General features: G+C 46.0%; 1 protein-coding gene and 1 long non-coding RNA gene across 5 annotated transcripts in view; both read left to right on the forward strand.

Annotated features, from left to right (window-relative positions):
• Window positions 1-3,544, forward strand: part of NKX2-1 (NK2 homeobox 1) — a 4,525-nt gene extending 981 nt beyond the window's left edge. For 2 of the 3 annotated variants that reach the window (XM_051822771.2, XM_051822770.2), the window contains exons 2-3: window positions 567-952; window positions 1,915-3,544. In XM_051822771.2, coding sequence (XP_051678731.1) covers window positions 580-952; window positions 1,915-2,660 — 1,119 coding nt within the window. In that variant the 5' untranslated portion in view covers window positions 567-579 and the 3' untranslated portion in view covers window positions 2,661-3,544. Of the gene's footprint in view, window positions 1-381; window positions 466-566; window positions 953-1,914 lie in introns of those variants that run through there. The other variant, XM_070053335.1, reaches the window with a different exon arrangement.
• Window positions 3,545-5,675: 2,131 nt separating this feature from the next.
• LOC108178306 (uncharacterized) lies at window positions 5,676-49,741 on the forward strand. 2 transcript variants are annotated; one of them, XR_007910534.2, is made up of 6 exons: window positions 5,676-6,494; window positions 27,916-28,180; window positions 45,519-45,678; window positions 45,862-45,892; window positions 46,221-46,335; window positions 47,764-49,741. It is a non-coding gene; the product is annotated as an uncharacterized lncRNA (long non-coding RNA). The 2 variants fall into 2 exon arrangements; XR_001795039.3 differs by lacking the exon at window positions 5,676-6,494 and adding an exon at window positions 20,953-21,290.
• The last annotated feature ends 21,912 nt before the right edge of the window (window positions 49,742-71,653 follow it).

Raw genomic sequence — 71,653 nt, forward strand, 5'->3', positions numbered from 1 at the left:
CCCCACCCCACCCCACCCCACCCCCTGCCCTCCCTGCTCTCGGCTCCCTCCTCCTTCCCCACCCCCTCCTCCCCGCGCGGCGCCGGCACCCCACAAAATATGGGGGTGGGGGTGTCCAGGGGAGGGGGAAGGCAACGCTTTGGGTCTCGTCTCAGCCTCTCTCTCCTCTCTCCTCTCTCTCTCTCTCTCTCTGTCTCCCCTCTCTCTCCCTGAGACCTAAAAATCCTGACAAGTGAAACTTAAAGGTGTTTACCTTGTCATCAGCATGTAAGCTAATTATCTCGGGCAAGATGTAGGCTTCTATTGTCTTGTCGCTTTAGCGCTTACGCCCCGCCTCTGGTGGCTGCCTAAAACCTGGCGCCGGGCTAAAACAAACGCGAGGCAGCCCCCGAGCCTCCACTCAAGCCAATTAAGGCGGACTCGGGCCACTCCGTTACGTGTACATCCAACAAGATCGGCGTTAAGGTAACACCAGAATATTTGGCAAAGGGAGGAAAAAAAAAAAAGTAGCGAGGCTTCGCCTTCCCCCTCTCCCTTTTTTTTCCTCCTCTTCCTTCCTCCTCCAGCCGCCGCCGAATCATGTCGATGAGTCCAAAGCACACGACTCCGTTCTCAGTGTCTGACATCTTGAGTCCCCTGGAGGAAAGCTACAAGAAAGTGGGCATGGAGGGCGGCGGCCTCGGGGCTCCGCTGGCGGCGTACAGGCAAGGCCAGGCGGCACCGCCGGCCGCGGCCATGCAGCAGCACGCCGTGGGGCACCACGGCGCCGTCACCGCCGCCTACCACATGACGGCGGCGGGGGTGCCCCAGCTCTCGCATTCCGCCGTGGGGGGCTACTGCAACGGCAACCTGGGCAACATGAGCGAGCTGCCGCCGTACCAGGACACCATGCGGAACAGCGCCTCCGGCCCCGGATGGTACGGCGCCAACCCAGACCCGCGCTTCCCCGCCAGTAAGTGAGGCCGCCCCAGTGCGGGGCCGCGGGCTAAGCACAGGAGGCGCCGCACCGGCCGGCTAGGCGCTGGCCAGCAGGGCGTGCGGCCGGGCAGCGGCGCCAGGGAGTTGGGTGCGGGAGCTGGGGGTGGGGTGGGGGGGAGTGGGGGTCCTCCCCTTGTTAGGCTTGGGGTCCAGGTAGAGGGCACTTGGTTAGCGCTGGGGTTCGGGGGGACAGGTGCTGGCACCCGGGCATCTCCGGTTCTTGGCCAACCGGCTTAGCTCTGCCCCTCGCGGAAGCCCTGGGAGAGCCCAGGGAGGCGACCTCCAAGCCGAGAGAGCGGGAGCGAGCAGAGCGCCGAGGGGCTAGGCCTGGCTGGGAAGGGAGGCCGTCCCGCTGGGACGCACTCAGGAGCCCGGCCCGTCGGGGTCTGGGCAGGTGGGAGGGTGACCGGCTCCGGAGGGGGCCCTAAATGGGCCGAGCAAGTGCACTCTTTGGGGCCTCCTAGAGAAAGCCAAGAGGCAAAGCGTCTGGGAACTCGAGCTTTACGAAGTGAATACCCCTCTTCTAACCGCCCAAAGTCTATGGTCAGACCCCAGCTCCCGACCGGAGCTCAGGTCACCGCCTGCGGCCGGCGAACCCTGTCCGGTGCCTCGGACTGGCACTGGGCGCGAGGGAAGCAGGAGCGGCCTCTCCCCTCGCTGCACCTTTTTTGGGTCCAAAGAGCGTACTCAGACTGAGAGGGTAGCCAGGAGCTCGCCAGGAAGCTCTTCGACGGCTCGGCCCTGGGCAGGTGCCTACGAGTCCCCGTGGATGGGCCTCTTGGGCCGGGCGCCGGGCGGCCTGGATGAAGAGAAAGCCGTCGGGGGCGGGCCGGGCAAGCCAAGGCGCGCTGAAGGCGGTGGTGGCCTGGCCCGGCCCGGCCCGGGCCCCGGCCCCGGCCCCGGCCCCGGCCGACGCTGTGCGTTTGTCGCTTACAGTCTCCCGCTTCATGGGCCCGGCGAGCGGCATGAACATGAGCGGCATGGGAGGCCTGGGCTCGCTGGGGGACGTGAGCAAGAACATGGCCCCGCTGCCAAGCGCGCCGCGCCGGAAGCGCCGGGTGCTCTTCTCCCAGGCACAGGTGTACGAGCTGGAGCGACGCTTCAAGCAGCAGAAGTACCTGTCGGCGCCGGAGCGCGAGCACCTTGCCAGCATGATCCACCTGACGCCCACGCAGGTCAAGATCTGGTTCCAGAATCACCGCTACAAGATGAAGCGCCAGGCCAAGGACAAGGCGGCGCAGCAGCAACTACAGCAGGACAGCGGCGGCGGCGGCGGCGGAGGCGGCGCCGCGTGTCCCCAGCAGCAGCAGCAGGCTCAGCAACAGTCGCCGCGCCGTGTGGCAGTGCCGGTCCTGGTGAAAGACGGCAAACCGTGCCAGGCAGGCGCCCCCGCGCCGGGCGCCGCCAGCCTCCAAGGCCACGCGCAGCAGCAGGCGCAGCAGCAGGCGCAGGCCGCGCAAGCGGCAGCCGCGGCGATTTCGGTGGGCAGCGGGGGCGCCGGCTTGGGCGCACACCCGGGCCACCAGCCCGGCAGCGCGGGCCAGTCTCCGGACCTGGCGCACCACGCCGCCAGTCCCGCGGCACTGCAGGGCCAGGTCTCCAGCCTTTCCCACCTGAACTCCTCGGGTTCGGACTACAGCACCATGTCCTGCTCCACCTTGCTATACGGTCGGACCTGGTGAAAGTTCGCCGGGCCGGCCCCAGCCCAGCGCGCCGCCTCACCGCTTCCCTCGCCCGCCACACGGACCACCGTTCTCTCGCTGCTCCACGCGCTTCGACTTTTCTTAAGAACCTATCCCCGTTTAGACCAAGGAGCGGGGGAGGAGACCACAAAGGCCAAACTGCTGGACGTCTGTTTTTTTTTTTTTTAATTTGTGAGTTTTTTTTTTTTTTAAAGAAAATAAAAACAACCAAGCAAATCCAATTCCTTAAGGAGTCTGAACAGCTTGGGGTGGGTTGGGGTCTTTACGGTGATGCCAATGGGTTTCCCACGCTGGGGAGGGATGCAGATTGGAGAGGACTCTAGGTTGACATGGCCCTGGACTCTATAAGGAAGGAAAACTTCACTCTGGGTACACTCTGCCAGCCATGTGGACTCGCTTGTAAATACCAGGATTCTTTTTCCGAAGGGAGGACGGGAGTGGGGAGAGGAAAGACTCTTGGACATAACCCACTTGTCAAAGACACAAAGGAAGTGCCACCTCCCCCAACGCCCTGGCTGGTCTAGGTTCAGCCAGGACCGCCTCTGCAAGCGAAAACTGTTTTATGTTTGATGTGAACTTGTAGCTGTAAAATGCTGTCAAAAGTTGGACTAAATGCCTAGTTTTTAGTAATCTGTACATTTTGTTGTAAAAAGAAAGAAAGAAAGAAACCCAGTCCGGGTCCCCAGCCCCTCCCATTTTTTATGGACATTGACAAATCTGTGGATATTATTTGGCAGTTTGGTATTTGCGGCGTCGGTCTTTTTCTGTTGTAACTTATGTAGATATTTGGCTTAAAATATAGTTCCTAAGAAGCTTCTAATAAATTATACAAATTAAAAAGATTCTTTTTCTGATTAAAAATCCTCCTTTTTGTTTGGTTTTGATTTGGCTTTCAATGGCTGTTGTGGGGCTGGGAAGGGCACATCGTTAGCCTGAACCTGCTGTGGAGGCCGGACGCACAGCCCTGTGGCCCGTGAGAAGAGGGAGTTTTGTTCTGCCTCGGAATTGAGTGTAATCTAATCTTGAGCAGTCCTGGGACTCCCAACTGCTTCCACCAGGAGGGAGATGAGCGGGGAAGAGAGACCAGAGGGCTTGTTTTCAGAACCTGGCTTCCGATGCTTAGAGACCTCGGAACTGTCCCCTCTGATCTTCAGCCAGCCCTGACACCCGCTTTCAGTAACTCAGGATGAACCTTCATTCTTAGGAAAGGCACTGCCCTTGCAGATTGGAACATCAAGCCTTTCTTTCCAGTCTACGACAGAGCCCCTCCAGAGGCCGAATTCGGTGGGAGGCTTCTTTTGAAAGTGGTGACGGGGGATCCAGGGTTTTATTTCTGCTTGAAAGCAGGGATCCCAGCTCAGGGGTCAGCAGTAGCCACACACCCCACCCCACCCCCAGCCTTGCTTCTAGTGGCTGCTCTGGCCCCCGGCAAGCAAGGGACCAGGTAACCAGCAGGAGGACACCAGTGCAGGACTTGGAGAACTGAGGTTTCACTCAGTTGCGTGGGTGTCCATCTCTGGGCTCCGAAATCTTCCCAGCAATGAAGCTGCCCTTTTTCCAACTCTCACCTTCTTGTCCCCCCAACCCCAGCCAAAAGATCATTTTGACTCCTTTCTTCCAATCTAATTGCCTTGTCTGTTCGCACTCAGATGGATGTGTGTAGGACCACTAGGGATGTGATAGAGGCATGGGTGTCAGAGATGACTGTGGCCAGAGAAAACACTTCGTCTGTGGATGGGCTGCTGCCCCCTCTGTCATCCCTGAGGAACCCACCTAGGAAGGGCAGTGGCAGATGCGTCTTCCAGCCCTTTCCTCAAGACCTGCCACCTGCTTGATTGTGGGGGACTAGTTCATGTCAGGCATGCACGACGCACTTCTTGCCTAGATTTTCAACTTTTCCCTTCTTCTCCCCCGCCCCCAACTTTGTCTCTTTTTAGTTCATTCCAGTCTCCATCTCTCTCCCAACCCTGGAAGTTTGTAAGGAAAACAGATGGCTTGCACCCAACAGTTCTCTCTGATGACTTGGTGGTGGTGGTGGTGGTGGGGCTCAGGATTGCGGGCCAGGGAGGGTGGGCTTTGCCTCTCAGAGACCAGACCTGGGTGGGGAGGTGGGGTTTCTAACCTGCAGAAAGGAGGTAGCAGGAGGCACTGCCTGGTTGGCACTAGTGAGATTGCTAGTTGGGGGGGGGGGGATCTCAAATAACCCCGAACAGGCATCAAATTTTGGGAAACAAGAAACCGGAACGTTTGGACACTTGCGCTGGCATGGACCGGGAGTGTGAGTGGCCAAGGCGCACAGCTCAGGCCAGGGCTGGACAGGGGAGGTGGGTGCTGCAGCTGCTGTTTGCCTCTGAGGTCCGGTTTCCACGCGGTGGGCGATGGGCGCTCTGCTCAAGCCGCCCACTGCCCGGCACAAGTCCGGGCAGGGGCAAGGCGGGCAGTGCCCAGCTGAGGTCCCTGTGGCCGTCCCCCACCCGCGCCTCCAGGGGCTGTCGGACCCGCCTGGGCCTTATCACCTTTATACTAATGGAGCTTCTCCCCGCCGGTTAGTTTGAAGTCTGTTTACTTGTCTCGGGGAAAGGTGAATTCAGCTGGGGTCTGCGACTGGACACGAGACACAAGGGCCTCGGTGACTCCTCGCTGCCCTCAGTCAGGCAGGAAACCCCGGCTCCCGCTCCTGGCCGCGGGGCGCAGGAAGCGGTCCCGGGACGCAGGCTACCACGTTTCCTAGGCGAGCAAGGCGCGCGCCGAGCTCAGCGCAGGAGGGTTCTGCAGCCTGGGGACCCTCCACTGGTCCGCCCCCAGAAGGCCGACGGTGGTCGTCCTCACCCGGAACCCCCGCCCCGCCCCTCCAGCCTCTGGGGGCCCAGGTGGGTTCTGGGCTCCCCCGCGGGAAAGTGGGCGTTCTGGGGCTGCCCCTGGCGCTCAGGCGCCTGCAGGAGCGGAAGCTTCCCCGCGTGTGGGGGCGGAACAGATGGCCCAGACAGCCCCGCGCAACCTTGTCCCCACTGAAGGACCCCACGAATCCCCACGCCCCGACGGCTGTGGAGAGTGGGGGGAGACTTTGCCGACAGCATCCCCCCACCCGTGCTGGCTGCTCTCCCCCACCCCCACCCCGCCATGTAAACACGAGGACTTTCTCGAGAGCTTTGGAGAGCCGCTCTAGTGGCTTCGGGGCCTGAAACCCCAGGCTTGGCTTGTTTGATGTTTAGCATCCCAAAGCGGTTCCCCACCCCCGCCCCAGCCTGGGAAGCTGGAGCCGCGGGCCGGGAAGGAGGCAAGCTGGGGTCCTCCGGGCCAGGAGGCAGGTGGGGGCAGCGAGAGGACTTCAGCTGCACGGGAGAGGGGCTGGCCGGGGCAGCAGCAGCTTAGGGCCCGCGAGTGAAATCCGAGCCAGGCCGGGGCCGACTGGGCGAGACGCGCTCTGGGTACCGCTCCTGCAGGCGAGGGCGGCCCGGCGCGCTCCGGTCGGGAGCGCCTCCCGGCAGGAGGCAGCCCTTCCGCTCAGCTCTTCAGGTTTGGCCTTTCCGAGGGAATGAGTTGCCCGGGAACCTCACTGGGGCTCTTGAATCCTCCTGGGTCAGGGCTGGGGAGCTCTGTTGACCCCGTCTGGGCCTGGCATCGCAGCCTTGGATTTGGAGAGCCCGGGGAAGAATTCTCCGACTTGGAGCGCGCTTGCCGCGTCTGGGCGTCGGCGAGGGGGCTACCTCGAGGCGCGAGCTCACAGAAGGTAGCGCAAGTCTCTTCCCAGGCGATCGGAGATAAGAGGAAATGAGAGCGGGGTTTTCTGACTTCCAACTCATTAGGGACCAGGTAAGGTCAATGCTTTCTCTATTATGTCTTTATCTTAAAAGCGGGTCAATTTAAGATAAGGGAAAAAAAATCCAGGATCTGTGTGAACCGTGCTGATAAAGACTGACCCCTTTCCTGAACTAAAAGCAAGCCAGGCAGACATTCATTTTCTATAAACAAGAGAGCTGTGAGGAGTTGCCTTGAATTCTGATCGCAAGTCTCCAGGCTGGAGACGCCGCTCCCCCTCCCTGCCTCCATCACCACCACCCCCAATTACTAGAGCGAAGAAGCCGACTCAGCAGGCGATTTTATTTGTGAACTAGGAAATCCGATGGGACGCACGAATGTGGGAAGACAGTATGCTTAGGCATGGCTTGCTAGCTTGTTTGCTTCAAACATCGTGTCCCCTTCGAAGGGAAGGAAAGTGAAAGACGGGGTATGGTAAGAAGGGATGAGGCTGACCGAGTCCCTGCCTCTGCCGCATCCCCCTTAGGAGAGCTGGGCACTGCATTTCTCTGGCCCTCCCTGGCTCCCTGGCTGCTGTGCCTCTGCAGTTGGGTTCCTGAGGCTTCAGGCCACCCTCTGCGGGGGGCCCCCCTTTGGAACCTTTCCTCAACTTGGGGCGCAGAAAGTTTTCTGGTGCTCCCTTGGCCAGTGACTTCTGGAAGGAATGTCCTATCTTGAGTCACTCTCCCTGGCAAATTTGTCCACCCAAGTGCCTGGAGGAATTGGATGCGGATGGGAGTAAAGTGTGCATTTGATGGAAGGGGAGGACCGGGGTCTGCGTGCAGCCTCAGCACCACCTCGTGTAGTGCTTCCTGAACTTTCTTTGGTGAGTCTCAAAGGAATGGGGGAAGAGCAGGCTCACCAACTTGGCAGCGCACTTTCTGCATCGTCTAGCCATAGCTGAAGTGGCCAGCTGTATTTCTCCCTGTTAGTGACCTAATACTCAACTCACAGGGCATCCAGGTATCATCGGGGCTTCTCTCCCTCCCATTTGATAACATTTCCCATTTGATCTCTGCTCCCTAAACGGTGATCACTTTTGTTCTTACGAGTAGTTGCAAATTTTCTGGAAGGGCTGAGATTCAAATCTGTTTTCCTATTTTTATTTGCAGGCCAGTGCAGAATAAATTGAACACTCTTAGTGCTTTGCCTGAAATGTAAATAAAACACAAACGTCAATATTGCATGCAATAGGTCTTCTTAAAGAGAATTATTTTTTCTCCATCACTGTGTTCACATTTGATTCTGTCCATTCTGTGTGTATGTCAGTATGAACTCTTTCATCCGGGCATCCGTATATATCTGCATTTATGTATAAAAGTATATCCAAAGTATTTATCTTATACACTTATATATCTCTTACCTATCTTATAAGGCATTCATAAAGAACTGTCTTTATGTAGAATTCTCTTAGGAAGGGATTTTGCTTGAAGTAGAATACGTTCCTTACTCCAGTGTGACCAAGATGTCACATGAAATTGAGTTTCTCTTTAAAAAAAAATCAAATAAACAGAAACTTTTAGTTTTCCCAACTTTGAATTGGATTGTTTATTGTCATGTGAAACTGTGGAACTAATTGTGTTTTGGGGAATATTAAAATTTGTTCTCAAAGAAATTGAACCTGGTGCTTAAGACACAGCCATGGGTGAGCTTTTTCTCTCAATCTAGAACAGAAATTGTTGTCCCTTGCTGAACTTATAGTATTCACTGATGGGCGTCAGTAGGAGCCTGCAAAGATAACAGGAGAGCATATGCAAATGTTTTTGTTCCTCCTGTGTAGCAAATGCCCTATCTCGGCCTTCACATGCTAGTGGAAGTAAGAAGACAAGTCTGAGTTGTCTGACTAGAAAAAAGAAACTTTTCCTGCTGTCCCCCTCCCATTTCACACACTGCGAGGGAGCCTGTCTTGATGGCTGGGTCCACGTTGTCTGCAACAGCAGGATGTGGGCAGAATGTCCAACATTGCATTTCTAGGGCTTTGGGTGACTGTTGAGACTTTCGTTTCTACAAAATCAGAGATGTCAGGCTGTGGAGAGGGTGTTTGGACACCCTTCCCCTGTCGCTATGTCCTGGAGCTGTTTGTGGAAAATCACCCAGAAAGGGGGGGGGCTCCGCTTTGCCTTGCTTTCTCACCCCCCCCCCCCAAGTGTTGCTGCTCCTCGAAGGTGTCCGAAGCTCTAGGAAAACAAGGGTTTCCTTGACTGGCTGTGCTGATTTACCTGATCACCCTGGCACAGACACCGCAGAGTGTGTGCGCGCAGATGTGAACTTGGGAATTACCGTAATGACATGAAGAGGACTGTGTTGGTTCCTTTGAGCAGGCTGCTCGCTCTGACCTAACCCCAGAGATCTGGCCCGTGTTTAAGGAACTGGCTGTGTCTGTGGGTAAAGCAAGCCCCTCCCAGGAAAGTGCCTGTAGACGGCTTCTGTGCACCAGGTCTCTAAGCAGACTTGGAGCGACAGGCTTTTTCCAGAGAAGAAGTCGCAGAGGCTTAGACTTCTCTCCAGGCCTGGCCACTCCACAGTGCCTGGAGATCTGCAAGGCCTGGCTGGGGACTAAGGGGATAGGGAGTTGGGTGGCGACCCGAGTTTCTTCTTCTAACTCGCCTGGAGAAAGTCTTGCAACTCGTGCCCCACAGGTGGGCACAGAGCTCAGTGCAGACAGAAGTTTCTGGCAGTTCCTCACTGCCCACCAACTTGCAGCCTCAACCAAACTGTTTATTACCACTCCCTGGCAGCAGGATTGTTTAGGCTGAGGTCTAGGTGCAGGAAATCTTAAACTTGCTGCATTGTATCAACTTGCACAACAGGTGCAACTCAGAATCCTCTCTGCACATCTGTAGTCCATGGGCTCCTTACTGAAACCAAATGAGAGAACCTTTGAGAAATATTTAACAACAACAAAACAGTTGACCAACCCACCCAAAGCCATAATCTAACACTAGATGAGAGAAAAGCCTTTGAGATGTTAGCACACAAGCACCTAGACGTCAACCTTCATATATAAACCGTGTCCTAACAATTACAAGGCAAAATCAGCTGTTGAAAATTATCCAACTGGCTAAATACTTCCGATGCTATCTGTTATGCATGAGAGCTGGAGATTTGCTTAAATGTGGTTCTGTTCTTGGGAAAGAGAGATGGGACAAGGAAGAAGGAAGGGAAGGGGAGAGGAACAGCCGGACCAGGTGAAAAGTTGTGGGGGTTCTTCCAGCGGTTGAGACAGCGGAGAGCTACTGGTTATAGTCGGGTCCTGGCGTTGGGGTGGGGTGCTGCTCAGGGCGTGATGCGGGCAGAGAGGGCCTGGGAGACGGCTGAGAGGCAGTGTGTGCACCACGTCTGAGCTTTAGGCCAGGAACACAATGGCATGTAATTATCTGGCTGAAACATGCTCACATGGCAAAAAGTTGCAAAAAAAGATCGACCTCCGGGAGCAGAGAGGGAGCTGTTTGCAGAGGTCTGCAGCCATCATCCTTTTTTCAATACATTTTAAACAAGAGGATCTAGCGAGTGATTCTGATTCAATACACATAATCAGTTTGCAAGTCTTATTTCCATTTGAAAACAGGGCCATTTGCAATCATAAGAGCCGGACACGCTGAAAGATACCGAGCGCATTCCGAGCAGATGATGGGTGACAGAAGCTGTGGCAAGCACTAAATATTTTCCTCCAGCCTCAGACCCTGTGCATCAGGCTGCACTCCTGATGTATTTTAAATAGAATTTTCCTGCTGAATATATCACTTAATTGCTTAGAAAATGGAGATTCCATGGACTCAGGGGGCAAGAACCTGCGGGAAAGGTGACACGAGAAACCGTGTTGTTTCTCCTTGGTCTTGGTTAACAGTCATTTATTTAATGGAGAGTACACTGGGTCAAGATTTGATGAAAAATTCCGATTTGTTTTTAAAGGAACGGCCTCCCGACGGTGTGAGACCCAGGGCTAGCCGGCCCCCCGCCATCCCCACCTCCTACCCCCGGGCCGGAGCCTCGACCCCGAGACCGGCTGCGGCACGGATCCGCAGGGAGGCCGCGGGGCTGGGAAGCGGAGCCTCGACGGAGGTCCAGTCAACGACTCCGCGGCCGCACCGCCAGACCTCCAAATTGTTTGCCAGGGGTCTCACAAGTGTGGGCACTTGAAATCTCCAACTATTTTATGGTCTCTCGTCCTGGAAACTTTGGGTTTCCAGGAGCGGGAGAAGCAGCCGTCCGCCGCCTCCCACTCCTGGCCGCTGCCTCCCCTCGGCGCCCCCTCCCACTCACCCTCTGCCTTCCGCTCCAACCCCTGCTCAAGGCCTCACCCCGCCCACCCGCAGCCTCGCTCTCGCCCGGCTCAGCCTCGCGCCCCGCCCCAGCCGCTGACTCTCATCCGGTTCCCGCGCTGGGAACCACCTCGGGGCGCGCCGCCTGCCGCCCGCGGCCCAGCCCCTCCTGCAGCCCGCGCAACCCAGGCTGCTGTGCGAGGAGCGGAAGCTTCCCCGGAATTTTGACCTCAGAATCGATAGGCAGATGCTAGTCTACTGGGTCGCGACGATGATGCGAGGATTGTAAGAGAAGGCTCGGAAAGCACACTTTTTCTGGGCACAAATAAAATCCAAGCCAGCCGGCCAGCTGTTGTTTCCCTGATGAGTTCTCTCAAGGAAAAGAAAGCTTCCGCCTCTGCCCAGATACCAGCCTCTAACGAACTTTCTAGTAGCCCGGAACTCCTAATTATAGCGTGTGCCTAATGATGATTCCATTTTTATTTCAAATGAGGATAATTTATTAACCTCAAGTCTCTGCCTCCTAGGCAGGCGTTGGGTTTGTAGAAGACATTGCAAAAGCATTTACGCCCCCGGGAAGATCTCAGAACCGAGAGATGAGGGAGGGGTCGTGGAATTCTGTACGGCTCTTCGCCCTGCATGCCGAATTTCCTGTAAAAACTATCCTGAAAACCTCAGGACTCCTAACAGGTGCCACGCGGCTGGGTCCAGAGGCGCCCCTTCTTTCAAAATATTTTTTCCTCTATAAAGAACCCATTCTTCAGAATGGAGGAGTGAGGGTGGAGGTAGAGGCACTCATTCATCCACAGCAAGCTCCCTAGCCAGAACTAAGACTGTGGCAGGAAGTGAGAGGGGCGCGGGGGGGGGGGCAGGAGGTCCCAGTCTGTTAGGGAAAGGCGCTGTGGTGCGTGAGGACAGAACCCCAGACTAGGATTGGCTGCCGGACAGAGCGTGGTCGCAGGAGTGAGGGGCAGCTGAGAACCAGAGCAGGCTCCTAGGGCAGCAAGTTGCAGTCACCGGACAGCCCCCAGAGAGCAGGGGACCACAGGACTATTCCTAGAAGCGCCTGACCTGTGTTGCATCCTCCACACCCCTCTGACCCTGGAATGCTAGCTCTTGGTGTTTAGGCACAATCCCAGCCAGGGAGCAGCAAGCAAGCTCAGCCCAGCTTTCCTGAGTCCTCTCCCTGCACACACACACACACACACACACACACACACCCCAGCCCTGGAAGACCCAAAGATCACCTGCCCGACCTTATCCTTGTATTGAAAGCTTGACTGTGGCCTTATTATCTACTTTCCATGTGCTTCCTCGTTGTCCCTCTGTTTTCCATTTCTTCAATTTAACGCCCGTTTTACTTGCTGTCTTGTCCAATTCCAGTCTTAAAGCTGCAGTCTTAACTTTGTAGGCCATTCGGTTATCTTCCTACCAGTACTAAAAGGAAATACATATATAAAGCAGACAGGCTAAGAGGCAAAAAGCTGGGTGCGTATGGGAGACCAGAGGATGGCCAAGGTCAGTCTTATCAGAGTACTAGCAAGAACACTGATGGAAGCGAAGCCGCGGCCGGGAGACACTGAATTCATGTCGGGTGGGAAGGAAGGAATCCAGGCCGGATCCCAAAGGTGCGCGCCTGCCTGGGCGAGGAACCAGAAGGTGTGCGTGGGCGTCTGTCTCTGAGCTGAGGGGCAAATCCTGGCCAACTCTGCCTTCCGTCCAGCCAGGCCCTAGGAACGCGCCCGGTCCTCAAGAGCAAATTAAAGGGGGTCAGGAGCCGTAGTTTGTCCCCAAGCTCCAACCGGCTCCCGAGCCTGGACAGCTCCGGGCTCTACACTCCTGGCAAGGAACAAGTACGCGGGAGCCTGAGCACAGGGCGCCGCCACCGCGGGGAGGGAACAGTGATTCGTGGAAACGAAACTTTCTTTTCGCTCGCGTGCCCCGCCTCGCTGGAGCCTCCGGGTTTCCTCGACCCTGGCGGTCGGACAGCGCCCCCTTTGGTCCCTGCGAGCGCGGCCTCCGAGGAGACGCCGACCGCAGCGCGCTCCAGCTCCCTGGGTGCTCGGCCCCGCGCTTCCGCGGGCGCGCCGAGCCGTTCCCACCGGCCGCGCTCACCTTCGGGGGCCCGAGGGCCTCCCTGGATGGCCGGCGGGTCCCGAGAGAGCGAGTCCTTCCCCGCCCCGGGGCCGGGCCGCGAGGTCTGGCGCCCCCTCCCGCCGCCGGTGCTCCGGGTCTCCCGGGACTCTGGCCGGCCACGAGAGGGGAGCTCCCACCTCCACCCCGGCTCAGGCCTGCCTGGGGGCTTCCCGGAGGGGCTGAAGCCCCAGAGCCCTTCCTTTTCTAAGGGGTACCAGTTAGCTGCAGCCACAGTCCTTTCTAATATCCCAGCGTGACCCTGCGAGAGTGAGGGCCTCCCTCGGCGCTGGAGGCGCTCCGAGAGGATGATGGGCGGATGATGGCCCGGGGGGCGCGTCTGATGGGGTTGCAGAGGGGGACTGCGGCCCAGCACCGGCTCTGTGGGGCAGGAGCGCGGCCGCCTGACCCGGCGGCCGATGGCTCCCTGGGCTGCGCGCCGGAGGCCGTGCGCACCCCGCGTCCCCGCCCTGCCGCGCCGCCGTCGGGGCTTTTCTAGCGAAGGACGCGGGACCAACCCGGCCCGGGCCCCTTCCCATCGCTGGAGCCGGCCACCCCGAGCCAAGAGGCCGCGCCCGCGTCCTTCTTCTGCGGCCAGCGCGCGCCTTCTTCACTTTCTCGGATAATCTCGGAGGCAGAGTTCCATCTTTGGGCCGAACTTATTTCATCTCTCCTAAATTAAAAAGTAAGAAAAAAGAAAAACCACCCCCTCCCACCAAAAAAACAAAAAACAAAAAACACGGAGTCTTGCAAAGTCGTCATATGCGAGTTTATTTTTTGCTGGCATTCAAATGAATGCGAAGCCACGGATCGAACCCCGGCCCTCATTTGGGGTTAGCTTCTCCCGATATTTCACACGGAAAACAAAACTGGGTCCCTCTTATTTGTACTTGTCCTTAACCTTTCCAGCAACTGCTGTAGATGCGGCTCTGTCCATTCTCTAATAGATTTTACCAGGGGCTGGTGACAGAGAACTGATTTCTTTTCTATTAGGGTTTAGTACATCTTTGTTGAAGCCCGGCAGAATGACCAGGGATTAGATTTGCATCTCTTAGACGCCCTGTGTGGTCTTTGTGCGAAGCTTGTAACTGTTAAAAATGACTTGTTAGGAAGCGTGTGGGCTCTCATCGCTCTCCTTTTGACAGAGCGATTGTGAAATTCAGATTGGCCCTGTAGGATTTAGCCCGCAGATTCCACCTGAACCCTAAGCAATTAGACCCTAATCTCACTGCAATCATATTTGAGTTAGCATCCGTTGCACTTTGTTTACTTCAATTAAAAGCAGTGGAATCATTTCTCCTCCCCACCCCCCTCCAAATTTTAAAGCGAAATCTCCAGGCATCCAACCTCAGGACTTGCTAGAAATGGTTCTGGTGGTGATGGGGAATTCTTTGCTTGTGTGGTGTCCTCCTGTTCCTCACGCCGTCCCCTCCCCCATTTCAATGACGCCCTTTCTTCCTCTGCTGCTGGCTAATGCCCAAAGCATCTTCGCAGGGGTTGAATTCGGGTTGCCGGGGATGGAACCGCGACGAGCTGACTCCCAGCTGCAAGGGGAGCCCACGTTCCGGGAGCCCCTCCGGCTCCGGGTCCCCAGGCTGGGGACGCCGGCGTGGGGGCCCCCGCGCCCAGCTTCTCCGCCGCGCACCCGCGGCCTCGGCCCTGCGTGGGCCCAGGGTCGCGGGCGCCGCTCGCGTGTATGCGTGCCTGCGGCTCAGGGCGCGCTTCTGAGAGGCCCCTGGCTCCAGCCCGGGCGCAATGGCGACGGCGCGGGCGGCCTGCCCTCCGTGGGGAGCCGTCCTCCAAGATCCTCGGCCGCCTCAGCTGCTCCGGCTTAGCTCCCGCCCCGCGGCCGTGATGCACAGAGCCGGCGTCGGAGGTGGGCGGACAGTTGGGGTGCCCTTTGTCCGCTCTTTCTCTGTGCGCCAGGGAGGCGCTCCGGGCCTGGAGCGGCCGGAGCGGCCGGAGCCGGCCTCGCCCTGCTGCCCTGCGGAGGAATGTCGGTTCCCCTGGGCGAGGGGAGCTCAGCGCCCCAGCTCCGATGCAGCCCCCAGGGGTCACCAGCTGAGTAGTGTTTCTCGATCTGTGGCGAGTTTGTTGCGGAGTTTTATTTTTCTCGTCTGACTTTGTCAGTTTCGTTTACTCATTTAGGAGCGACGAAAACGATTTGGGGTTACTGTTTCTTCCTCTCTGATTCGTGACCCTTGCTTCTAGAAAGTCTGATTGCGGTTCCTTGGATTACTGCTTCACCTTTTGGGAACTAACGACCAGGCCAACAGAAGGTGAAAGCAAGAGGAATTTTCCTACCCGGCGGATGTCAGTGCGATGTAGGGGTATTTCTGAGGGGAGGGTGGCGAGAGGGATAGTATTTATTTATTTTTTTAGTACCCAACAAACTTTTGAAGATCAGGCGTTCTCGTGCTCGCTTATGTCAGGGAAGATACGTTTTCAAATTTGATCTCAACAGAGTGAAGAGAAAAGGCAGCCTACAAGCATGCTCTGCGTTTGTCACTGCAAGGTTTTAGGGAAGGAGAAGGTTCTTGCTTCTCAGGAAGCACCACAGACGTGGAGACCAGCACTGCTGCCGGTGTTTTCTGAGCCAGCCTCTGTTTTAAAATGGGCCACCTCTTTGCATAATTCTTACAGCTAGCTACTCTGGGTGCCGAATTTGTAAGGGTTCACGGGATTCGGTGTCTTGAGCCTGGATCTGGGGAGGGGGTGTTTGGACGCCTTTTGAGGCTACAGAGGTGGGGGAGCAGTGCAAGGATCTCCCTGAGATCTACAGAAGTCTCGATCTACTCATTGGAGATCCCTGCTGTAAACAAATTCTGTGCGGTTTAGGGCAGTTTTTCATTTGTGAACAGGAACTGTATCAAAATCCTAGTGTGACCATGACAATTGGGTAATCACACACAAGGCATCTTTGCTAATGGAGAGATTCTGTAAATATGTTTCTAGTGAATACACAGATAACAGTCACAGTGGAAGGGTCAGGTGCCACAAATCATAGATTGCTCTGCCAAGGATTGCCAGCCATCCGAGGCTTGGAAGGACATTAACTGCCTTTGCTTTCTCAGAATACTCTCTCAGTTCACGATTTCACTTACTTGACCCTACTTCTTTTATTAAAAAGCTGGCAGGCACAATCAAGGGCAAGCAGGTTGGCTACCTACCCTTCTGGCAGCTCTCCAATATTCCCATTTAGCTGCCAGGAGACATGGAGAGGAGTGAATCACTCGTGTAACGCTGCAGTAGCATCTAGAAGGTACCAGAAAAACTTCAGTGGCAGCAGCCAGGACCACCAATCCAGCTCTTTCTGAATCCTTCCTCTTATACTGTATGTGGGATAAATCACTAAGGAAATTCATCAATTCATTTCCTGGATGGTTAGGGTGGGGGGAGGAAGGAAAATTATTACAAGGGGCTTAGGTAGAGGCGCTCCGGAGTTTGCCTGGATAGTGAGTTGCAGGTGCTTAACTTGATAGTCCCAGCTTTGAAACGTGCCCCAAGGAGCAGCAGCGTCCTCATTATTCACTGGGAGCAAAATCAGGGAGAAAGTCCGTTATCAAATAGTGAGAGGGAACAGATGAAGAGCTTTTAATGAAATTTGGAGGAGTGTCACAGCCTCTCAGTAAACTTCTAGTTTTTAAAGTTAGATTGAATGGAGAAGTTATTGCTGAATCGATAACATTTAAGCACTCAAGTTTCAGAGAAATGTGAAACTGAAATTGTATAAAGGTAGTTTTCCCCCCCTCAAATTGAAACAAGAAAGTATTTGGCATACAGAGGTATTGTTAAAATACATCTCAAAATCTCAAATACCAGCGTTCTGTTTTTTTTTTTTTTTTTTTTTTTTAAGCTTCAATTCTTGCGGATGTAAAGTCTAGAAGTGTAACCTAAAAGAATTCTAGGGGTGTTCTTGGAATTGCTGGATTCACACTGGTGGGGGTTTAGGCCTTTTCTCCATACCCTTCCACTGGAAGGAGCTAAAACAAACTCTCATGACTGCAGTGAGTGTGGGCTTTCACTGGAAAATAGAGTGAAAGTAGCCAGCCTTTATTAATGAAGTCTTCTCCAGGAGTCTTGCACGTGTGAGAGGCCTGGTGGCATTTTTTGAATAGAGAGGAAAAGTACAATTTATTGGAGTATGAATGTTCAGGAAGGCTGGTAAGATGCATTTCTGGAGGAATATTTTCTAAGACTCCAAGAGATCTCTAGATGTGAGAGTTAAAAAAAAACCTAATTTTTCCCCAAAATTATATTATCACATTATTGTATTCTTAAAGAATGGATATGGACATTAGTTATCTATGTTACTAAAAGGGAAAAATATTTAAAAACCAGATGACAGATTTGTGCCTTATAATTTCAACAGTACGGAATGGAGAGCAATCTTCCAAGTTCATCTGAGCAGGAATGAGAATGTCTAGAGAAGTGAATAAAGACTTGATTGTACAAATATGCCTAACCCTTCCCCCGACTTTATTAGCTTGTGATGCAAATCATTACTTGCTTTTGCTACCAAGAGTCATTTTAATGGAATGGATTCATTTCAGACCCTTCAGACAACCAGCATCCATGTCTTTTTATCAGTTTACGAAGAATCCTCAAATGATCCACCCAAATTGGGGACACACAGATATATTTTTCTTGCTTATTAAATTATAAAGTTGAAATTTATACTGATGAACACTTTCCATCTTTGCTAACTCTTCCTGCCAGAGCTGTTTTTCTTTCAAGAGCACAGAGAGGAGGTGGATGGAAGGAGATTCCAAACTTGTGTGATTTGGTAGGCGTTCCCATTTCACATTCTGAAACTTCAAGCGTATGGTAAACAACCTTATTCTATGCCCCCTCTCCCTACTGCCCTTGTATTTTTGCTGTTTGGGGCACCTTATATATATAGCACCTGGCATGTAATATTTGCTCAATAAATATTTTCTGAATGGAATTATTGTGGAACACTTTAATTATTTCCCTTGTTGTCATCCTTCCTAATGTGATAAATGTAAAGATGAGGGAGCATTATTAGCATAGGCAAAAAAAAAAATGCTAAAGTCAATGGTTCAAAATGACAGAGAAATGAGCACATTTTTTGCTAGTTAGCAGGAGAGGAGTACCTTACATTTCCCTGCCTATTAATTAAAATGAGTTAAGCAGGTAATGTTGCAAGTTTAAAACAAACAAAATCTCAGATGCAACACAAAATGAATTCTCAGAGTCAATATCTTGGAAAACCTTTAGAGTTAATCTCTTACAACATTCCAAGCTTAAGCTTCCTACAACACATCCACCACAATTCTGAAAGGCAGCCAGCATCTGAAGAGAGGACCTCAGGTCAAAATCCCATCATTCTTTAGGATGTAGAGGTGGAAACACACCCGAGTGGCCTCCTGAATACACCAGAAAGAAACTGTAAAGCTAGCGTTGACTGTTAGTGATGATGCTAGTGTGGCTGCTCTGTGGAAGGTGGTCCCATGACCACAAGGACTTTGTGGCTCAGGAGCAATGTCTGCTACCACTGTGCTCGTAGCCTCCATCCATCCATGAGCACCCTTCCCTTTTGTGTAGGGACATAGCCTTGGGGCCCATTGGAGCCAAGGGCATGGGGTTGGGTATGGGGTGGTGGGATAGTCATAGGATTGGAAGTGTCCTTGGGGTTGGGATGCCCTGTGCCTTATATTAATTAGCTGGCATAGCTATTGGAGCATCTCTTCATTGATTTGAGGGCTGGCTCAAACTTATTTATATACTAAAGGAAGAATGAACTAGAAAGTTCTTTACTTTTTTTTTTTTTTTTTGAATGTGAATCCTTTAATCAGTGAATAGAGGGCTATCACTTCCAGTGGAAAAGTTGTGCTTATCTACCAAGGGCAGCCCTGGCTTCAGCTGAGCAGCCTTCCTTAGAAGACATTTGAATATACGCAGTGTTTTCTATGGAAGGAGAAGACTAGAACAAGTCAAAGAGAACAGAACCCCAAATAAGCCAAGTCTTAAATCTAAATTCCACTTGTATAAAACTGCAAATTCTCTTTTAAAGCACTCATTTGCCATGAAGATATTGATACCAGCTCCTGCTTGTGTAAAAGACTTAATGGGTTGCTGATAGCCCTTCACCCTGTGCTCCTAGGAAGAAATGGAACTGGGAAAGGCAAGACCCTTTCCCTCTGTTGGGAAGAAGGTGGCTTACTGTTTACTCAAGAACTCTCCTCACCATTCACATGAAGGTAGGGATTGATACTTTACCACCAGTCTGGTGCCAATATCAATTCACTATGGTGAGAGAGTGATTTAAAAATTTTGCCAAGAGAAGATGGTCTGTAGAAACCAAAGCCAATGGTTGGTCCAAATATTCTGTTGTTAAGGTGCATCCAGTTGAGACTTTGTACAACATAGTCAAGGGCTACCAACTCCAAGACTTAGAGATTTTGTGATAAGAAAAAATATCTGTTCTAATGACTGATTGGTTTGTTCACTCAGTAAATGTTGGTTAGGTGCTTACCTACAGAAAGCACCAGACACGGAGAGAAGGGGATGTCTCCGACCTCAAAGACAATGTTGGGGGAAAATCAGCATGTAAACAGACAATTATAGTTCAACTTAATGAATGGAGTAAGAGAGGCAGAGAGATGCCAGGGGAGGAAGTATCTGTATGTGGCAGGAGGGGAAAGGTGATGCTGGAGCCCCCTGTTGAGGGAGGAGCAGCATTCTAGGTGGAGGAAGCAGCATGCCGAAAGGCCCAGAGGCAATGGGAAAGCAACTCAAGTGCAGGGCATCCTCCCTTGTTGGCTTTGCAGAGCATAAAGTGTGAGCGGAGTGCCACAGGTGAAACTGAAGGAGCGCTACAGGCTGAACATTTGGAAGACCCTTGAGTCCCAGCCAAGGAAGTGTAGATGTATCGTCTGCAGCAGGTGGAAAGGCAGTGGGAAAAAAAATGTCAGATACAATCAGGTGTGCATTTCAGAAAGGCCATCATGTCATGTCCGCAGGTATAGAGCAGACTGCAAATGGGGGCAGACTGGTGGCAGTGACACCACCCAGGGGCTGTGTCCCTGTGGCTGCTCCTTCTGCCGAGTGCTAAAGGGAACCAACCGCCTGCCTTACCTGCAGTGCGGTGCTCAGTGCCCCTCAAGAATGAAGGCGTCAAGATCTTTTCCAGAGAAGCCTCTTTTTACAGAAATAACAGTTCACACTGGGTAAGGGTGGCCGATTCATTCGGTAGGACCTGTGTGCCTTTAACATACATCCACTGTATTACTTAATTGTGTGATTGACATCCTCCTGAGTGGGTATTTCTGCTGCTGTATTGACTGTTGCAGAAAGGGTGCTACCAGGAGTCAAGAGACTTGCCTGTGGTTTCCCTAGCTTCACATCTGAGGCTTTGTGAGATCTTAGGAAAGTCACTTTCTCTCTTTGGTTCTTAGTTTCCTGGGTTCTACAATGAGGGGCTCTGTGTAATGCCACTCTCTATCATTCTGGGTGTTGTAACTTTATTAACACTTGATGTCTCCTAATGTTTATCTCTTAACCCTTCTTCATGATTTTTAACAGTTTTCAGAGGGACAGAAATATTTGGAAGATAACCCCTACATGTGTTATTGAGGCCAAAATTCTGTTTTCATTGTACTGCATTTAATCTGAGGGTACTTCAAAAAATTCATGGAAAATGGAATTAAAAGATAAATTCATGTTTGTGCAAACAGTTTGAGACCCACACACGAAAAGGGTCTTCACAAAGTCTGGACATGGATGTTGTGAAAATACTATGCATGGATTTTGAAAATTTTTTGTACCCAAATAAACTTACCTTTCAATGTCATTTTCCAAGAACTTTTTAAAATATCCTCGTATTCTTAACCTTCCTCCTTAAAAGAGTAAGGGTTTCGTAGCTGTTTTGAAATGGCAGAATTTCTGCTAAGCAGAATCACATTTTATCTTCCCATGAACAAAAAGAGGTCTTTTTAATCACTTTCAAGGTCTACAAGGCTAAATGAATTATTTAACTCTGTTTTTTAGGTTGTGCGTTTTCCTGTGTAAAATGACTCTAGTGAGATAATTGCATGTTTTCAGAAAGCAAGTATGTGGATGAAATTGTGACTTAAATTTATAGAAAATGTACTGCTTCAAATAATAGCCTCCTTGTTTTAAATTCTACAATTCTTCAGAAGCTTCCTCGTATTTAATGTTTTTTTTACCCCCACTTCAGGGCCTGTTTACATTAGTAATATATCTTCTGGAACACTGGGAGTTCATAGGGTTTGTACCCACAAAACATCACATCACTGTTACTCTGCTTCAGAGACATGTAGGGGTCCCAGGGCAAATCAAAATGTTTTTAAATGTATGACATGTGTGAAGTTGATGAAAATTCATGACTTCTTTCTGACAGGGCTTCTTGAGCTTAAATCATCAGAGAAAGGTGAGTGCAAAGAATTTTATTTGATGTTTTTAATTCTGGAATCCTTCTCATCCTTGCCCATGGTCCTGTGTTTAAACTGTTCTGTTTAGCAGTCTGATTACAAAAGTAAAAAAAAAAATTAGCAGCGTATGCGAAATTGTGGTTTAGAATTTCCTGCTGATGCCATTGTTGAGAAGTCTAACTTTGAAAGAAGAATTGAAATACGGTCTGAGAATGTGGTCATGTCCTCAAGAACACATGTGAAAGACACGCCAGTACTGTTAGTTTACCTGATTATACTTTATTGATTAGAAATATTTTCAAATTTGTCTTTTAAAATGGAAAACATAATATTGCGGGACAATTAAAAAAAATAAAAAAAAACAAATCCTGTGGATATAGAGATCAGCTGTTTTAAAGTAAAAATCCATTCAAAGCAAAAGAAAAGGCATTGTGTAGTGTGTGCAGGCTAAAACTGAGAACACAAGAGCATTGCAGTTAATTAGACCCAATGAACAGGATGCTTTGCAACATTGTTCGCATCAGCGCACCATCTGATCTTCATAATGCAAATTTCCCACAGTCTTGTTGCGAAAACAACTGGAAATAAATATCTCACTCATTAAAATATACAATGTGTTCTAGCTGCTCTTTCTAATAATTATTTTTAAGTCACTGTTATGATGAAGATAAGAACTCAAAAGTCCCAAAATGATATTCAATTTGTGTTTTCAATGAACAATCAATTACATTTTTGTTTTATTCTCTATGTATTTGAACATGAGACAAAATATTAATTTTTAAAAATAAAATTTGGAGTATGAATTTTGAGAGCTATGCTTTATGTGTGGGTATTACACTTGTGAAAGATGACTGAGGTTTTCCTGGACTGCATTGCCATTATATTAGGCATGATTAATTAGTACATTACAAATGATGACATGCTACCTTAGAACTACTTTCATATTGATAGAATATTGAACTAAGTTAACTGCATTAACTTGTATATCATATGTATTAAAAGAATAGGCAATACTTAATACAGTCCATTTGTACAGTTCATCCAATGCCTGGTTCTAGCCAGAAAAGTTTCACTTTAGTTTCATTTATTGTTCTCAAGGGAGTGTAATAGGGGGAAATACTGACTTATGTCATATTTCTGTGATGTCCATATCCTGTTCATTGTGAATAATGTTTGTCTTCTTCTTTTTTTTTTTTTTTTTTCCTTCTCTGAATCCTACTTTTCTTGGGACAGATTCTTTGTTACCTTTTCATCTCACATTAAAGGTAGAGCTCCCTCTGGGCCACTGAGGTGCCTCAAAATACACTCAGAAGCCAGCTTGTTAAAAGTATATTTAACATGAATCAAAAATACATACATCTTGACAATAGTTTGTCGTCAAATTTTGCTCCCTTGTGAGAGTTTATTTGGAGTGTCTGGTGGGTACCTTTTTCAGAGGCTAAACTAGCTGAGAAACTGGTGCTGTTAGTAAGAACTGTCTTCCAAGCGAGCTGATGATCCATTGTCTGAAACTGGTAAAGTACAACTCGCTGACGGGGAACGCTTCAGAAGGAAACAGCAAATACAGAGCGGTTTCGATGGCTTGGGTTTTTATTTTTGTCCGTTGGTTTTGTTTGGGTCTGTATACTTTCTTTTCTCACAGCACACACGATGTGCCCTCAGAAAAGTTTATTGCTAAATATTTTCTCTCTTGAGCTCTCATCACATTTCTGTAGAAAGACAAGAAAATACTAGTTTCGAGGAATTCTCTTTTTTCCAGCACTAAACTTTTTTCTTTGTGCCCTTCTGTGCGAGGATTCGGTCTACTTCATTGTAGCTGGGGGTCTCTTAGCTAGGTTCTTTTTTAAAAATCTGCTCTTTCTGCCGCTCTGCAGGGACAAACAGCTATGATGACAAATTTTTAGAACACTCCACTCACAAACACAGAGAGAAAGACTGTGCATCACTCCAAAGATGGAGTGATGTTTGTGTTGAGATTTTACAAATCCAAAATATTTGCCTGTCAGGTTTGGGCATTAGCTACAAATGTTCCCTGCCCTGATAAAAAGCAGTTTCTGTAAATAACTGCCTACCATCGGCTCTGGCGCCTCTGGTTTGACTTACAGGAATTGGAATAACAGTCTAAAAACGCCTGTCACAGTAACTCTGCGTATCTCTCAGATCAGTGTTTCTTATAGCAAACAATTTAGGTGGAAAAGTCATTTGATAAAAATAATTGGTTCAGGCAAAATAGGACTCTCAATTCTGCCAGATAACGATTCGGTAGCTGCTCTAACTTTGGTGCTACTTCATTAGCCGCACTTCTTATTCATCTTAAAATCTTAAGAAGAAAGCCACATTCTTTATTTTTTAAAATTATTTTTATTTTTCAAAAAGGAAACTAATGGGAGGGGATGGGATAAAACCTCTATCAGACTGACTTGCTGTTTTTCAATTCCTCACAAATTTTCTGAGGGAGCAGGAATGTCATATGTTTAGTTTCAGGACAAAGGCACCTTTTAAAATGAAGAGCTTAAAGAAAATCTACAAAGAAGCTTGCTTAATAGAAAGTAGGCTAACTAAGCTCTTGCTTGTAAAAATTATCTACATTACAAAATTAGGGAAAAAAACTCTAAAAGTTAATGAACTGTAGAATGAATGTAGAGCTAGTTTTTGAATAAAGAGAATCTTTTAAAAATTAAAGCAATTAAGAACAACTTCTGGGATTCACTTTGAGTACCAGGTCTGGGGAGCACCCTGTTTTTTCTGTTTCTCTATGGTTTTCTTAGTTTGGGAGTTAAGAAAAATTATGTAACTTTGGGATGTCTTCAGGTGGGGATCTCACACAGGATGGTCTGCAGTTTAAAAAGCCAACTCAAACCAAACTTTACCAATGGTGTTAATTAATTCACATAGCAATTATGTATTATTATCAGCAGCACCATTATTTTGTTTGGTGAATGACCAAGTTATACAGCTTGGGAATTAAAACAATTCACGTTCTTATTAGCTATTCCTTACAATGTTATTTTAATTGTTTCCCAGTTAATTAAAAAATCCTTGCATATGATTCATTGCTAATCCTTTTTCTATCTTGAGACTTACATGCATTTACAGTTTACAGATTCTTAAATGTTTTTATCTGCATATTGTGTTAAGGTAAAAATATCTTGTAACTGGTTGAATTGATTTAAGAGAGCTTTTACATTTTTTGCTGTTTTCTAAATAAAAATAAAATTGCTAAATTAAATACAAGACTATTGCTAAATCTGCAAATATTTTGTTAAAATGTTTTATTTGCTAATGAAAGCAATTTCATAGATATTAATAAATCACCTTCTGGACTACTTTCTAGCCTGTACAACATTTAATTTCTTGAAAACTACCAGTATGCACTTCATTTTTAAAGGAATGAGTAAATAACATTTAGAATTCAAGTTCACTCTAATGGGAGAGAATTTAAGATCTTCAACAGGCTAATGTACCGTTTCCTTGGCTGCAGTCTGTCTGCCTTGGACACAAGGTGATTTGACAGAACTAACTAGTAAAAACTAGCTAAAACTAGAAATCAGCTGAGAGAATAGTGGAGAGGGAAAAAAGGAAGAGTTTCAGGAAATGATATTTTCCCATCGCTGGAGAGGCATGCATACATTAGGGGCATAAAAGGCAGCAGGGGAGAAACAAAAGCTTGTAAGCTAAGGGTCCCGCAAGTCTGAATTAACTAAATGGAAAAAAAAATGAAATCATTCTGCTTAAACTTATTCACTAATAAAAGGAGAATCGCTTTTGTTAAATATGCTTGGTGTGATTATCAGGCAAAATTTTTTTCTCCTAGACGTCTATGAATAAAACATGTGTTTGAGCGTGAGGTAAACAAACAATAAATGGATGAGTTCAGTTGCAACATAATAACATTTTATTTAGAAAACATATATAATCATATTTGTATTGGCAATCCAAATTTAATGACTTCTTTCAGTAAAATCAAAGTGCCTCACAAATAACATTTAATGCATAAGGATTGCTGATTCTTTGCACACTTTTTCTGTTTTCTCAAAGAATCAGATTTTTAAGGTCTTGGCTGAACCTACATAAAATAGATGGAGTTCAGTTTTTAGGAAAAATCTTTTGTCTACATTATTTTGATTTTAGATTACAGATGCTTGGAAAATCAGTTTTAAAAATCTACTTTTGGAACCGGGGAAGAAAATGCTTCATTCTGTATAGCTGGGGATGATTTCAGCAGGAAATCTGTGTGTCGCTGAGTCACAGAGCTTGGCTTATTAGCCATGTCATTACCATGACATCTTCTGTAAAATATGAATGAAAAGAAACCGTTTACAATGAGGAAAGCAGACAACAGAATGAATTTCCTCTGTTGGTGTTTTGTAAGACTGTTAAACAGAAAATGGAGGGAAGAACTCTCTTTAGACGATATCACTTAATTAAGTAAAGCAGCCTAATCAGAGTCCCCTCCGATTGTAATGACTGTAGGGAGTCAAGTGCATGTCTGTCTATATTAGAGTATCTAACTGCAATGATTTATTGATATTTATTTTAGAAGTACAACACAAAAGCAATGAAACAGAAGAAGCTGGGAGAGAGGGAACATGCCATTGCTTTCTGCTCTTACAGCCAGGGCACTTCAGCAAAATTCCTCATTTTCTAGAGGGAGGTCCTTTTCGCTTTCTACAAGCAGGCACACCTTTGGACGAGAATGCTCCTTTCTGGCATTTGCTGTTCCCAAACGTTCGCTGTGACGTTTCTTTGTCCAGCGGGTGAATCATTGATTCACTTTCTTCACTGCCAAGGAGTGGATGAGCACCTGCTGTTTTCTGCAGTGACATTACTGGATTGCATTCTACACTGATTTTAGTCTTAAAATACAGATTCTCTGTCAGGCAGGGAGATTTGAGGCAGGAGAGTAAATACACTATATAGGCAGACAGACATTGGCTGCCCTCCAAGGCGCACACAGCATAAACCTGTTTATCTGTCACATTTCACAAATCTCAAAAACATGTGAATAATCAGGCAAGCAACTGGATAAGTGATTCACACTAGGGAACCTAACCAATGTTCTGATGAGAGGATGCTATGATGCTAAGACATTGGGGCAAACAGCCGTGTATTGGAGAAACTGTAGATAACAAAGTTGTTGAGTGGTTCAGTGGAGAAAACATTCTATACTAAAATGAATTTGAGGAAGTTAACTCAACAGTGTGGACTTTGGTTTGCTGTGTTATATACAGGTTATTTTGAGAACTGAGTTAAACAAATGTTTTTGCCCATAGCATTCCAATAACGGGAATTGTGCATTTTGAACTTCAGGTTAGTTGTTAAGATAATTTGTTTCTGGGAACCAAAATATAAATGTTGAAGGCTAGTGCCTTAAAATCCCAAATTACACCAACACATATATTTGAAATTAAAACATGCTAGATAGAATATTCATTTTGAAGGAGCAAATTTTCTTGGGAGACTACATTCATTTTTCTAATTGTAGAAGATGAATTGTTTGGTAATGAGAGAACTAGGTAACGGTCTCATTGCTGGATCATGGTGTCTTTGTTTTTCTCTTGATTTCTGTTGCTTCTTACTCATTTGCTGATCTTTTTTTCCCTCTCCATTTCCTATTCCAACAATTAGTGTGCTTTATCTGTAAAACAGAAGCCCTCAAAGGTTTGGGAGCTAACCTCAAAAGTGTGCTTTGGTTCTGCAAATTTCTTTTCTTTTCATTTTTAAAAAAGATTTATTTATTTGCTTGAAAGGCAGAGTTACAGAGCAGAAGAGAGAGAGGAGAGAGAAAGAGGGAGAGAGAGAAAGTCTTGCATTTGCTGGTTCACTCCCCAAATGGCCACAATGGCCAGAGCTGGGCTGATCCGATGCCAGGAGCCAGGAGCCAGGAGCCAGGAGCTTCCTGGGTGCAGGGGCCCAAGCAGTTGGTCCATTTTCCGCTGCTATCCCATGTACATTTGCAGGCAGCTGGATCCAAAGTGGAGCAGCTGGGACTCAAACTGGTGCGCCTGTGGGATGCCTGTGCCCGCAGGCAGCAGTTTAACCTGCTGTGCCACAGTGCTGGCCCCTGTCCTGCAAATTTCTTTAAGTTATTTATGAATTTCAGACTGAGATCGCTTGCCTAAACGAGACCTGGTTATAGCTATAACAAGATCAGTTATGCACTTGCTTAGTGTATCTGTCAGCTTATAATGCTTATGATACAGACTTGTTACCTTACTGAGAAGAAAATATAGGTTTCTGCACATTTGCAAATGCAAAATACTATTCCTGAGAGGAGAAAATTAATACAACAAGGCAACTGCATGCACATTGTATGTTCTGAACTTTTTTCTCCCTGCACTGCAGAAAGGCAAATAGCTAAACCTTTCAACACTAGAAAACTTTGTTAAATTAGTAAACAAAGACCTCATCCTGTTAGCCGCAGGAAGTTTTGGAAAAGGTAGGTAGGTGACCTGGAAATTAGGCTTCCAAGTGGTAGTCTACTGCATTCCAGTTTTGTGATTACACCTTAACACAGAAGGCTGTACGTTGAGTGTATTTTCAATTGCATCCACCAATTTTTTTTTTCCTTGCCTTGACATTTTCACATCTTCTCACTTCTTGTCTCGGGTTCTCTTTCTTCAGGATCCGGCACAGAGACTGACTGAATGGCTCCAATTATCAGGACTTGAAAACCAGATGTCAGAATCCAGCTTATATGAGGCTGCCCTGAGCAGCTCTTTAGCAACATCGCACTTGCATAACATGGGATCATCTTTTCTTCTTCATTTCTCCTTGACCTTGTACAAAATATGATACAAAATTATTTTTCATATTTTTTAAGTCTGTGGCCTGGGAAATCTTGCAGGAAACCTAAGAACTGCGAAGAGTCCCTGCAAACTGTGTCCAGGTAAGTGACAGTTGGGAAGTCTGCAGGTCACCAAGAGCGCTACTAACATTATTGACAACCTCATCAGCAGTCTCAAGGCTCAACATAACAATTTTTTGTAATCATGGGAAATTTTACTGAGCTTTCTATATGAGTATATGCCTGCAAAGCTGAAGTCAGTTCTGTGAATCTCAATTAAGGTCAACCATAGCTGTTCACTCAGTCACAAAAAACCCTTTTTCAGGGTTTTTAAAGTTATGGTCATTCTAAGTAAAAAATGACCACTAAACCATATATAATCTACACACCACAGGAACCTAAGAAATAACAGATTGGCTGCAAGTGAGCTTTCAAATCATAAAAGCAATACAAAAACATATGAAATTTAAAAAAATTCCCTTTTTCTCCTCTGGTTCCCTCAATTGCATTCCCTAGTGGCGACCATAATCTAATATATTTTCATAGACAAGTTTCTTTCATGTCTTCTTTTAAATCACAAATAAAACCATACAATATATTGGCCATTTTCAACTCCCCTTTATTCCTTTAGCCAACATATCTTAGCTGTTGCTGCATTCCCTACACCTGGGTTTGCCTCATTTTCCTAGCAGCTGCAAATGCTATTGCATGATATGGTATTGTGGATAACACCATTACTGTTTTGATAGATAAGTACATGGGTTGTTTTTGTTTAATGTCGTTGCTCTCCACAATATTTCAGCAAGAATAGGCTTGCCTTTGGTCCACTTTATAAGTGTCCTGGCAGAATTCATTCCCTGAGATGGAATCGCTAGATTAAAAACATATTTGCAGTTTTTGCATGATATTTCCACATTATTGAGATAACCAAAGAAGATGTGCCAGCTTACTTTACAGGCAATTTGGGAAAGGCTGGGTTGCATTGCATGTGCGACACATCCACCTGCCACTCTAGTTCTTTACATGTGGCTAAAGGATTCAGTGGCAGTGGCGATTGGCCGCCATGCCCTGGTGGGGAGGGAGTCCTCCCATGGCCTGTGTGCAGGGGTAGCAGCAGAGCTGGGGAAGTGCAGCTGCTGCCCTGTGCAGGACTCTTCTGAGTTTGTACCATGCCCTTGGCCGGCCTCTTTGCTGACAAGCATGGGAGCTGCCAAGCCACGCCAGGAGCCCCTCCCGCCGGCTGCCCTGGTAGTGGAGAAGAAGCTGATGGAGCCAACACTGAGCTCTCTCATTGTCCGTGGGTCTCTCTCTTGCAGATATCCCAGTCCAAGTGTGCATTTCCCTTGCCTCCCAGCTGGGCCTCACTTCTTAAAAAAAAAAAAAAAACTCTTTTATTTAATAAATATAAATTTCCAAAGTACAACTTTTGGATTATAGTGGCTTTTCCCCCTACAACCACCCTCCCACCTGCAACCATCCCATCTCCCACTCCCTCTCCCATCCCATTCATCATCAAGATTCATTTTTTTTTTATTTTATCTTTGACAGGCAGAGTGGACAGAGAGAGAGAGACAGAGAGAAAGGTCTTCCTTTTGCCATTGGTTAATGGCCGCCGCGGCCGGCGCATCGCGTGCTGATCCAAAGGCAGGAGCCAGGTGCTTCTCCTGGTCTCCCATGCAGGTGCAGGGCCCAAGCACTTGGGCCATCCTCCACTGCACTCCCGGGCCACAGCAGAGAGCTGGCCTGAAAGAGGGGCAACCGGGACAGAATCTGGCACCCGGACCGGGACTAGAACCCGGTGTGCTGGTGCCTCAAGGTGGAGGATTAGCCTACTGAGCCACGGCACCGGCCCTAGATTCATTTTCAATTATCTTTATATACAGAAGATCAACTTAGTATATACTAAGTAAAGATTTCAACAGTTTGCTCCCACACAGATACACAAAGTATAAAGTACCGTTTGAGTACTAGTTACACTGTTAATTCGCATAGTAAAACCATTAAGGACAGAGGTCCTACATGGGGAGTAAGTGCACAGTGACTCTCACTGTCGATTTAACAATTGGCACTCTTATTTATGACGTCAGTAATGACCCGAGGCTCTTGTCATGAGCTGCCAAGGCTATGGAAGCCTCTTGAGTTCTCAAACTCTGACCTTATTTAGAGAAGGCCATAATCAAAGTGGAAGTTCTCTCCTCCTTTCAGAAAAAGGTACCCCCTTCCTTGATGGCCCATTCTTCCCGCTGGGATCACTCACAGAGATCTTTCATTTAGGTTTTTTTTTTTTTTTTTTTGTAACAGTGTCTTGGCTTTCCATGCCTGAAATACTCTCATGGGCTTTTTAGCCAGATCTGAATGCCTTAAGGGCTGATTCTGAGGCCTCAGTGCTGTTTAGGACATCTGCCATTCTATGAGTCTGCCATGTATCCTTCTCCCCATGTAGGATCATTCTCTCCTTTTTAATTATATCAGTTATTATTAACAGACACTGGTCTTATTTATGTGATCCCTTTGACACTTAATCCTATCTTTATGATCAATTATGAACTTAAACTGATCTCTAACAAGTGCTCTTCTCAGTGCCCTGTGGCTGATCTGCACCAGGGAGGCCTGCTTTGGGCTTCCATCTGTGTAACCAGTCAGTGTCTCCACATGTGGGTAACCCAGAAGATTTACTGGACAGGGACCCCAGTCCCTAGATTGGAAGGGATAGGCTCTTTCTTGAGACTTCTACCATGTATTAAGTGCTTTTGTCTTTATGAGTTCCATTTTCATCTTGAAACAGAAACTCAAAAGTGCCTATTGATTGACATCTACATCTCAGCCTTTTGATTGAGAAGTTAGCTCAGTGCTTCTCTAGGCTGTGGTAACATTATAGTTCCAGTCTTCCCAAAACTTCTAAAACAGCAGGAGACAGTCAGATGGCGCCATCTGACATGCAGGCCATTCTTGGATAAATGCTTGGAGCAGGAATTTCATCAACATCTTATGGACTCTTAGTTCTGGAAATCTACCACTCAGATATACTTGTGCATGTAGGGGACTCACGGCCAAGTTGTTTGCTGCCGCATTGTGTATGCTGCTAATGGTTAAGAAACATCCAGATTGTCCCTCGACAAGGATATACCATGTGTTAACATGGAGCAATTGCTAGGATGTATTTTCTTTTTAAGATTTATTTATTTATTGGAAAGGCAGAGTTTACAGGGAAAGGGAGAGATGCAGAGAAAGAGGGAGATCGATCTTTCTTTTGATGGTTCATTCCCCAAATTGCTACAACAGCCTCAGCTGGGCCAGGCAGAAGCCAGGAAATTCATCTGGGTCTCCCATGTGGGTGCAGTGGTCCAAGCACTTGGACCATCTGCTGCTGCTCTCCCAGATGCATTAGCAGGGAGTTGGGTCTCAAACCAGCATCCATATGGGATATTGGCACCGCAGGCTACAGCTTAACCCACTACACCACAATGCCAACTCCACAATTTTTTTTTTATTTGACAGGTAGAGTTATAGACAGTGAGAGAGAGAGACAGAGAGAAAGGTCTTCCTTCTGTTGGTTCACTCCCAAAATGGCTGCTATGGCCAGTGCTGCACCAATCTGAAGGAACCAGGTGCTTCCTCCCAGTCTCCCATGTGGGTGTGGGGGCCCAAGCACTTGGGCCATCCTCCACTGCCCTCCCGGGCCACAGCAGAGAGCTTGATTGGATGAGGAGCAACTGGGACACAATCCGGCACCCCAACTGGGACTAGAACCCGGTGCCCATATGGGATACCAGCACCGCAGGCAGAGGATTAACCAAGTGAGCCATGGCGCGGCCCCCAGCTCCATAATTTTTGAACCATGTGAATGTAGTGTCACTTCCAAACCATTATATTAAATAAATTCAAATTATAAAAAAATTCCCCATCCCAAACGCCACAGTTTTGGAGGTGTTGGCTATATTTGTTTGCATAAAGAACATTACATGGAATAGGATCAGGAGTCTCTGAACAGGGGAAGGAAACCTTCGAAACCACTGATTCCTTTTTTTTCCCCCCAAAGAAAACTTTTATTTCAGGAACACAAATTTCATAAGTACAACTTTAGGAATATAGTGATTCTTCCCACCATACCTACTCTCCCACCCCCACCTGACCTCCTCCTTCCTCTCCCATTCCCAGTCCCATTCTCCACTAAGATCCATTTTCAATTAACTTTATACACAGAAGACCAACTCTATACTAAGTAAAGATTTCAATAATTGGCACACACACACACACACACTAAAAAAACTCCTGAGAACAAGTTTTACAGTTAACTCTCATAGTACAACTCTTTGAGGACAGAGGTCCTGCATGGGAAGTTAGTACACAGTGACTTGTGTTGTTAACTTAACAATTAACACTTTTATGCATGACATCAATGACCACCTGAGGATCTTGACATGAGCTGCCATGGCTATGGACTTTTTTTTTTTTTTTTTTTTTTTTTTTTTGACAGGCAGAGTGGACAGTGAGAGAGAGAGACAGTGAGAGAAAGGTCTTCCTTTTGCCGTTGGTTCACCCTCCAATGGCCACCGCGGCCCGCGCGTTGCGGCCGGCGCACCGCACTTGATCCGATGGCAGGAGCCAGGTACTTCTCCTGGTCTCCCATGGGGTGCAGGGCCCAAGGACTTGGGCCATCCTCCACTGCACTCCCTGGCCACAGCAGAGAGCTGGCCTGGAAGAGGGGCAGCCGGGACAGAATCCGGCGCCCCGACCGGGACTAGAACCCGGTGTGCCGGCGCTGCAAGATGGAGGATTAGCCTAGTGAGCCTCGGCGCCGGCCCACTATGGACCTTTTGAATCCACAAACTCCATCAGTATTTAGACAGGCCCATAAGGAATGTGGAAGTCCTCTCCTCCCTTCAGAGAAAAGAACATCCTTTTTATATGATCACTTTAACACTTAATCGTATCTATATATTTGCTTTAACACTTCCTATGATCGCTTTAACACTATGGTCACTTTAACACTTAAGATGACATTTTTACCACCCAGCTTAATGGGATTTGGGGTCTCATGGCAAGTTTTTAAACTGTACCCTTAGAAGTAGGTCCATAGGAATATATGCAAAACTATACAGCTTTATAGTTACAAACTTCCTCCTTCCTCTCTTATTCCCACTCTTATTTTTTATTAAGATCTATTTTCAATTGACTTTGTACACATGTGATTAACTTTGTTAAGAGTTCAACAGATAGTATGAAGAAAAAAAAACCTGTTCCTCAACAGTCAAGACAAGGACTATTCAAGTCATTGCTTCTCAAAGTGTCAGTTTCACTTCTACAGATTTCCTTTTAGGTGCTCTATTAGTTGTCAAAGGTCAGGGAGAACATATGGTGCTTGTCCCTTTGGGACTGGCTTATTTCACTAAGTATGTTTTCCAGATTCATCCATTTTGTTGCAAATGACCGGATTTCTTTTTTTTTTTTCTTCCGCTGTGTAGTATTCCATAGTGTACATATCTCATAACACTGGGTTCCTGTTACCACATTTGCAGTCCACTGGATCATGGAGATGATCCTGAGCAGAGTTAGGAGAAAGGGTACAGTTCTCAGCTGAGTCCTTGGAGATGGGATTTCTTATAAACGGGTCATGTGGAAAACATGAGAACAATTTATTTTTTAAATAACATTTATTTATTTGAAAGGCAGAGCAACAGAGGAGAGAGAGGGGAGGAGAGAGAGAGAGAGAGAGAATCTCCATCTGTTGGTTCATTCACCAAATGGCCGCAACAGCCAAGGTCTGGGCCAGGCAGAAGCCAAGGGGTCAGGAGCTCCCTCCTGGTCTTTCATTTGGGTAACAGGGCTCAAGCACTTTGGGCCATCATCTGCTGCCTTCCCAGGTGCATTAACAGAGAGCAGGACTGAAGCAGAGCAGCCAGGACTCGAAGCAGCATTCAGGTACGGGATGCCAGAGGTGCAGGTGGCAGAACAGTGTTAGTAGGTTTCATTCCTTGAACTTCATATTGATCAGGCTGCTTGGATCGGCCGTCTCAGGTTTCCCAGGATGACTTGGTAGGAAAGGCATGATTTGCCCACACCTTAGGTTAATCCTCTGAAGTCATAAAGCTGAGCAATGTGAACATTCACTTACTTAGGCTTTAAATAAATGCCTTCTGCTGAGTTACAAATAAGAGCAGTCAGGCGCCTGGTGGCAGAAATGCTACTATTCTGTAACAAAGATGCGTTCTGTGAAATGCTACTATTCCGTAACAAAGATGCGCTCTGTGCCTTTCCCAGAACATCACATTAGGGTGATTTGGGAAAAGGCAGTAGCAGAGAATTAGATCTTGAGAATTCTCTGGTCCCTTCCATGAACTGAAATTGGGAGGCTTAGAAAGAAGGTGGTAGAGAATAACTGACTTGTGAGGGGAAAAAAAGTTGATGATTTCATAATAATAATGCCAGTGTGAGATTACTGAGGAGGGATATTACAATCACACAAGTCACACAAGGACAAAAGGCCGCTGGTGATTGGTGGGGGGAGAGCTTTGCTTCGCTGTAAGTCTCCGCACGGAGTCCCCTCACTGTTGCTGTGGCTGCTCTCTCTTGTCAACGTGTCTTGGTCATTTTTGCACACGTGACTGTACCCAGGCGAGAAGCCTGGGCTGTCTGGGCTGCTGGCACCAAGTGTTTGGCAGTGTGGATGTGGGTGGGCATGAAGATGCTGAGCCCCCACCCTCCATGCACCAGACCCACCCGACCCCTGCGCCCCTCACCAATGCCACGTCATCGCTAAGCAGGGCTCCAGTCAGCCCTGTGGACAAGGGTCTGAGAACTTCTAGTGATTCAGCACCAAGACTTCCAGATGTGGTACAGTGACCTTCGACCTTATCCAGCCTGCACCCAGTCTTAATGAGTCATCATTTTCTTTTATGTGATTATCGTACGAATGTGAACGTGGTGAGAACGCTATTGCCCACAATGATGACCACTTGCAGCATAACCCCTGCAGGAGGGCCCTGGGGGAGAAGCAGCCCTGATTATAGGTATTTAGCCCACATGGGCGTCAGGTGTTAACTCCCCATGTCTATTGCTTGCAGCAGGTGACTGAAATACTTTTATCAATGACAATCTCGACACAGCTGTTATACAAACATACATATAAGAACTTGGGGAAATAAAAGAAGGCTTCTAATATACACCTCAACAAAATGATGGCTTAGTTTGCACTCCCTTTGTAATCCTGATACATATTGCGGTGAGTAGTTTGTACTTTAAATCCCAAGTGTATGGGCATTTATTACACACCACATGAGAATACTTCAGGAGGCTTGTGACTCATGCCGTCCTATTCAGCCACAGTTTACAGAGACTTTTGGGCAAAGACAAAAGGCCCAAGCGCATGAGGAAACATGTGAACAGATGTGTATGTACAAGCACGGACTTCATTCACACTGCTGCTGTTCACTCTGTCCCAGCTCTGGGCTCCCGGTGATGTCTGCACACATAACCGTTCTCTGAGCCAGGCTCAGGGGTGTTCCCAGGTAAGGTGGCTGGATAAAGTACAGAATGCACACTTCCGCTTCATTTCAGACAAACAACAAACACTGTAGTATAAACATGCCCCAAATAGTGCATGCAGCATATACTAAAAATTAGTTGTTTGTTGTTCTCTTCCAGTCCAGCTCTCTGCTGTGGCCTGGGAGGGCAGTGGAGGATGGCCCAAGTGCTTGGGCCCTGCACCTGCATGGGAGACCAGGAGGAAACACCTGGCTCCTGGCTTCGGATTGGCACAGCACCGGCCATAGCGGCCATTTGGGGAGTGAACCAATGGAAGGAAGACCTTTCTCTCTGTCTCTCCCTCTCTGTAACTTTACCTGTCAAATAAATAAAAAAACTTTTAAAAAAATTAGTTGCTTATTAGAAATTCAAATGGTTGTCTTGTATTTTAATTTTTTTCTCGAGCTGACAACCTGACTCAGGTGCACTGAAGAACACACTCAGGCCTCCTTACCCTGTGCTTGTTAGCCCAGCTTCAGCTCGCTCAGTCACGCACACACGTGCCCTTTACTCTCTGCGAAAAGATACCTCATTGGGGCTGGCGCTGTGGTATAACAGGTAAAGCCGCTGCCTGCAGTGCCAGCAGCCCATATGGGCACCGGTTCAAGTCCCAGCTGCTCCACTTTTGATCCAGCTCTCTGCTATGGCCTGGGAGAGCAGTAGAAGATGGCCCAAGTCCTGGGGCTCCTGCACCTTCGTGGGAGAACCAGAAGAAGCTCTTGGCTCCTGGCTTCTGATCGGTGCAGCTTTGGCCATTGTGGCCAACTAGGGAGTGAACCAGTGGATGGAAGACCTATCTCTCTCTCTCTCTGCCTCTCCTTCTCTCCTGTGCAACTCCTTCAGATAAATAAATAAATCTTTAAAGATAAGATGCCTTGCTAGTTTGTAACCCCAAATCTGGAATTTCACTCTAGCTCTGTAGTCTAGTGCTCTCTCCCTGATATACTTGTTGAAAGGCAGACTGACAGAGACAGAGAGAAGGAGGAAGAGGGAGAGAGGAGTTTTCTATCTGCTGGTCAGTCCCCTAAATGGCTGCAACAGCTCTTAGGGCTGGGCCAGGCTAACGTCTGGAGCCAAGAACTCCATCTGGGTCTCCCTCATGAGTGCAGGTGCTGAAATTCTTGGGCTGTCTTCCTCGCTGCTTTCTCAGGTGCATTAGCAGGATTGGAAGCTGGATTGGAAGCAGAACACTCTGATATGGGATACCTGTGGCACAAGAAGTAGCTTAACTGGTGGCATCACACATCAACCCCTATGCCTCTGAGTGGTTACTGCCTCGCTGTCTATTACTTAGGCTTGCTTCCTCCTAACAGAATGTTTTCTTCATATTTTCAAAGAGTTTTTCAAATGTTAGTAGTTGCAGAGAGACACTAGCTGCCTTGCCACTAATTGTGACAGCGAAGAAACTTCTAAGACCTACATTGTTCTCTCTCCTCTCTCCCCTTCCCTGCCCCACTCTCTGCCTCTCTCTACATGAACTTGAATGACAATTTTGATTTTTCAAAATCCTGACCTTAAGGTTTGGTGCCTGGATTCTGAATTGTGGACAGATTTGAACTGAGATAGGGGGGTCCTTTTCACAGGAAATTTGTACCCCTGGGTTGGTCTTGGAGCTGTGATAAAGGTAGCTACTCAAATGTTTAAGAATTTCTAAGTCAAGTAAAATGCTGCCACCACTAAAATCTAGCTACTAAAGAAATGGAGCAGCAATATGGTAACATAAAAAAAGTTGAGTTTGGATGGGTGATGTAGTGCAGCTGCCGCTTGGGGCACCTGAATCCCATATGTGAGTGCCTGTTGGAGTCTCAGCTGCTCCAGTTCTCATTCAGTTCCCTGTTAATGCACCTGGGATGCAGCTGATGATGACTCAAGTGCTTGGCTTCCTACCATCCACATGGGAGAGCAGGATGGAGTTCCTAGCTCCTGCCTTCAATCTGGCCCAGCCTTGGCTGTTGTGACCATTTTGGGGAGTGAACCAGTGGCTGGAAGATCTCTTTCTCTCTGTCACTCTACCTTTCAAATGAATAAATAAATCTTTTTTTTTTTTAATGTAGAATTGGTTAATTTGAGACCAATTCCTGGCTTTTGGCTGAAGCAGCTGTGAGAGCCAGGGCAAGCCTGTTAGCTTGCCTGGCCCTTGATTTCCTTTTGGAGTCCTGGGAGAGAGAAGACTATGCATAAAACCTGAAGACCCAGCTTCACTCCAGCCTCTGGGGACTTCGAGGGGCCTGCCAGTCTTGCTTTGGCAACATCTGACACAGAGCTAAAGTGGAAAGGGGCATCTTCTCTGCTGTGTCACAAACCAGCAAGCAGTGTTGGGAGCCCTGGGCTCCCGGATTTTGGTGGCCTGGTGTCTGTGCAGGAGGCAGCAGTTCCCATAGAGGCCAAGGCCTGGTGGAGCTCTAAAGGCACAGGGACCGCAAAGTATTCCAGGCTACAATAGGAATGACTGCACCTGCAGGACACAATGATACTCACCAGAGCAAAGAAGCAGGTAAGTGGCATCTTTCACAAGTTATAACCAAGCATTTGTGAGATACAACCCAAGATTGTGTGTATGTGTGTGTGTGTGTGTGTAAGAGGGCAAACTCTAATGAGAGGTCCATTGCAGAATCTTATTCCCTCTTTCCTGAAACAAATCCTAAAAGTTACTAAAGAGTAAAATGATGGTCCTTTTCAGCTATTTGATTAAGTGATTTCTAGATTCAGTTTCTTCTTTTCTTTTCCTGCAATTCTTAGATTGTATTCAGGTATCTCTGTCCCTCATTCCAGAATTTCTGGGTTAGTAATATTTATTTTGTAGGGGGCCGGCACTGTGGCTCATTTGGTTAATCCTCTGCCTATATAGCACTGGCATCCCATGTGGGCACCGGGTTCTGGTCCTGGCTGCTCCTCTTCCAGTCCAGCTTTGTGCTGTGGCCCAGGGAGTGCAGTGGAGGATGGCCCAAGTGCTTGGGCCCTGCACCTGCATGGGAGACCAGGAAGAAGAGCCAGGCTCATGGCTTCGGATCAGCGCATCGCGCTGGCTGTAGCAGCCATTTAGGGGGTGAATTAGCGGAAGGAAGACCTTTCTGTCTCTCTCTCTCACTGTCTAACTCTGTCAAATGAAAAAAATACTTATTTTTGTAGGGTTGTTAGGAGAATTAAGCAAGGTGACATTTATTAGGAACTCAGAGGGAATGGCCTGTGGCTCAGTGGGTAAAGCTGCTGCCTGCTATGCTGGCATCACATGAGCACGGGCTCAAGTCCGGGCTGCTCTGTTTCCAATCTAGATCCCTGCTAATGCACCTGGGAAACCAGCCAAAGATGGATCAAGTGCTTGCAACCTTGCCATCCGTGTGGGAGACCTGGGCGGAGCTCAGCCTAGCCCAGCCCTAGTCATTGTGGCCATCTGGGAAGTGAACCAGCAGGTGGAAGATTTTCTCTGTCTCTCCTTCTCTGTGTAATTCTGCCTTTCAAGTAAATAAAATAAATCTTTTTTAAAAAAGAACTTAGAACAGTGCTGGGAACATAGTAAGCTCTCCTCAGTTTTAACTTTAATGTGACTGCTGCCTAAATTCACCTCCCACACAGGCCTCATTTTCGGCTTAGAGTGCTGAGAGTGAGACAGAAGCTTTTGTTGTGACTCATCGTTCATTACCTGTATGTCCTTGGACAAATTAGTAACTTCTTGGGAAACTGATTTAGTCCCACATATGTGGAGCATACTATGTTGCCAGGCCACATGCCAGGTGCTGCAGGCCCATGGGTCAACAGAGCAAGGGCAGCCCCAGCATCTGGGGGGTAGGGGACAGGCAACTAAGCGAGCAGCTATACCCCATAGCTGTGAGGGCACTGGATGCTCACTTCTCCAATCTGAGCTGCACTGATAGTTCACAGACTACTCCAAAAGATCAGTAATATGGGGGTTGTAAAAAATACTGTCTACCTGAAATGCTGTCTTTCAATTTAAACGAGTCTAAGGTTTCCAGGAGACAGGGGAGGGAGACTGAAGTGTGGTTATTTCAAGAGCACAGGATACTCTTCTTGAGATGAAAACATTTTGAAATCAGAGATATTTGTTGTACAATACTATGAATCATAATGAAAGGACTAAGAGTCAAAGGGAGCACATAAACAAGTCTAGTACCTGCTAATACTAACCGATAGAATAAATAAAGGGGAGAGTGATCCAACATGGGAAGCGAGATACTCAGCAGACTCAGAATGGCAGATGTCCTAAACAGCACTCTGGCCTCAGAATCAGCCCTAAAGGCATTCCAATCTGGCTGAAAAGCCCATGAGAGTATTTTAGGCATGGAAAGCCAAGACACTCTGGCCAAAAAAAAAAAAAAAAAAAAAACCTGAATGAAAGATCTCTGCGAGTGAGATGCCAGTGGAAAGAACAGGTCTTCAAAGAAGGAGGTACCTTTCTCTGAAGGGAGGAGAGAACCTCCACTTTGACTATGACCTTGTCTAAACAAGATAAGAGTCGGAGAACTCAAGGGGCTTCCATAGCCTTGGAAACTCATGACTGGAGCATAGGGAGATTACTGATGCCATAAACAGGAGTGTCAATTTGTAAAGTCAACAACAGGAGTCACTGTGCACTTACTCCTCATGTAGGATCTCTGTCCTTAATGTGCTGTACATTGAGATTTAATGCTATAATGAGTACTCAAACAGTATATTTCACTTTGTGTTTCTATGGGGGTGCAAACTGTTGAAATCTTTACTTAATGTATACTAAACTGATCTGTAAAAAAAAAAAGTATCAATTCCCAACTTGACTCTCACTGGGATTAAACATGACAATAGGTCTGATCTGATTTCATCATCATTTAAAAAATCATCTATTATTTTTCACTTTATGTTTCTGTGTGGGAGCAAACTGTTGAAATCTCTACTTAATGTATGCTAAACTGATCTTCTGTATATAAAGAGAATCGAAAATGAATCTTGATGTGAATGGAAGGGGAGAGGGAGTGGGAAAGGGGAGGGTTGTGGGTGGGAGGGACAGTATTGGGGGGAAGCCATTGTAATCCATAAGCCGTACTTTGGAAATTTATATTCATTAAATAAAAGTTAAAAAAAACAATACTATGAATCATTAAATGCCATTGAACTCTACACTTAAAAATGACTGATTGCAGCACTGTTTACAGTAGCCAAAATATGGAATAAACAAAGGTGCCCATCCTCAGATGAATGGACTGAGAAAATGTGGTGATATACAAAATGGAATATTACTCAGCTATTAAAAAGAATGAAATCCTGTCATTTGCAGCAAAATGGGTGCAGCTGGAAGACCTCATTTGGAGTGAAATAAGCTAGATACAGAAAGACAAATATAATCTGTTCTTCCTTATATTTAGGTGCGAAATTTTTTTTAAACTTTTATTCAGTAAATATAAATTTTCAAAGTACAGTTTGATTACAATGGCTCCCCCCCCCCATAATTTCCCTCCCACTCGCACCCCTCCCATCTCCCGCTCCATCTCCCATTCCATTCACATCAAGATTCATTTTCAATTATCTTTATATACAGAAGATCGATTTAGTATATACTAAGTAAAGATTTCATCAGTTTGCACCCACACAGAAACACAAAGTGTAAAATACTGTTTCAGTACTAGTTATAGCATTACTTCACATTGGACAACACATTAAGGACAGATCCCACATGAGAAGTAAGTACACAGTGACTCCTGTTGTTGACTTAACAATTTGACACTCTTGTTTATGGCGTCAGTAATCTCCCTAGGCTCTAATCATGAGTTGTCAAGGCTATGGAAGCCTTTTGGGTTCGCCGACTTCGATCTTATTCCAACAGGGTCATAGTCAAAGTGGAAGTTCTCTCCTCCCTTCAGAGAAAGGTACCTCCTTCTTTGATGGCCCCGTTCTTTCCACTGGGATCTCACTCGCAGAGATCTTTCATTTAGTTTTTTTTTTTTCCCCCCAGAGTGTCTTGGCTTTCCATGCCTAAAATACTCTCATGGGCTCTTCAGCCAGATCCGAATGCCTTAAGGGCTGATTCTGAGGCCAGAGTTAGGTGCAAAAATTTAAAAACCTCAATGCAAACACAAAATGTTGATTACTAGAGTTTGGAAGGGATGAGAAAGATACAAACTTTTTGGATAAAAAAATAGGATGGAAAATAGGTTTATTACTGTGACAAAGATACTAATATGTTAATAGTAGAAATAGGGTGAGGGTATATGAGGACTTTTTATTACTAACTCACAGTTTTTGTTTTGTAAATTTGACACTATCCTGAAATAAAATGTTAAAAATAATTAAATGGTTAGTTGCAACTTATGTGCATTTCACCTCAATAAAAACACACAAATGTCATTACTTTGCCAATCTTTTTAAAAACATTTATTTATTTGAAAGAGCTATACAGAGAAGGAGAGGCAGAGAGAGAGAGAGAGAGAGAGAGAGGGGGGTCTTCCATACGCTGGTTCACTCCCCGATTGGATGGTCTGACATCAGGAGCTTCTTCCAGGTCTCCCACGTGGGTGCAGGGGCCCAAGGACTTGGACCATTCTCCGCTGCTTTCCCAGGCCAAAACAGAGAGCTGGATCGGAAGTGGAGCAGCCGAGACTTGAACCAGCACCTGTATGGGATCCCGGCACCATAGGCGGCAGCTTAACCCACTATGCCACAACATTGACCTCTTTGCCAGTCTTTTGATAAGGAGCCAATGACTTGTCTTCAGGCATATGTCCAATAACAAGTTCTGGGTTATGTTTCTGGCAGAAATCATATCCACAACATAGATTTCTTTACTTTTAGCTTTAATTTCTTTAAATTGCAGCATGAACTTAGGTACTTGAAAATCTAAAATTAGAATCTGCTTAGATTTTAACTTTTTTTATTTACAGCTTTACATCCACACATAATACGAGAGCAACTGTTTTTAGTAGCTCATGTTTATGTCTTGGTGCATTACTGAAGTGGGGAGTTTAAAGCAGCTGTGATGTGTCCACTAAGGAGTTAGACACATGACGCAAAAGCTGAGTGTTTTTTAAGATTTATTTTTATTTATTTGAAAGTCAGAGTTACACAGAGAAAGAAGGAGAGGCAGAGAGAGGTCTTCTATCCACTGATTCACTCCCCAGTTGGCTGCAATGGCTAGAGCTGCGCTGATCCGAAGTCAGGAGCTTCTTCTGGGTCTCCCACCTGGACACAGGATCTCAAGATTTGGGCCATCTTCTTCTTTCCCAGGCAATATCAGAGAGCTGGATCGGAAGTGGAGCAGCCAGCTCTTGAACCGGTGCCCATATGGGATGCCGGCACTGCAGGCAGCGGCTTTACCTGCTACACCACAGTGTCGACCCCTAAAGCTGAGTCTTAAGAGATTAGAGTGGCCAGCAAGTCATGTTTGGGAAGGAATGGAAAGCGTTTTAGGGACGAAGGGGCCTCGGGTAGCATGGGTGAAAGCAGTCACAGAAAACGGTGGGCACAATGGGTTGAGAAGTGTGGGGGCATGAGGAAGTGACAGTGGGCAGTTAGAGAATTGGGGATTTGAAAGGAAGGACTGAGTAGGGCGTGCAGGAGCTGGAAGGAGAGTGCGGAATGAAGAACAAATTGAAGTTTTGCTAAGATGCAGCAGTGGGCTGGTAAAGCTTGCAAATGCAAGCAAGAGAGGGAACAAGGCGGAGATCAAATGGAGAAAGCCATACCTGCAAGGGGTTGGTGAGTAAGCTCCCGGAAAGCACCAAGCATACGTATGGCTTCCTGGTTCCTTCTATTCTCTTTTGCACACATTGATATGAATACCTTGCCCTATACCTCCTTGGCTGAACAACTGTAGTCTTAGAAAGTTGCCCCCGTAATTCTGGACAGGCTTCTAGGTTTACAAATAGTAGAGACTGGCCTAATGCCTTGCTTACTCCCTCCTCCCGGACATGTCCACGATGCCTGCGTTGAGTCCTGTTTCTCAGATGCTTACTGTCACCTGCACGGTCATCCTGCAGCTCAGCAGAGGCCATGCACTCCTAACCTGAGCCATCACATGTCCTCACTTGTGGGGCTCCATGGGATGCGCAGCCATGGAGCCCCCACGTCAAGGTCGGTCTGATAGCTGTTGCTGTGTCTTTATCACAAGGCGGATGTTGCTAGTTTCGGTTAGGGCAATGCTTTCCCATGGTCGGGACTTTCCAGAGGAGTTGAGAATGTTGTAAACAAAAAGATGGTGCCGAGGACTGCGCGGTGAGCCTGCCTGCTGCGTGACACCTCATCTGATTGGCCCGAGGACGCGTGCACACTGCGTGAACAGACAGCAGATTGGAGTGTTCCGTGCATGGACTTGAGCCTGCTTGCAATTGGCAGGATTTTGTATATAAGCTGTGTGCTGAGGAAGGAGGGGGCTTTTTCTGTCCACTCTCCTCCCTTCATTCTTTCTCTATCGCTGTTATTTTCTTATTAAAAGTCTACTGAAGACCGATAAGCTGCGAGCAGTGTCGTTCCTTTGCGGGCAAGGGAGCGACATTCACTCAGATGTCACTCAAAGTGACAGATTCTTTCACTACACCAAGAGAAGAGGCTTCTGTTCATTGTGGAAAGCAGCCCCTTTCTCCCCATATCCTTGTGGTTATCTTTCATTATTTGTTTTTAGATTTATTTATTTGACAAACAGAGATGCAGAGAGGGAGAGAGAGAGAGAGAGGTCTTCCATCCACTGGTTCACTCCCCAAATGGCTGCAATGACCAAGGCTGGACCAGGACAAAGCCAGGAGCCACGAGCTTCATTTGGGTCTGCCACATGGGTGCAGGGCCCCAAGGACTTCAGCCACTTCCATTGCTTTCCCAGACACATTAGCAGGGAGCTGGATTGGAAGTGGAGCAGCAGGATTCAAACCAGAACCCCTATGGGATGCTGGTATTGCAGGTGGTGGCTTTACCCACTGTGCCACAAAACCGGCCCCTTATCTTTCATTATTAAAAACAATTACAGGGCTGGCGCCACGGCTCACTAGGCTAATCCTCTGCCTTGCGGCGCCGGCACACCAGGTTCTAGTCCCAGTCGGGGCGCCGGATTCTGTCCCGGTTGCCCCTCTTCCAGGCCAACTCTTTGCTGTGGCCAGGGAGTGCAGTGGAGGATGGCCCAAGTGCTTGGGCCCTGCACCCCATGGGAGACCAGGATAAGTACCTGGCTCCTGCCTTTGGATCAGCGTGATGTGCTGGCCGCAGCGGCCATTGGAGGGTGAACCAACGGCAAAGGAAGACCTTTCTCTCTCTCTCTCTCTCACTGTCCACTCTGTCAAAAAAGAAAAAAAAAAGAAAAAAAATTACAAATAGGGGTAAATGTGTGATCCATTGCTTGCACCCAATATTCAAGACTGAGTTTTCTTTCACTTCACCACATCAGACTCTGCCATTTTCTCATTGTTTGCCTCTAAGCCATTTCTTTGCAATCTGTTAGGACTGCTCACTCTTCCTCCAATTTTATTTATTTATTTAGCATTTTGGTATATTTCTTTCCATTTTTTTTGTGCTTTAGAAAAGCATAGCTAAAACCATATCACATGGGTTTGTTTTATTTGCTATTTTAATGCAAGCATTTTCTTGTTGATAACTGCTAGCGACTGCATCTGACAGATGCACCAAGTTCCACTCGGCTGTTTTTCTATAATTAGATACCTAGGTGCTTGTGTGTTTACAGAAATCTTGGCTTACATTGCTGATTTCCCCCCATACCATGATATTAGAAGGAGGATTACAATGACAAGCGTTTTAACAGGAGTGAGAAGACTCATCTCACCTTGGGAACTGCAAGGGATGCTGCTTTCTCACCAGCAGAGTATTAACTTTTCAAGTCTCATTGATATTGTGACAAGAAAGAATGGCCCTATGAGTCTCATTCACATTTTACATGTTTTAAGTGGCATCATCTTCATCTTTAAAATATGAATCATCTAATTGTTTGTAGTGTCACACAGTGTTCAAAGAGGATGATATAGATCTGACCACTGCGTGCAAGAACTTTATCACCTGAAGAAGACATTTGGAGGCAGCCGTGCAGGCTGAAGATTTAACAAGTGCAGACAAGAGCTGTAGAAACTTCCGCCATGGATGGACCTCTGGATGAGGTTAGGCTGGACACCGTGAAAGGATCAAGACCATTTATTTTGTGGACTGTGGTGGGAAAGAGACTAGTGGGGACCAATGGGGGACACCCAGCTTTCACCTGGGCCCGATATAAAGAACAAATGTGTGTTCTGCTCATTCTGTCTGAAAGTCTCTGTAGTAACCCATTTCCTCCTTTCTTTCAGAGCTTAATAATACGTGGCTGCCCTCAGAAAGGTATGGTACCTCCCCCCCACCACCCTGTGCTTGGTTCTGTAACTTCCTCCCCCACTTCCCTCTTGGTTCACCTTTGCCGTGTCATTTTCCTGTCCCCCAGACTAACCCTGCCCTTCCCCAGTGGGAGTGGTGGGTGGCAATGGGTTGATGAGCTCACCAGACCTCCTGTTGTTACTCAGCCTGGAGTTGTCTGGAAACCGCAGGCCCTGAATGTGGCTGTCAGACCTCTGATGTGCTGTCAGCTGCTTGGTTGTCATTGCCATCTTCAGGTTCTGTGCTCCTCTGGCTGCGTTGTCCTCCTGTCACCCTGTGCTGCTGCTTCCCACAGGTGTCTGGCCGCCCTGATACCAGAGGAGAGCCCATCTAGACCACAGGGACAAACCCATCTTTGCTTCGTTCCCACCAAAGATCAAAGTAACATTGCTAACAACAGCACATGCTTTGTGAGTGCTCACTGTTACTCCTTTAACTGTTGGTTTTTCCCTCCTGGCCATGGCAATGGACTTGCTGTACCCCACCTACTCCCTGAAATCTGATAACACAGGTAGACAAATGTATTGGACATGTGATCACTGGCATCAACGCTAATTAGATCAGAACAGATCCAAGGGAAAGGGCAAGGCACATCACCCACTTGTGTCACTGCTTTGGTGCCAAGTCCAGAACACGTGCTTGCCCCGCCATGTCCCACAACACGCTCACAAAGAAGGAGGGCATCGGAAGCCATGGGGTGATCATAAGAATGTTCATTAGAACAGAGAAGCAGGGGCTGGTGCTGTGGCATGGCAGGTAAAGCTGCCATCTGCAGTGCCGGCATCCTATATGGGCACTGGTTCGAGTCCCAACTACTCCTCTTCCGATCCAGTTCTCTGTTATGGCTTGGGAAAGCAGTGGAATATGGCACAGGTGCTTGGGCCCCTGCACCCATGTGGAAGACCTGAAAGAAGCTCCTGGCTTCTGGCTTCAGATCAGTCCATCTCCAGCTGTTGCAGCTATTTGGCGAGTGAACCCGCAGATGGAAGATGTCTCTCTCCGCCTCTGCCTCTGCCTCTCTGTAACTCTGCCTTTCAAATAAATAAATATTTATACAACAAACAAACAGGGAAGCAGACTTCACTCTTGGGCTGCTTCTCTTCTCCTGGTGCATCCAGGCCATTCGTCTGGTTCCCTTGTTCAGCCTGCATCTAACCTGTATCTGTATGCTGGTTTTCCAGCTACCAGAATAGGAGAAATACATTTGAAAAAAAAAAAAATCTGAAAAGCATTTCCTCCATTAGCTTCATGTTATTGTGAACCTATGGTCTGAAAAGAAATTTCTTTTGATTATCTGGGGGTTTCAGGCATCTATACCAGCTCTCTTCCTGCTGACTGAGAGTTAATTACCATCAAATATCCATCCGCCCAGGGTGAGTTACAAGTTATGCCAGGTGTTTGGTGAATAATACTAATGCAATTTATTTTTCTGTTTACTCTCTCATCTTAAAGTAATCAGCTAGTAAAATAAAAATTATGAACTTGTACTTACAATTTCTTGTTTGTAAGGCTTCTTTGCTATTCATATTAGATTTACCCATTAAAAAATTTATACTGCTCTTCCTGCTTTCCAGGCAAGAATCCCATCGTCACATCCTCTGCCCATTTATCCACTGGGGGTTTTGGTAGGGTTTATATGCACGTTGGAACACATTTTTATATGCTTGGAGATTATAATTTTCCATTTGTACTGAATTTTTTGTTTTATTTCAGTGGCTTAGTGGTGAAAAATATATGCAAGTATATTTGATCATTTTATTTCTTCTCTAATTTCTCCTTCCGCTCTGTGGGAAGACCAACACTTTAAAGGGGGACTAATAATCTTATTCTTCCTTTAGGTTTCCATTCACCACCATCTCGGAGATCTTACGCTGGTGTCTTCTGGGCCTCAAAGTCCAGGCCCTGGAACTCTTCCAGATATTATTTTCACGAAAGTGGAACATCTGTGTTATGACTTCCATTGGGTGACTTATTTTGCACTTGCTTACCTTGTATCTAGAAACATTTCTCATGTTTTTTTTTTTATTGTTCAAACGGTCTGCGGCTTATACCATTCATGCTCAAGTTCACTCATTCATTTTTTCATTCACTGACACATCCACTGATTCATTCATTGACTGAATCGGAACAGAGACTCTGTCATAGCCTCCAGTGATTCCCACTTCCCTGTGTTCACCTCCTAGGCAGGGTGGGCCTGTGACTTGCTTATAACCCACAGAATGTGGCAGAAATGATAGGCTGCCCTTGTGTGGTTGTATTATGTAATATAAGACTGGGTCTTGCTGGCAGGCTCCCCATGGAAAATCCCTCTCTGGCTTGAGAAAGCAATGACCATGATGGGAGAACCCGCATGGTGTAGAACTTCAGGAAGCCTGCATCCTTGGTCTCCGAGCCACAAGGGAATGAATCCTGCCAGGGATCTGAGTGAGCTTGCAAGGGGATTCTTTGGCAGTTGAGCGGCCACATGAGAACACAACCCAGGCAACACCTTCATGGCAGCCTTGCAAGATCCTGAGTCAAGCCTAGGTTAGGTCAAGCCCTGAGCTGTGAAAACTGACAAAATCAATGGTTGTTTAAAGCCACTCAGAATGTGGCAATCTATCATGCAGAAATAAAAAACAAACACACTGCTCTATGCTAACCACAATATATGCATTATCTCAGTGCTGGAGATAAGCTCACAAGCCTGCTGCTAATATCATCCTCATTTTACAGGTAAAGAAACTGAGGCTCAGGAGTTAAATTCCAGAATGTTCTGTCATCAATCACTGTACTATCATGCATGTTTTATTTTAATGTATTTTCTTATTTGATGGATTCAAATTTATTGTGGTTTAAAATAAGCCTCCTGAAACAAACAAAAAAATACATTTAGAAAAAGTCCTACTTGGTAAACTTTGTACACAAGGTAGATGTGTTTGTAAATTCAACATTATAAGGAACTTCCTGTAACATTTTTGCTCTTTTATTAGATATTGTATAAAGATAACATTAGACACATGAATAGGGAGGTTTCTTTTTTGTTGTTGAACGTGGTGGACTCTGAGGTATTTATAGGAGAGAACAATTATAATGGTATAAATTCCAAATACTTGGAAAATTACCTGGAACATTAATAATCGATTAAACATTGGTTAGAATGTACTGGAGCTTGGCTGCTGTCTTTATGCTGTAGGACTGAAACATTTCCTTGGTGTCTCAACTTTCCCACTTCTGATCAAGTTCAGGGAAAATTAGGAAGTGGAGAGATTTAGAAATGTTGTTGACCACTGGAGTCCTGTTTGGCTCAGTGTTCTGAAGAGCTAAGGGAGGTTTGTGACCCTGAACCACGTCTTTGAATGAGAGTCCTTTCCATTTGGCATTTTTCAGATGTTAATTATTCATACTGCGTGATTGAGGATTTGGGAGTCAGAGATTCACCTGCAATATTTGGAATACCAGTGGAGGTCTACATCAGCACAGAATTTATACAGCAGCTGGCGCTAGTCAAAGCTAATGATGGAATTTCAGTTTAATAAAAAGACCCCCAACTGAGCACACCTTCTTGAAAAAAGTATACTTACCCAACAGCTTTCAATCAGTTCAAGAGAGACATCTTAATTGGGAAGAGGAAGAATTGCAGAGTAGTTTGTCATCGTGCCAATTTCAGATCAATAACTGCATGTCTGCTCTTTGGCAGACATAGGATTTGCTTTATATTAAGTAACCACCTCTACATCCTCCCCATTTGGATAAGGAGATTTTTGTTTCACTTGACAATGTTTAATAATGTCCTCTTTTAATTCACCTCTGTGTCTTTATAATAAACTCAAGTAAGAGTCAGACACTATAAAGGTTAATATTTTCATTTTCAAAAAATAAACCTGTTTATTCTAACAGGAAAACAATACTTATAATTTTATTTCCATACATTTTTGAAATAAAATTACATAAGCAAAATTCAATTATGGTGGCTTAATTATAAGAATAGAATATTGGACAATGACAGTCTGAATTATATAAAATGATTTGTAGAGTAATCTAGAAACAATGAGAACGTTTTCCTTTTTGTAAGAAGGTTTTCGAACACTAAAAGGATGTGACTCAGTCATCTAAGTCCTAGTTCCCTTATTTTTACAAGAAGATAGTCATTCAAATTAGTGGTGGGTTAGGGGCGCCGTCGGCAGCCAGGCAGGTGGAGGGGCAGGGAATGGTGGAGCAGCAGCAGTGTGTGGAGATGGAGGCACAGCCCTGGCCGAAGCCTCTGCTGTTCCTTTCTCACTTCGACCAGGGGGCATCCACCCTTCCTCCCTCCCTTTCTCCCTCCTTCCCTTTTAGTCTGTATCAATTATGTAGATATAAATTTAAATATAAAAATGCTGAGCTGCTACAGGAGTTTCTTTGTGAAAAACAGGGTTTCACCACAAAAATACAATTTGAAAATCATTGGACTACACAATTGTAAGTTCTCCTCCTTCCATGCTTTGACTGCTATCAGAATTTCATTTCAAAAAATGGCAAGGGTGATTGGAAATCTTCTAGCACCCATAGCAAATATCCGTGCTGCGTGAATTGTAGTTCTGCTAAGAAGTCAGGCTATGGGTGAAGCAGCACCTTGCAGAGGCTTCTGATACAAGGGACTCAGACTAATGGGTCCGGGTGTTTGGATTTTTTGGTGTCTTTTAAGAACAACTATGTGGAACAGAGCCACACTCATATAGACACTTAATGTAGGGTCAGAATTGTGGCTTCATTTTGAAATTTTAAAATTCAAAGCCTTTTGCATTTAGAGATTCATATACTGTTAGAGCTGAGATAATTTTTATATATTCACTGATTCATTAAATCAGTAAGTTCTTGCTGAATTTGGGTTTGCACCTAACCACTATACTTAGGGGGCTGAAGTTACAGTATTTTTTCTATTCACATAAATATTATGCTTTAGGGCAAGAGACAGGCAATTAGATAAATAATCATACACATAGCATATAATTACAAATTTTTGTAAATGCTATTAAGCAACAGACCAGGGTTCTTTGAGACAGTATGCCCGAGAGTACAAGAGGACGCTGGGCTGCAGAGAGTGAAAAAACTTGCCTCAAGTTGTATAGCATACATTGCAGGGGCTGGCACTAGACTTTTTTGCTTCTACTCAAACTCACCAGTATGGCTGTGAAAGTTTAGGGTAATAGCGAGGGCTAACTCATGGGGCTCAGAAGTCTATGACTGGATTTGGTGCTATGGCATAGCAGGTAAAGCCACTGCCTGCAGAGCCAGCATCCCATATGGGTGCCGGTTCAAGTCCCGGCTGCTCCACTTCCAATTCAGCTCTCTGCTATGGCTTGGGAAAGCAGCAGAGGATGGTCCAAGTGGGAGACCCAGAAGAAGCTCCTGGCTTCAGGCTTCTGGTTTCAGATTGGCCCAGACTCCAGCTGTTGCAGCCATCTGGGGAGTGAACCAGTGGATGGAAGATCTCTCTCAGTCTCTGCCACTCCCTCTGTAACTCTGCCTTTCAAATAAATACATCTTAAAAAAAAGAAGTCTATGAGCCCCTTTCCTGGCTTCACTACTTTGAAAGGTTGAGCAGCCTTGAGAGATACCCAGATTTTTGCACTAAGAAAGCAAGCTTTACATTTTTTGAAAATTGTCTTCTTTGATAAGGGGCTTTGTGCTTACAATGCAGTTGACTAGAGGTTAGAAATGATTTGCAGGGATAAGAAAGCCCACGATTAAAGAAAAGTAACACCTTAGTGGCTGTAGCAAGCTTACTATGGATTAGGAAAAAAACACAGGGTGCAGTCAGGCTCAACAGCTTTCTGAAGTCTGTTTTGCTGAAGTGCTTTTGTTTTTTGGTCCAGCCCAGAATGCACAATAATTTCTATGACAAACTTTTGCCCAGGTAAGTTTGCCAGGCCTGCCAGTTAGAAGAAAACCCAAGTTAAACCATCGTTATTGAAATTAATGGGTAACAAACTACAACGAAGCTGTTCTCCCACTTGCAAACTGAGCCAGCTGGCATAGCTTTCAGCTATGCCATTAACAAGGGGTTTGAGGTTATTTTCTCCTGCAAGAACCGGAGGAGTAGGAGTAGAGTGGGTTTGATTGATTGCAGGTCCACATGCCTAGAAGAGCCAACAAACACACAGCCACATGCGTGTGTTCCGTGAACTTGAATAAGCCTCATCTGCCCACGTGGGCGTCCTCTGTTTTTGGGAAGCAACTGCCATCAGTGGAAAGTGCTGAGTCCCCCATAGGGTCCCGTGGGAAAAATGTTTGACCTCCCTTAATCTAAAACCTAAGTCACAAGTCAACTGGCACCCATTCAGATTCTGTTTTTTGTTTTAAATAATCAGATTTGCATTTTTATTATATTTAGGAATCATCTCTGCATAGCCTCTATCTACAAATCTTTGCATTGATGAATAAATACAATAACATACATGTTGCATTTAAAAATATTTTTGTAGTTATTGTGAATGACATTTCTTTCTTTTTAAGATTTTATTTATTTATTTGAAGAGTAGAGTTATAGACAGAGACAAGGAGAGACAAAGGTCCTCTATCCAACTGGCCGCAATGGCCAGAGCTGCGCTGATCTGATCCAAAACCAGGAGCCAGGGTCTCCCACGCGGGTGCAGGGGCTGAAGCACTTGAAGCATCTTTCACTGCTTTCTCAGGCCACAGCAGAGGGCTGGATTGGAAAAGGAGCAACTGGGACATGAACTGGTGCCCATATGGGATGCTGGCACTGCAGGCAGTGGCTTTACCTGCTATGCCACAGCACCAACCCCACTCATAGACTTTTGAGCCCATGACTTAGCCAGGTGGAGGCTTAGCCTACTGTGCCACAGTGCTGGCCTCATTGGATATATATATATATATATTTTAAGATTTATTTTGTTTATTTGAAAGGCAGAGTTACAGACAGAGAGAGGGAGAGACAGATATGGAGGTCTTCTACCCGCTAGTTCACTCCCCAAATCGCCATAAAGGCTGGGGCTGGGCCAGGATGAAGCCAGGAACCAGGAGCTTCTTCTGGTCTCCCACATGAGTGCAGGGGCCCAAGCACTTGGGCCATCTTCCACTGCTTTTCCAGGCCATAGCAGAGAGCTGGATTGAAGGTGGAGCAGCCAGACTCAAGCCAGTTCCCATATAGGATGCTGTTGCCGCAGGTGGAGGCTTAACTTTCTATGCCACAGCACCGGCCCCACGTGTTGGATTTTTTAATGCAGATTAATTTTTTCTCATTGTCCCTTTGGTAAGCCTCCTCCCTCCCCATCTCCTTTCCTGAGACCTCACCTCCACTATAACCTTATCAGACCAGCATAATCTTTGCATATTTTGAATCCTTCCACATAAAATCCTAGATAAGTATATCTATATGTTCCCATGCATAATTTTTTTGAGATATCCTCAAAGAAAAACAGGATCATATTATATACTCTTTCTTCACATTTTTCATTTTAATTGGGAATGTCTCAGGAGAATTCCTCCAGTTTTCTGCTTCTGTTATGGTATGGATGTACCATGACCTACTTTGTTTTCAATTTCCTGCTACATTGCACAGTGCTGATATAAACTCATGGACCCATATCCCTGTGTACCTGGGCTTTAATTTTTATCAGTAGATTTCCAAATGTAAGAAATCTGAGTAGAAGGTGATGTGGGAAAGCTTAGATAATTTTGAGTCCCTGAGCTGGAAGCCACTCCTCCTTCGCTCTGAATTGCCACGTTCATCTACCTGTCAATCAGAGGACCCCTCTCCAGGAAATACCTCCTCTTACCAGGGGCTTGGGAGGGGGGGTACCACGTAAACACTTTCGGTTTTCTAAGCTTATGGTGAAGCTAGGCCCAGTGGAAGCACTCACTCCTCTTCGTCGACTCCAGATGGTATGATAATTTCTTTCTTTCTTTCTTTCTTTCTTTCTTTCTTTCTTTCTTTCTTTCTTTCTTTCTTTCTTTCTTTCTTTCTCTCTCTCTCTCTCTCTCCCTCTTTCTTTCTTTCTTTCTTTCTTTCTTTCTTTCTTTCTTTCTTTAAAGATTTATTTTATGTATTTGAAAGACAGAGTTACAGAGAGAGGTAGAGACAGAGAGAGAGAGGCCTTCCATCCGCTGGTTCACTCCCTTGATGGCTGGTGCCCATATAGGATGCCGGCACTTCAGGTCAGGGTGTAAATCCACTGTGCCACAGCACCAGCCCCATGATAAGTCTCTTTCTTTGGCCCACTTTCCCTTCATAAAGCCCTAACGAGACTGTGTATTTTCCTCACTTTGTAAATAAAGTTTATTACATTGCATGCCATGTTTGGGTCTGTACTTGGAATTCTTCCCTAAGTAATAGACAAGAGTCTGGAAAATTAACTTAGGGCCAGCCTAGCCCATAACAAAGGGATTTGGATATTTAATTTTTTAAAATGGATATTATTTAGGGGCTGGTGCTGTTGAGGTAGGCAGGCATACAGGTTAAAATTGATCAGATTTGTGAACTGGAAGACCATGCCTTTGCCACGCCCCTGTGTGGCCTCATTCCCCTACCTGGCCACACTTGGGTGCCTACCAGCCAATCAGGTTAATTAACCACGCCCCTTTGGAAGTGGGTTAAAAGCCCGGCCACACTGTGTGTGCTCTTTTTCCCTGGCCTCTTGTCAGGAGGGGCTTGCTGTAGCCCTGTGCCTCCAGGGCACATGGTCTTCGGGCCATGTGCTCCAAGCTTCCTGGCCTAGATGCTCTTTCACGTGGCTGGTTCCTGGTGCTTGGTATGAACCCCTATTTACCTCTCTCTTAAATAAAGCTCTCACTCTCCTATGCATCTTTCTCACTAAATAAAAGCTTAAAACGTACCATGCTGCCTCGTTTATCTGTGCCAATATTTAGAATTCTTCTCTAAATATTAGGCATGAACCCTCTTGGGCTTATTAATATCGGGATTTAGTAATAAGCCCGTGGTGAAATCGGAAGGCGCCCCAGATTTCAGTAGTACATGTGGCACCCCGGATAGCATTTCTAGGGAACTTTAAGGGGCCACATTTCAGTGTAAATTTTAGGGGGTCTTCTCCAATTTCACTGTGGCGTAGCAGGTAAAGCCACTGCCTGCAGTGCCAGCATCCCATATGGGCGCCAGTTCAGACTTGGCTGCTCCTCCTCAGATCCAGCTCTCTGCTGTGGCCTGGGAAAGCAGTGGAAGATGGCCCAAGTGTTTGGCGTAGCTCTGGCTGTTGCAGCCGTTTGGGGAGTGAACCAGCAGATGAAAGATCTCTCTCTCTCTCTGCCTCTCAAGTAACTAAATAAATCTTAAAAAAAAAAAAAAGCACCATTTCTGCCTGAATCCACTATCAAATGGATTGTAGTCTCCTTTTATTTTTGCCAAAGTAATGGGCTTAAATTTCAGTGTTGGTTTATTTTAGAGTCCCTCAGTTACTACTGAGTTCAAATGTCTTTCACAAATTTGTAGGTCGTCTGTCATTGCTCCTCTGCAAGTTCACTGCTTTCTTTCTGAGTTTTGTGTTGGAAGAGTCTACATATTACATTTCCCTTCCGTGTTAAAATTTTTTTTGTATTTCTCATTTGTCTGCTTATGATATTTGAAATACATTTATTTTAATGTAACTAAATATGCATATCTTTTGTAGCTTTCTAGGTTTACTGTCTAAATTATGCAGACTTTCCCATAAATGTACATTCTTGTAAAATATCTATTCTTTTCAAGTTCTTAATCTATTTGAAATTGCTTTTAATATTTCAACTTGAGTTTTCTATATCATTTAGAAATAATCCTCCCCTTCCCATTGAACTGTACATTAAAAGCTAATTTCTGCCAGAATCTAATTCTGTAATCTATGCCTTGTTCCACTGTTTTCTTTGTTTATTGAGCTGCAAATTCCTGATTAGTTTTTAGAGCTTTGTAATGTCTTATTGCTGTTTGATAAAGCATGTCCCTCCTAACTATTCTTTTTCTTCTTAAAAATGGTTTATTCGGGCAGTTGTTCCTGTAATTAAAGTTTAACGTCGATGAGTATAAGCAGAAGTTCTTTTTTTTTTTTTTTAAAAAAAAAGACTTATTTATTTACTTGAAAGAGTAACACAGAGAGAAAAGGAAAAGCAGAGAGAGAGAGAGAGAGAGAGAGAGAGGTCTTCCATCTGCTGGTTCACTCCCCAATTGGCCGCAACGGCCAGAGCTGCACCGATCTGAAGCCAGGAGCTTCTTCCAGGTCTTCCACACGAGTGCAGGGGCCCAAGGACTTGGGCCATCCTCCACTGATTTCCCAGGCCATAGCAGAGAGCTGGATTGGAAGTGGAGTAGCTGGGTCTCGAACCGGTGCCCATATGGGATGCTGGCACTGCAGGCAGTGGCTTTACCTGCTACACCACAGTGCTGGTTCCAGCAGAAGTGCTATATGTTTGTTCTGGACGAAGGAGTCAGGAGCCAGCGTGTGGTCTGCCTCAGCCTCTCCACCTACTTTGGTGATCAGGGAAGCACCTGTTGAGATGAAACTTGTTTCAGACTGGATTTGTGAGTGGCAGTGAGGAACAGAGTCCCCTGATGGACACACAGAATGAGTGAGAAATAAACTGTGGTTGTGCCAAGGCACAGAGATGGTGAGGAGATGTGTTTCATCAGTGATCCCCAAGTTAACTCCAGTTGATGAGATGGTGGCAAGGCTTAAGTACTCAGATATAAAAGCCTGTATCCAAAGTCAGGAGCCAAGTTACAGATCAGCAACATTAAAATTATCAGTGAGTCACAATAATGATAAACCTATTCTCACGTCCCAAGACAGGCCCTTCTGCCTACATGGTTTATTTTCAGGTGGTTGAAGAAACACATGTCCTGCAACAGAGATCTGCCCTCCCACCCAACATGGCTCCATCCTACAGTGGAAGGTTCCTGAGTCTAAGGAAGGAAACTTAAAACACAATTGAAGATGATGATTTATATCAGGGATTGCAAACTGATAGCCTGTGAGCTAGAACTGGACCACAGATGTGTTTTTATTTATTTAAATATTTATTTATTTGAGAGGCAGAGTTACAGACAGAGGGAGAGACAGAGAGGTCATCCATCTGCTGGTTCATTCCCCAAATGGCCACAGTTGCTGGAGCTGAACACATCTGGAGCCAGGAGCGGGGAGCTTCATCTGGGTCTCACATGGGTGCGGGGGCCCAAGGGCTTGGACCATCCTATGTTACTTTTCCCAGGAGAATTAGCAAGGAGCTAAATCACAAGTGGAGCAGCTGGGACTCGAACCAGTGCCCATATGGGACACCAGCACTGCAGGCGGTGGCTTTACCTGCGACGCCACAGCGCCAGCCTGTTTCCTGGTTTTCTAAAGGTCATGCATGACTAGTTGAGAAAGAAGGGAACGTGGAATATCTGGTTTTAGATCATCCACAACTCAGGTTCATCACACTTTGGTTCCACATCTTTATTGGATGGGAAAGAGGTAGAATATATTTTTGAAAGATCTGGAGTACTTCATGGGCTGAAGAGACCACTTCTCAAAGCAGAAATGAGGACGTTTCCACTTGCATTCTGCAAACACACTTTTGTAAACCTCCTTAGAAAATGTGTTATTATTCATAAATTACAAAAATAACTTTGTTTTTCAAATAAAGATTTTTCACAGACCTGTTGTACAAATCTAAATGGAATAAATACAATGAATAAATGAGCTGTCTAGTTTCACCCTAGTTACCGTGAAGGCTTTTTTTTTTTTTTTTTTTTTTTTTTTTTTTTTTAATTCTGGGCTAGTAGTTTTCTTTAAAGAAACACACCGGAAACCCTTTCTAAAAGAAAGGACTGTGTAGGATATGCAGATTCAATGTATGCTGTCCTCATTTACCCAGTGGAATTCAAAATAAGCCCCAACTTGTGAACATATTAAAGCAGACTGAAATGGATATCAGCGGGATTTGTAAGGAGAAGCACTCCAGTCAGTCAAACATGCTACGCACACGAACTTTGATCACGTTGTTTTACTGATAATTACCTGCTGCTGTCACCTCAAAGCGGGATTTCATGCAGGTTCCAGTATTTCAATATTCTATTCCAAGCCAAGCCTGCAAAGGCTCTTACACCAGTCTGGCCCCGTCCATTTTATCGCATGGTTATTTTCAGTGTCTTTCTTCGTGGACAGCGATGCAGTCAACGTCCTCTTAGTTGTGTCTGAATGTGTGGCCAAGAGACCACCAATACTTGGCTCCCTGGTCCCTGGTCCCTGGTCCCGAGCACCTGCTGCCCCGTCTCCTGCCATCCCAGGTGTCAGCTGACACGGTACTGAGACGCCGCGCTTCCAAGCTGCTGTGGATACGCCTCTGACCCCGGCTACTGGTCGTGGGCGAAGCGACTGTCCACTCTCACATTCGCGGCTGCTGGTTGCAGGACGCATCCACGTGTGCGGTGGGTGCGGGCAGCTAGCGCCTGCTGGTCTTCCGGCCTGTCAGAGCTCCGGCTTCTCTCTGCCACTGCTCCCCCCACCCACGTTTTTTTCCCTCATACTGAACTCCTAATTAAATTTAACAGTTTCAAGAGTTTAAACTGTATACCTTTTTAATTGTGTCCTACTTTGTATTGGCTGATGCACAAGTCTGAAAATGGATATTACAGCTTTTTATGATATAATATCACCCTAATTGGTGCTTCATAGGCCGTGGCTGAATTCTTTTCAATTAAGCTCTAACATACAGTAACTGTTTCTCTCTGCAAATGCTGGAAAGCCATTCACAAGAGAGGACTGGTACTGCACAATTCCGAAGTACCTTAATGTGTCAAAAATGTTTTGTGAAGAAAGCTACACTGTAAATGCAATCACCTACATTGGTGCTCCCATTGTTCACAGGGAGTGAAAGTATTGCTAATTGTCCTGCGTTTTAGCTGGGTTTTTAAAGCATTATGTAGTAAGTACACCGGAGGGTCAATTTGTGAAGTGAAATACTTAGCATGCAAAGCGTAATACAAGATGCTGTGTAATACTTGACCTCTCAGCATAATAAATGTAGCAGTGAAACGCTGTGCATTCAGCATTCACTGAATAGAGCCTTCGCCGTGGAACAAAACCAGAAAATGTTCTCTTCATTCCTTTTTTTTTTTCACTAAGCGAAAATTATTCTTTATAATGGCCATTGCAGCAATTAGCTGGCATTTGGTAGAATAAATGTGCAGAAATAGCAATTTCTTATTTTAAATGAGATTTTGTATGGAGCCTGCAAATTACTTGAGGTATATGAATAATTGTGCCTTAGCTTTATGCTACAGAATAGGGTGTGGGTGGGTATAAAGATTTCCTATTTGCAGTTAAATGTTTAGACATTTTATTATTTTAATTTCACTCACAGTCTGCCTGGATTGACCCTGCTTTCCCATTGATCATTTCATGTGCGCCTGGAAGCAAGTGTGCAGATGGCGGGAGACTCCCAATTAGTGCACCGTGTTTTTTATGAATGTGACATGTAAGTCCAATCAGGTCTCCTCTGGAGGCGACAGCAGTGTTTAGAGTTTGGGATCTTAAATCAATACAGTTTAATAATCTGCATGGAATGGACACTTACCAATATTCTCTGTGGTCAGATGCAGTTGGAAACTTCATTAAATTTTTATCCAAAGTTTTTTTACCTTATTGAAATGCATTCTTCCAAGCATTCATGATTCATCTAATTAGCCTTAAGTACGGTATTTTTTTCTCTGTCTCTCAAAGTGATTCAGTTAATTATGTCCATATATTCATAATTGTTGGGTGGATGAGTTGGGTAAAACTGAAATTATGAAATCTACAGAGAGATTCTATGAGGTTTAGAATGTGGAGTATAAAAAAGGGATGGGTGGAAAATTCAGGGCAAAGAAATACTTTGCTTTAATCCCCCTCAGCCTACCCATCTCCAAGTGCTTTCTCATGGGGTTTTATGTATTATTTACCCACTTACCATTTGCAATCCAACAACTTCCAAAAATTGATTTCAGGCAAGTACATAGCAAGTGATAATTTAGGAGAGAAACACCACAATTTTTAAAAAAGATTTATTTTATTTATTTATCTGAAAGGCAGAGTTATAGAGAGAAAAAGAGGGAAAGACAGAGGTCTTCTATCCACTCGTTCACTCCCCAAGTAGTCGCAAGGAGCTTCATCCGGGTCTGCCACATGGGTGCAAGGGCCCAAGCACTTGGGACATTCTCTTCTGCCTTCCCAGGTGCATTAGCAGGGAGCTGGATCGGAAGTGGAGCAGTCAGGTCTTGAGCCAGCGCCCATATGGGATGTTGGTGCCGCAAGCGGCAGTTTTACCCAGTACTCTACGGCACAGGCCCCACCACAAATATTAAGAACATTTTACTAATGCCTTGAAACGTGATTTTTTAATGTGAAAGAAGTTAAAGGTCATATGTGATCATATAAAGGTTAACTATTCAAACAGTTTCTTTTAAAGTCCCTTTTACTCACTGTCCACCACCAGTACCAGGTTCTTCTACCAAATGGAGCCATTTGGACAGTTTCTTGTGCATTCTCTTTCACATGTTCAAGTCTTTTTTTTATTCTAGTCCATTGCATGTCTTACTTGCATATTCTAGTCACATGCATTCTATATAATACATCAAGTTTTAAGAATTTTATACAATGTTTATTGAGGCAATTTTTCTAGTGCAATGATTTTTTTTTTGTCTTTGAACTTATGCTTTTGGATTGCTCTTCCACAAAATTAAATAGCTTATCATAGGGGCAGATGTTGTTGCTCAGTGGGCTACACCACCACTTGGGATGCCCGCATCCCATATTGGAACATGTGGTTTGAGCCCCAGTCACTCCAGTAACCTCATCCAGTTTACTATTAATGTACCCAGAAGGCAGGGGGTGATGACCCAAGTACATGGGTTCTTGCCACCCCCATGGGAGACCCAAATGGAGCTCTTGTCACCTGGCTTTAGCCTGAATTGCCTTGGCTGTTGCAAGCATTTGGGGGAGTGAACCAGCTGATAAGAGATCTCTGCTGTGTGTGTCTCTCTCCCTCTCTATGTCACTTGGTCTTTCGATTAAATAAATATTTTTTATTTAAAAGAATAGTCTGCTGGGGCCGACATTGTGGTACAGTGGATTAAGCCCACACCTGCAATGGTGGCATCCCATAAAGGTGCTGGTTCAAGTCCTGGCTGTTCCACTTCTGATCCAGCTTCCTGCTAATGTGCCTGGGAAAGCAGCAGAGGTTGGCCCAAGTGCCTGGGCCCCTGCATGCGGGAGACCTGGAAGAAGCTCCTGGCAATGGCCTGGCCTAGCACAAACTGTTGCAGCCACTTGTGGGGTGAACCAACAGATGGAAAATTCTCTGTCTCTCTGTAAACCTTAGCCTTTCAAATAAATAAATAAATCTTTAAAAAAATTTAAAAAAAAGTCTACTCTAATTTTTATTTTACCTAAGGCATAAACACATACAACTTTTTACTCAAACTAGTTTTCTTTCTACCATTGAGTGATGCCAAAACTTCCTCTCCCAAATGCTATAATAAATGAGCTCCATTATCAAATGATGCAGCTCATCTGTTAAATCTGACCTGTGTTGCTAAAAAAAATTGGAAATTATATATGTATATATAATATATATAGAGAGAGATCTTCCGTCGGCTGGTTTACTCCTTTAATGGCTGCAATAGCCAGGACTGGGCCAGGCCAAAGCCAGGAGTCAGGATCTCCATCTGAGTCTCCCACATGTGTGGCAGGGGCCCAAACGCTTGGGCCATCTCACACTGCTTGCTTGCTTGCTTGCTTGCTTTTTTAAAGATTTATTTATTTATTTAAAAGTCAGAGTTACACAGAGAGAGGAGAGGCAGAGAGAGAGAGAAAGATGTCTTCCATCCGCTGGTTCACTCCCCAACTGGCCTTAACAGCCGGAGCTGCACCAATCTGAAGCCAGGAGCCAGGAGCTTCTTCTGGGTCTCCCACGCGGGTGCAGGGGCCCAAGGACTTGGGCCATCTTCTACTGCTTTCCCAGGCCACAGCAGAGAGCTGGATCAGAAGTGGAGCAGCTGGGACTCAAACTGACACCCATATGGGATGTTGGCGCTTCAGGCCAGAGCATTAACCTGCTGCACCACAGTGCCACCCCCTCACACTGCTTTCACCAGGCCATTCATAGGGTGCCAGATCAGAAGTCTAGCAGCTGGGACAGGAACCAGTGCCTGTATGGGATGCCAGCATTACAGCTTAACCCACTATGCCACAATTCCAGTCCCAAATGATTCTTTTCATTAAGTTTATGGATCATTTTAATCATCTAACATACCTCACAATCTGAGAGGTAACCAGGTAGCTTTAAGGATAGTTCATAAAGGATGTGGTGTCGCTCCCCCTCTTTGTGGAGGAACGACACTAAACCCTGCGCTGTTCTTTCGTCTGCTCGGCCCTTCCCGGGTTTGCTGCTGGTTCTTCCCGGGTTGGCTACTGTCCCTTCCACCTCCGTGGAAGGGCGGTTCCCCCTGCCACATTCCCCACTTCCGCAGGGGAGCGGCACACCGCCGGCCGGCTCTCTCGGGGGCTGCACAGGTGTTCCCCTTAGATGTTCCCCTTAGATGTTCCTCTTAGATGTTCCTGGTGCATGCCGTCTCTCTCCTCCTTTATAGTCCTCCTCTGCCAATCCCAACTCGGCTGCCCACATGCCGAGTACGCTGCTCTCCTCCAATCAGGAGCAAGTCCTACAGTTTATTGGTTGAACTGGAGGCAGCTGTGTAGAAGCTGTTTTCTTCTCTCCCAGCGCCATATTGTGGGAGAGCAGGTGCATAGAATAAGTCTTAATTCCAGTAACAGTCTAGTCCGAGCTGCTCCCCACATGTGGTGTGTGTGACACAAATAGTAGGAATTTATTGTACGTTGCACTATTATTCTCAGCATCATTGGAAGTTTTATATCATTCATAAAGTCTGGTCACAATATTCTTTATTTTATACCAAGCAGTTTTATTTTATTTGAAAGGCAAAGTTACAGAGAGGCAGAGGCAAAAAGAGAGGTCTTCTATCCACTGGTTCACTCCCCAGATGGCTACAACAGCTGGAGCTGAGCCGATCTGGAGCCAGGAGCCAGGAGCTTGTTCCAGGTCTCCCACGTGGGTATAGGGGCTCAGGGACTTGGGCCATCTTCTACTGCTTTCCCAGGCCATGGCAGAGAGCTGGATCAGAAGTGGAGCAGCTGGTACTTGAACTGGTACTGTTATGGGTTGTTGGCACTGCAGGCGGCGGCTTTACCTGCTATGCCACAGCATTGGCCCCCATGATATTCCTACCTGAAATATTTACCAGGGTATAACTCCTTCTTTTTTAAAAATTGAATAAAAGAAAGTGTGGCATGCATATATCATGGCATAGTACTCAGCTGTGAAAAAGGATGAAATCTTGTCATTCACAAGAACATGGATAGAACTGGAGATCCTTATGTTAAGTGACCAGTGTTATATGATCTCACTCCTATGTGAGCGTAAAAAATGTGATATCATGGTAGTGAAAAGTATTCTGGTGGATACCAGAGGCTGGGGAGGGTGCAGGGGAGGGAAAGGCTGAATAACAGGTCCTGAGTTGTAGTCACGTGGGAGCAGGCAGCTCCAGTGTTCTGTTCCACAGTAGGATGACCACAGATGATGTTAACGTATGTGTGGTTCTCTACAGAAACAACTAGAAGACTGGATTTTGAATATTTCACCATAAAGAGATGTTAAGTGTTTGAGGAGATAGACATACTCCTGATGGGACAGTATCCATGTATATATAGAGAAACATCACATTAATATGTGTAGTTTTTATATGTATGTTCATAATTTTTTAATTTACAAAACTTTAATGAAGTATCTATGCAGGGACTATTTCTGATTTTGAGTGTCTATTTTAAAAAGAATCTTTCTTTTCCTGTCCCCAGTAGACTGTAGGTGAGGGCTTCGTGTTTGTCCTATCTGTTCTGGCCCCTCTGTCCTGCCTTGGCGAGTGCTGGCGTTGTTGTCTCCTCCCAAGGCTTGGGTCAAATGCTCTCTCCTCCGTGAAGCTTTCTCCACTGTCCTAGTTGGAAGGAGTCCCTCTCTCTTCTAAGCCACGAGAACAACTTACTTTTCTACCTCTTCTGTTTACGTCTATTTCATCATTCCTGTTCCTCACAGGCTTCTGGGAATGGTATCTGCTTCTAAACCAATTCCATGTGCCTTATATGTTGTGAGCAGAGAATCAGCACTTCTTGAATGAATCAACTGGGGAAAGAGTTTTAACAAACATATTTTGTAAATATTTTTAAAGTCTATTTGAGAAGCAGAGAAGAGAGAGACCCTCCCTCAAAGGCAGACCAACAGACAGGCAGAGCTCCCATCTTCTGGCTCACTCGCCGAATGCCTGCAGCGGCTGGAGCTGGGTCAGACCAAAGCTTGGAGCCTGGAACTCCATCTTGCTTCCCCTGCGGGTTTCAGGAACCCAAGCTTGAGCCACCACTGCCGCCTCTCCGGGTCCATCTCAGCAGGAAACTGAATCAGGAGCAGACCTAAGACAACAAACGCAGGCATGCTAACGGGGAAGTGGGCAGCTTAGCTGGGTCTTCTTTTTCTTCTTGGTTTTCCTTTAATTAGCAATAGATCTGGGTCCTTGTTAGGTGGCCTTAGCCCAGTTTTGAGTCTAGATCTTTGTATATTTTTACATTTTGGTCTTGTACAGTTTATTTTAACTCCTTATTAATTTTTGCTGCATTTAAAAACTTGTGAATTCCCCCTTCTTTTCTGCCTCCATTTTTTCAAATGAGATTTAATTTACATACTATAAAATTTACTCATTCAAAATATGCAATTCAATGAATTTTGATAAATGTGTACAGTTACATACCCACCATCAAAAACATGACACAGGTCTAATTTCATCACTCCTGAAACTTACTTTGTACTTCAACTCCCTCTCTCCACACCCTGCCCTTGGAAACCACTGACTTGATGCTTGAATGAACTGGTGTCTTAACAGCTATACCAGAGACCTGCCCTCTCCTTCCCTCTCTCTAAGCATTTGTGGTAGAAAAAAACTCTACCATGTTATATGCTGGCCAATGATCCATTATTATATATAGTGAAGAGTTGCAACAACCAAAGAAATGTAAAATATTCTAAGAATGACCTTACTTTAGAATACAGCATTGATACAGCATTGAAGTTTAGTAATATTCTTTTTTTTTTTAATTAATTAATTTATTTGAAAATCATAGTTACACAGAGAGAGGAGAGGCAGAGGGGGAGGGGGGGAAGTCTTCCATCTGCTGGTTCACTCCCCAGATGGCTGCAACGGCTGGAGCTGTGCCCATCTGAAGCCAGGAGCTTCTTCTGGGTCTCCCACGTGGGTGCAGGGGCCCAAGGACTTGGGCCATCTTCCACTGCTTTCCTGGGCCATAGCAGAGAGCTGGATGGGAAGTGGAGCAGCCAGGACTAGAACCAGCACCCATATGGGATGCCAGCACTTCAGGCCAGGGCATTAACCTGCTGAGCCATAGTGCCGGCCCCCGTAATATTCTTATTGATATCCAGATAGCAGGCAACTGCTTGTTCTTTGGATTTGTCAGAATAAAAGACAAACTAGTTGGTAACTCAGCTGGAATTTTTGCTGCTACCCCTGCTATCATACAAATAATATAAATTTTGACTCTTTCATGCCAGCTCTCAATCATGAACATCATATGGATGGATTTTTGTGGCCTTGAATATGCTACATAATCTTTCTAAGCCTCAATTTCTCCATCTATAGATCAGGTATAATAATAATGCGTGCCTCACATGGTTACATTAAGGATTAAATGAGGGAAAATGCCTAATGGACTAAAAACTGGTACCATCAAGCTATTAACAGCCATGTTGTGGATCTCAAAACAAGGCACCCATTTTCAGTCTATCCAGAAATGATCCCAAAAAATGTGCAACTCGGGGCCGGTACCGTGGCTCACTTGATTAATCTCCGCCTGCGGTGCCGGCATCCCATATGGGCGCCAGGTTCTAGTCCCGGTTGCCCCTCTTCCAGGCCAGCTCTCTGCTGTGGCCCCGGAGTGCAGTGGAGGATGGCCCAAGTGCTTGGGCCCCTGCACCTGGCTCCTGGCTTCGGATAGGCGCAGCGCCGGCCATAGTGGCCATTAAGGGGGTGAACCAACAGAAGGAAGACCTTTCTCTCTGTATCTCTCTCTCACTGTCTATAACTCTACCTGTCAAAAAAATTTTTTTTTAAAAATGTGCAACTCTGTGATGCACATAATGGCCCCATATCTTGATGTACTAATTATGATAATGGTGGTGGAGCCTTCTTATCATTAGTTGTCTAAGAAAGTTCTAGCTCTATTCCTGTACCCTCAGCTCTGCAGAATCAGGCTACTTCGGTGGACACATTTCTCACTGTATTTTGAATACCTGAAAGCCTTTTTCCCTGTTTTTAGATTGTATAGCAAATGAAGGCAGAGGCTGACTTACTATTTGTTCCTGTATCTCCAGTGTGTATCGAGGGAATGGCATAAAGCAGGTGCTCACTCAAAGCTGGTCAAATGAATGAAAAATCACATATGTTCTCTGCACACGTCAGCTACTGTTTCTTCTCAGTATACCCAAGAGGTGGCAGGCTGAGATAATATCAGAAAACAAAAAAGAAATCACACCCATGTATATAGTACTCCAAAATGAGAGTTCATCCCATAAAACCAGGAATACAGCTTGCTCCATTTTAAGCTTGGGTTGTTGACAGGCGGGATCATCAGCACAAGTCCATCTGTCAGTCTTCTCTTGGGAAAGGTATGGGCTAGTGTGATTAAAGTATTATAAAAATGTTGACACCAAGAGTTGTGAATCTCTAAAGGCACACGAAAAATTTTGCATAATGTTCTGAATTTCTGGGGCTCGCTACCTTCTTGTCCTAAGGGGATAATGATAATTATCTTACTCTGGCTTACTGGCTGCTTCCTTGGGGTGGGATTCCCAGGAAGATACTAGGACAAGATTTTGGTACACGTTTGAGAGTGAGAGCTGTGCAGGTAGGAGACTTGTCAGCGGCCTCCTCATTTGAAGCTGTTTCAGAACCATTTCCTGTACTTGATTTTTCCTTCTCTCAAAGTCTTGAACATTTTCTAAGATGATGATTTTACATTGAACAACCACAATGTAAACTTGGACATTTATTTTTCAATTCATTCATGTTGTTTACGTGTTCTATGGAGCCTTTTTTTTCACATTGCTGTGAGTCTGGAAGCTTTAAAGTGCAGGAAGGGTCCATTGTCTTCCATCTGCCAGGTTCTAAAAGTGCCTCTACTTCTGTGGCAAAACATTTGGTGTCTAACACAGGGTGACATCATGGGGTTTCTTACCACATCCCCATACCTTGTCGAAAATTGATAAACCGCAACAAAACCTGGCTCCTTTTGTTGCTGTTTGTTATTCTGGTCATTTGACAGAACAAGTCAGTTTATCAAATATATAGCAAAAGTCAACATTTTCTCAGGGCCGTGTGGCAGGAGCTGCCCCGACGACTTGACCAGCGTCGTCGCCTTTGATCCTGACAACAATCTCCCAAAGCAGAGACTGTTATGACTCCTACAGGACTGGTGAAGGAACTGAGCTCAGAACTTGGATCCTGTCCCCAGTTATATTCTGATTGTGGGTAGAGTAGAATCAGGACCCTGGCCTGTTCAAATCCAGGATCCGAGTTCTCAATCCTTCTCCTTCCTTCTCTCTGACTTCCTGGTTTTCTTCACTCTGTCTCCTGGGGAGTGACTGAACAGAGTGGGTGTTTGCAGACTTTTATAGGAACTGCTATGGAGAGCAAGCCAAACTCCATGGCTATGGGCAAGGATGCATGGGGTACCCAGCCAAACACACCATTTTCAAACAGAAGTAAGTACCTGGAAATCCTCTCTCTCTGTCATTTGGGTTGCTTGGCAGTGCAGTTAGGGAACAGAAGGCGGCAGGCTCAGGGGGTGAGCGGAGGATGATGGGTCCCCTACTGTACAAGGAGTGAAGACACAAGCACTTCTCTGCAAGCCCGAGGGAGGGGGCACACACACAGGTGACTGAGAATGGGCGTGCACCTGGGCGGTGGGCCCAGGCATGGGAGACATGATCCCCTCGCCCACCTGGGAACTGTGACTGCACACTTGAGGCTCAGGAAACCCAGACCCTGGTGTGTGCAAGGTGAATTCACCCTGACCCACGGAACCCAGAACTTGGCTTCTGCAGGGGGACTTCTCCTTGGTATTAGGAGTAATGGATGTGGGGAGGAAGGCAGGAGCAGGGCCATTTTCCAGTGTGAGGAAGAGAGTGCAGTTGAACAATGCGTGCAAAGAAACAGGTCCAACCCCTGCTGGTGAACTTTGCTCCATCTCCCCCTCAGCCTTCACAGCAGCTGTCACCAAGCGTAGGCTGCCGGGTAACCTGGAGAGGTTGTTAGGATGCAGACGCCCACATCGCAGCTCCTCAGGCTGACTTGGTGGGTTCAGAGGCAGGCCCCTGAATTCTGCATTTTAGACCAACCCCAAAAGATTGTCCTGTCTAGGATCAGAGAAATAAATGAAGAGAATCACCCTGGAGTTAGGCAAGTGCTTGGAGAGCTGTCACTCTGGGAGGTTATTTAGGGTAGAGCCCCTTAATGATATGATTCTCCGGGGATGCTTGTTTTTGGAGAGCTGGTTGAGGATGACTGCTGCTCTTGTCCGAAAGTTCTCTGTCCTCCCTCAACACCTCCTTCCGGGAAAGCTGAGGCCGGACTGTGGGTGCGTGAGGTGGCACTCCAGCGTGGCCCCTGCTGGTCTTAGCTGGGCCGGCCTTCCAGGGTCCCCAGCAGGTGGAGAGCACCCTTTAGCTTCAAGGAGAGCCATCTGTGAGGAGTGCCAGCGTCTTTTGTCTCGAACGGGGTCGAGGACTTCCTGTGGATTCACTGTTGTTAGGATTTTCTCTTCCCTGGATTTGCTGACTTCACTGCTGCCAGCAAGGCTGGTGCATCCAACACACGCCCTGTGGCCCCAGCAGACCTGTCCGTCCTCCCACTCGTAGGTGCCATCAGGGCAGGATTGTCCTTTTTATTCTAGTTTTAAATTACTTAAAAACGACTTGCTGAATTGAAGTTTTCTAAATGACATTTTTGCCATGTTTAGCAAGGTATCAGTTTTATAGAATGGGTTAACTTTTTGTTTATAAATTATACAGCAAATTATACTATATAGAATGTTTTACAGTATTTGGTGGGGTCGGCACTATGGCATAGCAGGTAAGGCCGCTGCCTGCAGTGCCAGCATCCCATATGGGCACCAGTTCAAGTCCCGGCTGCTCCACTTCTGATCCAGCTCTCTGCTGTGGCCTGGGAAAGCAGTGGAAGATGGCCTGTATCCTTGGGCCCCTGCACCCACATGGGAGACCCAGAGGGAGCTCCTGGCTCCTGGCTTCGGAATGGCACAGCTCCAGCTGTTGTGTTCGACTGGGGAGTGAACCAGCAGATGGAAGACCCCTCCCTCCCTCCCTCCCTCTCTCTCTTTCTTTCTCTCTTTCTCTTTCTGCCTCTCCTTCTCTCTGTGTAACTCTTTCAAGTAAAATAAATAAATCTTTAAAAAAGAGAGAGAAAGAACATGTAGTATTCAGTGACCACTTTAAAAACAGTATTTGGTGATTTCTGTGAGGATTTAGTTGAGTTAGTTTACTTCTGTCTTCAGACTATCCTTTGAAAGATGTCAGTTGGTAACATTGGGCCATAGTATGGGTTAGCCTTTTAGAGTAGTGCATATTATTCAGGAAAGGGTGTTTAAAAAAACCCAAACTTCTATTTAAGATTGGCACATCAGTTCTGACATTCATTTCTCTCTCTCTCTCTCTCTCTTTTAATTTATTTGACAGAATTAGACAGTGAGAGAGAGACAGAGAGAAAGGTCTTCCTTTGGTTGGTTCACCCCCCAAATGGCTGCCATGGCCAGAACTGTGCAGATCCAAAGACAGGAGCCAGGTGCTTCTTCCTGGTCTCCCATGTGGGTGCAGGGCCCAAGCACTTGGGCCATCCTCCACTGCACTCCCAGGCCACAGTAGAGAGCTGGACTGGAAGAGGAGCAACCGGGACTAGAACCCAGCACCCATAAGGGATGCCGGCGCCGCAGGTGGGTTAACTAAGTGAGCCATGGCGCCGGCCCTGACATTCATTTCTTTAAATATGAAATTGCTAAAGATTCAGGGCAAGTAAATCAATATGAGATGCAGAGATTTCAGATACTAATTACTCGTCAAATAAAATGAAGGCTGATACACCATCTGACCTATTGGTAGAAGAATATACAGACACTTAACGGTAGAGAAATTCTAAACGACATTCAAAAAGGTGGAGGTAAATGGTCAGTTTGAAGAATTTCATCCTACATGTAATGTTTAAAGTCTTAATTGTGAGATGTAACATTAAGTCTACCATGACACTGAGCATTTATAAAGGGAATGTTAACCATGATTATAATTTGAAAAAAGAAAAAGAAAAATGACAGACATTACAAGTGACTGAAGATAAAACACTCAATTGTGTGTTTTTTTTTAAGATTTATTTATTTTTTACTTGAGAGGAAGAGTTACACTGAGAGAGGAGAGGCAGAGAGAGATAAAGGTCTTCCATCTGTTGGTTCACTCCCTAATTGGCCACAACAGCCAGAGCTGTGCCGATCCGAAGCCAGGAGCCAGGAGCTTCCACTGGGTCTCCCATGTGGGTGCAGGGGCCCAAGGACTCAGCCCATCTTCTACCGCTATACCATGCCATAGCAGAGAGCTGGATTGGAAGTGGAGCAGCCAGGACTAGAACCAGCACCCATATGGGATGCTGGCGCTTCAGGCCAAGGCGTTAACCTGCTGCACCACAATGCTGGCCCCTTAATTGTAGTTTTTAAAAAGGAGAAATGGAGTAAGTGCACAGTGACTCCTGTTGTTGACTTTACAAATTGACACTCCTGTCTATGGCATCAGTAATCTCCCTATGCTCCAGTCATGAGTTTCCAAGGCTATGGAAGCCCTCTGAGTTCTCGGACTCTTATCTTGTTTAGACAAGGTCATAGTCAAAGTGGAGGTTCTCTCCTCCCTTCAGAGAAAGGTACCTCCTTCTTTGAAGACCTGTTCTTTCCACTGGGATCCTACTCACAGAGATCTTTCATTTAGGTGTGTGTGTTTTTTTTTGTTTTTTTTTTGTTTTTTTTGTTTTTTTTTTTTTTTGCCAGAGTGTCTTGGCTTTCCATGCCTGAAATACTCTCATGGGCTTTTCAGCCAGATCCGAATGGCTTTAGGGCTGATTCTGAGGCCAGAGTGCTGTTTAGGACATCTGCCATTCTATGAGTCTGCTGAGTATCTCGCTTCCCATGTTGGATCACTCTCCCCTTTATTTATTCTATCGGTTAGTATTAGCAGGTACTAGACCTGTTTATGTGCTCCCTTTGACTCTTAGTCCTTTCATTATGATCAATTGTGAACTGAAATTGATCACTTGGACTAGTGAGATGACATTGGTACATGCCACCTTGAGGGGATTGAATTGGAATCCCCTGGTATGTATGTTTCTAACTCTACCATTTGGGGCAAGTCAGCTTGAGCATGTCCCAAATTATACATCTCTTCCCTCTCTTATTCCCACTCTTATGTTTAACAGGGATCACATTTCAGTTAATTTTCAACACTTAAGAATAACAGGAGTCACTGTGTACTTACTCCTCATGTAGGATCTCTGTCCTTAATGTGCTGTACATTGACATTTAATGCTATAACGAGTACTCAAACAGTATATTTCACTTTGTG

This window comes from Oryctolagus cuniculus, chromosome 12 (assembly GCF_964237555.1).
Source record: "Oryctolagus cuniculus chromosome 12, mOryCun1.1, whole genome shotgun sequence".
In the NCBI taxonomy this organism is placed as follows: Eukaryota; Metazoa; Chordata; class Mammalia; order Lagomorpha; family Leporidae; genus Oryctolagus; species Oryctolagus cuniculus.